Source organism: Panthera tigris, chromosome C1 (genome assembly GCF_018350195.1).
Source record: "Panthera tigris isolate Pti1 chromosome C1, P.tigris_Pti1_mat1.1, whole genome shotgun sequence".
Taxonomy (NCBI): Eukaryota; Metazoa; Chordata; class Mammalia; order Carnivora; family Felidae; genus Panthera; species Panthera tigris.
The window spans coordinates 117988031-118058885 of record NC_056667.1 but is presented as its reverse complement, the minus strand read 5'-3'; the positions used below and the strand labels follow the sequence as shown (position 1 = coordinate 118058885).

At 50.1% G+C, this 70855-nt stretch overlaps 1 protein-coding gene across 3 annotated transcripts; it reads left to right on the top strand.

The window, feature by feature from the left end:
- The first annotated feature begins 13642 nt into the window (after positions 1-13642).
- STEAP3 (STEAP3 metalloreductase) lies at positions 13643-65204 on the top strand. Of its 3 annotated transcripts, none has more exons than XM_042994270.1 (5): positions 13643-13690; positions 44214-44713; positions 46374-46901; positions 54068-54232; positions 62373-65204. In XM_042994270.1, exons 2-5 carry the CDS (start codon positions 44222-44224, stop codon positions 62652-62654), a joined length of 1467 nt encoding a protein of 488 aa, XP_042850204.1. In that variant the 5' UTR covers positions 13643-13690; positions 44214-44221; the 3' UTR covers positions 62655-65204. The 3 variants fall into 3 exon arrangements, with proteins under 3 accessions (XP_042850204.1, XP_042850206.1, XP_042850205.1); XM_042994272.1 differs by lacking the exon at positions 13643-13690 and adding an exon at positions 18711-18773; XM_042994271.1 differs by lacking the exon at positions 13643-13690 and adding an exon at positions 25223-25658.
- Positions 65205-70855: the final 5651 nt, after the last annotated feature.

Sequence of the window (70855 nt, the reverse complement as noted above, 5' to 3'; positions counted from 1 at the left end):
TCCACCACGTTGTCCAAACCTCGCTGTCCTTTCCTACAGAATGAGGACACTGGCCCAAACCAGACCATCTGTGCCTGGCATCTTCCAGTCTGGTGTCCCCTCAGCACCCCTGGTGCCTTTCCTGCACAGTGGGGCCTAGGCACGTGGGGAAGAGGGGGGGTGCAGTTCATGGTTGCTGGTCTCCTGTCTAAGCCTGTTGAAAAGAGGGACCGTGCAGAGCAGAGGGAAGGTGGTGGGCCTCTCCCTGTGAAGTCCTGGGAGGCCTTAGGCAAAGTCAAAAGTGACAGGAGCACCCCATCCCCCACCAGCCGCCATCCCAGGGGCACCCAGCCTAAGGCCAGCTGCATTTGCATACTATTTGCATAAATTTGCATAAAGACCGTATTCAGGTGTCTACTAGCCAATTATTCACTCCCGGCATCTCTGCACTCCAGGAAAGGGTGCTAGCAGAGATGTGGCCCTGTGGGCTTTGTGTCAAAAGGGCACCGAGAACCCCAGCCCCATTCCACCCCTACCTCCCCAGCCCCTGCGCAAAACATCTCCCTGGGGCCCCGCACCTCCCCTCCCCCATCACCTGCCGCCCCTGAATCCTTTGGGGGCTACTGTCTACTGTCCAGTTTCCTGGGGAAGGCAGACTTACACCCCCACACTTCCCCTCTCTTCAGCAACCCTAATTTAACCAGACGAGTTTCTTCGATGTGGAGGACATGTTTGAGATGTCTGACGCAGGGGTGGTCAACCTGATCCCACCTGTAGATGGGTAGGTGGGACCCTGGCTTGTGGGGCCTGGAGTCCCTCCCTTGACCAAGGCCCACACCCCCCCCCCAAAAACAGAGCCCTCAGGCTCCTCAGGGCATTTGCAACCCCCTTCATTTTACACCTGGGGGAACGGAGGCCCAAGGAGGGGAAAGGTCTTGGCCAAGGTCACAGTGGCTGCAGCAGAGCTGGAACCAGAACCCGGAGGACCTGACACCCTCGTGGACTCAGCAGAGGTCAAGAACCTGCCCAGGAGGCTGCAGGCCTCAAAAAGCAACTTCCAGAATCAGAGCAGCCAGATGGGCCTGGCGCAGAAATGGGGAGACAGGGGTCCTCCCCTCCCTTCCACCCTGGGGAATGAGGGTTTCTGGAACTTCAGGGAAGACCGTGACCCTGAATGGGAGCGTGGAAGGGAGACTGGGCCTTGCAGCCACCCAGTCGGGCCCTCCAGCCGGGGCTGGGCCAAGGGACAGGGTGAACCCAGGGTCCTACCACTCTCTTTCCACGCCCTCTCCTCTGCTTCTAGATAAGGGGTATGTGGGGCCTGCAGTCTGCAGTCCCACCCGTGGCCCAGGCCCAGGGGATGGATTGTGGAGGGGGACCAGGAGCCAAGGGAATCTAGGTGAAGGGAGGAACGGAATTAACATGAGTTCCAGGCTTCATTTTACCACCTGTACTTAGTTTACTGCCCTAGCTTCATCATCCCCATTCACAGACATGTTCAGCTGGCAGGAGTGGGAGGCCCAGCAAGGGGAGATTCAGCGGTCAGCTCCAAGGTGGAGCGTGGCCAAGGCTCCCGACTCCCAGACTAGGGTGCCAGGGCACCCTCTGACCTCTGGGAAGGAGATGGGGGTGGGGGGTGCTGGGCATACACTGCCCGCGGGTTCCTCACCATGAGGTCAGGGTGCTGGGGGAAACAAAGGCAAGAAAAATGTCCTTTAAATTCAATCCCTTACAGCTTATAGCCCACTGATAGATCCCAGACACCTGCCCCACGCAGGTGAGATCCCTCCAGGAGTTTGTGGCTGCCTTAATGCCTTGGTGTTTACGTGTCATTAAAAACTAAAAGCAACCTTATCTTGACAATAGCTAAATCTTCAGGGTCCTCGAAGACTCTGCTTTCCAGCCCATGGAAATTCTTTAGAAACTAACTTTATCTCTCTCCTCCCTCCCTCCACAAACTTAAAAGTATACGGTCACTCCTCACAACCCCAGGGCAGCTCTTTCCACCCACAGGTCCTGGGACCGTGCTTGAATACAGCCATCTTTTTGCACCAAAAAACGTCTTGAGAATTTTCTGAGCTGTTTGCTCACGAACCCCACTTCAAATTTCATCGTTTTGGTGCCCTTGCATGGGGTTTCAAGGCTTTTCATCGGGACTCTGAGCCTCGGTGCAAACCTGGTGAGTAATTACTCTTCCTTTACTTTCCAGGGGCTTTTCGGGGAGTGTGGTCTTACTGGAACACTTTCTTTTCGAGTGCTCAGGCTGCCCTTCTCTGGCCTGGAGCTCCTAGATCTATGGGGAGGAGAAAGCCTGTCTTTTGGCTGGAAGTTAGTACCCTGGTCGGAATGGTAATAAGACCCAGAAACTTGAGGCCCTCTCTTCTTATTCTATTCTTATACAAATTGTCTTCTATTCTTATACAAATTGTTCTTTTTCTTTTTGGGGCACAGGACAGCCATGTAAGTCACCAGGATGGCTACCAATCTTGAAGACGCCCGTGTGAGGTGGTCCAATGTGATCCCCTCCACATCTCTGGTCTAGCCGCTTCTGGCCACGAGACCTCCACGGGGAGCCGGGCTAAAACCAGTACCCAGTTGAATTAAACTCAACCAGGACTGTTTCCTAGGGAAGCTGGCTGTAAAAGACTACATGTGTTAGAATGTCACTTAGACCATGATGGATTCTTTTTTTTTTTTAATTTTTTTAAACTATTCTTTTCTATTTTTTTAACTTTACATCCAAATTAGCATATAGTGCAACAATGATTTCAGGAGTAGATTCCTTAGTGCCCCTTCCCCATTTAGCCCATCCCCCCTCCCACAACCCCTCCTGTAACCCTCAGTTTGTTCTCCATATTTATGAGTCTCTTCTGTTTTGTCCCCCTCCCTGTTTTTATATTATTTTTGTTTCCCTTCCCTTATGTTCATCTGTTTTGTCTCTTAAAGTCCTCATGTGAGTGAAGTCATGATTTTGGTCTTACTCTGACTAATTTCACTCAGCATAATACCCTCCAGTTCCATCCACGTCGTTGCAAATGGCAAGATTTCATTCCTTTTGATTGCTGAGTAATACTCCATTGTATATATATACCACATCTTCTTTATCCATTCATCCATCAGCGGACATTTGGGCTCTTTCCGTACTTTGGCTGTTGTGGATAGTGCTGCTATAAACATGGAGGTGCATGTGTCCTTTGAAACAGCACACCTGTATCCCGTGGATAAATGCCTAGTAGTGCAATCGCTGGGTCGTAGGTTAGTTCTGCTTTTAGTTTTTTGAGGAACCTCCATACTGTTTTCCAGAGTGGCTGCACAACCTTGCATTCCCACTTTTTAATTTTTTTTTAATGTTTATTTATTTTTGAAGGAGAGAAAGCGTGAGTGGGGAAGGGACAGAGAGAGAGACAGAATCCGAAGCAGGCTCCAGGCTCCAAGCTATCAGCACAGAGCCCAATGCGGGGCTTGAACTCACAAGCTGTGAGATCATGACCTGAACCGGCCAAAGTCAGATGCTTAACTGACTGAGCCACCCAGGCACCCAACCGTGATGGATTTCTATCTTTACTGTTTTTCATTAGTGTCCCCTACTGACTACTGCCATTACAAAATTGGATAATTTCCCCCCTTGTAAAACATGTGTAGTGTTTTCCATGGGTTAATAAAGGCACTGCATAGCCTTCAAGGTAAGGCAAGGTGCAGTTTTTCAGTCCATATGCCAGCATCCCTTTTACAGTCCATAATGCAATGGGAAGTTGGGGGGGGGGGGGATCGCTAGCATCCCTCCTCCAAGGACCCTTTATAGCTGGCCGGTGATCATAGTGATTTTGCTTGAGGTGGGTGGCATAATGATTTCCAGAGGTGGGTCACTTTGACACCAGGAACCTCTGACATATCCTGTGTTGGAATGCCACCTGCGAGTCGGGGGGGGGGGATTTTTGGTAATGGACCTTCTCTACTTTTCTAGGAACACAGGATCTTCTTGGGATGCCTTTGAGTCCACTGGACTAACTTCAGATTGCAAGATCTAAGAAAGAAAAAACTGACCTTCTTTTGTAATACTTCCTGGCCTGAGGAGATGAGGAAAAATGGTGCACATCAGCTCCTTCCCCTCCCCCTCCTTGCTGTCAAGGAGCTAAGAGCACTCCCTTCAGATCTCCCCACCAGTGCCCCAGGTAAAAAATTGACAAAGATGAACAAATTGCTTGACTTGTAAGTGGACACCAGTAGAACATATTTGGTATTTAAGTTGGTAATTGGTCATTTAAGTATAGGGCACCTGGGTGGCTCAGTTGGTTGAGAGTCTGGCTGTTCAGCTCAGGTCGTGATCTCAGGGTCATGGGATGGAGCCCCTCGTCAGGTTCTGAGCTGAGCATGGAACCTACTTAAGATTCTTTGTCTCCCTCTCTCTCTCTGTCCCTCTCCCCTGCTTGCACACTCTCTGTCTTAAAAAAAAAAAAAAGTAATTTAAGTTTGTTGGTTTAATTAAGATAGACATGTCTTTAAAGTTATCAGCATTAGCTATGACACTTTTTCTACCTACGTTTACTGAAGATCAAATAAGCTTGTATTGTTTTGTCTTTTGCAATTTGTTCACAAAAAAAAAGATGGCAAAAAGATGATGGTTACTTTGATCTGTCTCAAAGTTTTCTTTCTTTTTTTTTTAAGTTTATTTATTTTGAGAGAGAGTGAGGTAAGGGCAGAGAGAGGAGAGAAAATCCCAAGCATGCTCCACACTGTCAGTGCAGATCCTGATACGGGGCTTGAACTCACAAATCCTGATGTCATGACCTGAGCTAAAATCAAGAGTTGGATGCTTAACTGACTGAGCCAGCCAGGTGTCCCATGTCTGTCTCAAAGTTGTCATGGATAATTAAGATAGTTTTCAAAGTCTTTGGTAACCTGAAACTTTAAAGTTTTATTTGGATGATAAATTGGAATTAAATTCACTGGACATCTAGATCTTTTCCAAATAGGATAAAATGCTAAAGCATTGATTACTGAATGTAGGCTTGTGTTTTTGATTTATTGCAGAGGAACTAAAAATACTTCATTCTGTTGGAAAACATGCTTTGTGCTTAATTAATTCATAAATTTGCAATCTCAAAAACTCCGGTATAACAGTTTACAATTGGTTACTGCTTAGTTTTCACTGGAGACTAAAGATTTCTAAGAGTTAAAATTCTGCCAAATGTAGTTAAGACTGCTGAAAATAAGGGAAGTAACTCTATAGGTAGAAAAGTGGATATGTAAAAATGATATAAGAAAAATACATTTTTGTTAAGGTAAAAGAAAGTAAATTTGTCCTAAATGACACTGGTCATTGAGAAAGAAATGGCTTGGGACAAAACCTGAATGCAAAGGAAAATTGTAGAAGATTTGTGAAGGGAAATCTTTGGGAAGAAATCGTATGTATGATCAGGACGGACTAAGGTTGAAATAAATGGATTTTAAAAGTATACTGGTCAAAGATTGAAATTCTCCTTTTCTCTCCGTTCAAAGCAAAGTTTTTTTTTTTAATTTTTTTTTAATGTTTATTTATTTTTGAGACAGAGAGAGACAGAGCACGAACGGGGGAGGGTCAGAGAGAGGGAGACACAGAATCTGAAACGGGCTCCAGGCTCTGAGCTGTCAGCACAGAGCCGGACGCGGGGCTCGAACTCACAGACCGTGAGATCATGACCTGAGCCGAAGTCAGACGCTTAACCGACCAAGCCACCCAGGTGCCCCAGCAAAGTTTTCTTAAAGTGTTGGTTTGCACTTGATAAGAAAATGTAAACAAAGTTTGTTTTCTCTTTTCTTTGTCTGCCTGGAAAGCCAAAGCTTGTGTTGTGTCTTTATCAAGGCTTTGATAACTTAGTTAAAACCTCTCAATTTTAAAGGAGCTAAGTTTTGCTTACAACTACCTAACCCTACCTATTTGCCTTTAAAATCTTATTGCCACCTTGGTTAAGTAAATAATTAAGTTTTAAGTTTTATAATGATCTGTAATCCTATCTAGGCATGTGCTTTCTGAGGTTTTTAACAAGCTTCCCAGGATTTAAGTTGTAAAGGAAGTCTTTTTGACCAATTAGGCTTTATTGGATACGTTAAGTTATCTAGAAAGCATTGTCAAACAAATAATGGTAAGCCTCAGGTTGTATTGCCTGGGTAAATGCTATACCTGTTCGAATATATTTATGTATATTTCCTGAAGTTTCAATATGCTTTGATAATAAAGTCACCACTTGATATTCTGTTTTAAAAATTTTTTTTTCTAATGTTTATTTATTTTTGGGAGAGAGAGAAAGAGAGAGAGAGAGAAGGGGAGGGGCAGAGAGAGAGACACAGAATCTGAAGCAGGCTCCAGGCTCTGAGCAGTCAGCACAAAGCCCGATGCTCGAACTCACGAACTGTGAGATCACGACCTGAGCCAAAGTTGGGCATTTAACCAACCGAGCCACCTAGGTGCCCCAGTCACCACTTGATATTCTGATTATTGAAGTGTTCTGTGTCACAGAAATAACTGAATTTCTTTGTCAATTGAGTAATAGTCTTTTGTTATTTACAAAATAAGTTTCATCTTCAAGGAGATTCATAAAAAGGATTTTTTTTTAACAAACACAGGTTTTTGAAATCTTTAAAAATCGTAAAACTGAAACAGGTGGAAGTTTCCAAAACTAACAGAAAAGGCTACATTCAAACCAAACAAGAATCAGAAATGTGGGACTAAATAAACTGGAAAAGATGATTATAATTTGTGACTCTTGTTTGAAACATTGCTGGTTTTCTAACATTTGCTCTTCCAGATTAAGGAAATTTCCTCTTAAAATACATATGACTTACAGAAATGTTATAAAATATTCCCTTGTGAACAATTTGAAGCATTTAACGATTTTCTCTGCCTACACCCTCTGAAATTCAAACCGTCTCAGCAAATATTTTTCCTTTCAGGGCAGTGATCATCATTTACATAAGTTCAATGAGAACCTGTTCTCCTTGTAACAGGACACCACTGGAAACATTGGTTACTCTGCCAAGGCTTTGACTGGAATGTCATATTTGAGAGTCATGCATAGAGTCAGATATGACCAGACAGCTTTAAGGAACTAAGGTTGACTTTCTGAAACGTGGAGCCATAAAGCCCCTTGGAACTATTGGCCGGATACCTTGCTTACAGAGTTTCCAGCAGCCTCCCCAGGTGATTAAAGAAGGTCACTTCCTGGCAGGTGCAGGAACCTCAGGATGCTTTGGAGACCTCGTGAAGAAGAATTCACCCAAATCTACAAGTATTGCAGGCATGCCTAATGGCAAGCACTTGGCTTGGCCTCTGGCCTAGAGGGCCTACTACAAATTCAATCGAATTTCCTTATAAAAAGTTCCAGCAAAGCAAATTGTAAAAGATTATATAACCAATCGCTATTCTTGCTGAGCTGATGTAAATAATTAGGCCAAGTTCTCTAAAATTGGACCCGTTTTACAAACCAATTAGTCTTGGTTTGGCAATCTCTGAAAATAAGGGTAATCTTGGAGGGAAAACAAATTATGTTTCAATAACACATCTTTGCGGATGTTAAATTCTAGTCCTGATTGTCTTTAAATGTTTGTTCCTTGCCTAAACTAGACAACTTGGGGTAAACCTCAGAGAAATTGTCGCAAAACTCATATATAGACAACCTTTGTGACTGTTGCTCTCTGGACCATCCAGAAGGATCACCACAGACATTTGAATTACAAACCAGAAAAACCCATCTGATTCCCGCCACCTGTTCCCGCTCTATCTGAGGATGCTTCAAGCCTGACATCTAGAAATCTCACTGGCAGAACTTGAGACCCAGACACTCAGTTTATAATTTGCTGTAACCATTAACCTATATGCTTTTGTTTCCATACAAGTGCCTCTTATGAATTACCTGAAAAAAAACAACATAATAGTGACTATATGATGGTTAACACCACCTACTACATAATCAAGGTCCTTCAATGACTCTCAAAATAACTTATTATTGAACACTAAAGTAACTCAAAAGCATCAAACAGTTCTACAAAATGAAATGCCATTAGATGTTTTAACTGCTTCACAAGGTGGAACCTGTGCTCTCATAAAAACAAAATGCTGTGTATACATTCCAGATGACCACGAAAATATTTCTGAGTTTCTAACTGACAAATGCTCACATTGGCACTTTAAAAAGAGCCCTCTCTTTCTGTTAATAATTGGTTAAACTCCTGGACTAAAGAAAGATTTTTGTCAACTATCAAAGCACTCTTCCCAACAAACAAGAGTCCAGGGCCATATTCTACCAAACTTTTAAAGAAAAATTAATACCTATTCTTTTGAAGCTTTTCCGAAAATAGAAATAGAAGGAAAACTTCCAAACTCATTTTACGAGACCAGCAGTATCTTGATTCCAAAACCAGACAAAGAGGCCAAAAGGAGAACCATAGACCAATTTCCCTGGTGAAAATGGGTGCAAAAATTCTCAAGATACTAGCCAACCAAATCCAACAATACATGAAAATAATTATTCACCGCGATCGAGTGGGACTTATTCCGGGGCGGCAGGGCTGGCTCAATATCCACACATCAATCGACATGATGCATCACATAAATAAAAGAAAGGATAAGAACCACACGATCCTCTCAATAGATGCAGAAAAGACACTTGACAAAATACAGCATCCTTTCTCGATAAAAACCCTCAAGAAAGTAGGGATGGATGGAACATAAGCAAGATCATAAAGGCCAGATACAAAAGACCTACCACTAATACCATCCTCAATGGGGAAGAACTGAGAGCTTTCCCCCTAAGGTCAGGCATACGACAGGGATGTCCACTCTCACCACTGTTGTTCAACACGGTGTTGGAAGTCTTAGCCTCAGCAATCAGACAACGCAAAGAAATAAAAGGCATCCAAATTGGCAAGGAAGAAGTCAAACTTTCACTCTTCACGGATGACATGATACTCTAAGTGGAAAACCCAAAAGACTCCACCCAAAAACTGGTAGAACTGATACATGAATTCAGCAAAGTCGCAGGACATAAAATTAATGTACAGAAATCAGTTGCATTTCTATACACCAAATATGAAGCAGCAGAAAGAGAAATCAAGGAATCGGTCCCATTTACAATTGCACCAAAACCATAAAATACCTAGGAATAAACCTAACCAAAGAGGTAAAAGATCTGTACTCTGAAAACTGTAGAAAGCTTATGAATGAAATTGAAGAAGACACAAAGAAATGAAAAAGACCTTCCACGTTCATGAATTGGAAGCACAAATATTGTTAAAATTTGATACTACCCAAAGCAATCTACATATTTGATGCAATCCTATCATGGAGCTAAAACAAACAATCCTAAAATCTGTATGGAACCACAAAAGACCCCAACTAGCCAAAGTAATGTTGAAAAAGAAAACCAAAGCGGGAGGCATTACAATCCCAGACTTTAGCCTCTACTACAAAGCTGTAATCATCAAGAGAGTATGGTACTGGTGCAAAAGCAGACACATAAACCAATGGAATAGAATAGAGAACCCAGAATTGGGCCCACAAATGTATGGCCAACTAATCTTTGACAAAGCAGGAAAGAGTATCCAATGGAAAAAAGATAGTCTCTTTAGCAAATGATGCTGGGAGAACTGGACAGCAACATGCAGAAGAATGAAACTGAACCACTTTCTCACACCATACACAAAAATAAACTCACAATGGATGAAAGACCTAAATGTGAGACAGGAAACCATCAAAATCCTAAAGGAGAAAACAGGCAACAACCTCTTTGACCTCAGCCACAGCAACTTCTTACTAGACGTGTCTCCAGAAGCAAGGGAAATAAAAGCAAAAATGAACTATTGGGATTTCATCAAGATGAAAAGCTTCTGCACAGCAAAGGAAAAAAATCAACAAGGCAAAAAAGCAGCCAACGGGATGGGAGAAAATATTTGCAAATGACATATCAGATAAAGGGTTAGTATCCAAAACCTATAAAGAACTTATCAAACTCAACACCTAAAAAACAAATAATCCAGTGAAGAAATGGGCAAAAGACGTGAATAGACACTTTTCCAAAAAAGACATCCAGATAGCTAACAGACACATGAGAAGATACTCAACATCACTCATCATCAGGGAAATACAAGTCAAAACCACAGTGAGATACCACCTCACACCTGTCAGAATGGCTAAAATTAATAACTTAGGAAACAACAGATGTTGGCAAGGATGTGGAGAAAGGGGAAAACACTTTTGCACTGTTGGTGGGAATGCAAACTGGTACTCCCACTCTGGAAAACATTATGGAGGTTCACCAAAAAATTAAAAATATGGGCACCCGGGTAGCTCAGTTGGTTGAGTGACTTTGGCTCAGGTCATGATCTTGCAGTTCATGAGTTCGAGCCCCACATCAGGCTCCGTGTTGACAGCTCAGAGCCTGAAGCCTGCTGTGGATTCTGTGTCTCCCTCTCTCTCTGCCCTTCCCCCACTCATGCACGCACTCTCTCTCTCTCAAAAATAAATAAACATTACAAAAATTTTTTTAAAAATTAAAAATAGAGTTGTTCTACAACTCAGCAATTGCACTACTAGGTAATTATCCAAAGGATACAAAAATGTTGATTCAAAGGGGCACATGCAGGGGCGCCTGGGTGGCTCAGTTGGTTGGGCGTCCAACTTCAGCTCAGGTCATGAACTCATGGTCCGTGGGTTCGAGCCCCACGTTGGGCTCGGGCTTAGAGCCTGGAGTCTGCTTCAGATTCTGTGTCTCCCTCTCTCCCTCTGACCCTCCCCTGTTCATGCTCTGTCTCTCTCTGTCTCAAAAATAAATAAACATTAAAAAAAAAATTTTAAAAAAAACAAAGGGGTACATGAATCCCAATGTTTATAGCTGCACCATTGACAATAGCCAAATTATGGAAAGAGCCCAAGTGTCCATCAACGGATGAATGAATAAAGAAAATGTGGTATATATATGTGTATATATATATATATATATATATATACACATATATATACATATACATATATATGTACATACATATATGTGTGTATATATATACACATATATATACATAACATATACACATATATGTATATGTATATATATGTGTATATATATATATATATGTATATATATACACATACTATGGAGTATACTTAGTGATCACAAAGAATGAAATGTTGTCATTTGCAACAATGTGGAACTACAATGTATTATGCTAAGCGAAGTAAGTCAGAGAGATAAATATCATATCTCATTCATGTGAAATTTAAGAAGCAAAACAGACGAACAAGGGAAGGAAAAATAAGATAAAAACAGAGAGGGAGGCAAACCATAAGAGACTCTTAAATCCAGAAAACACACAGAGAGTTGTTGGAGGGGTGTATGGGTGGGGGGATGGGCATTATGGAAGGCACTAGTTGTGATGGGCACTGGGGTTGATATGTAAGTGATGAATCGCTCAATTCTATTACACTCTGTTAACTAACTTGGATTTCAATAAAATTTTTTAAGAGAGGATTCTTATTTGGGCTTCTTTTTGTTATTTTAATCATGTTTTGCTGTTTTCTTCCATGTCTCTCCACCTGGTGCCAAGACTCCTTCACTGCAAGCCAAGAAGTTCTACTCAAGAAAACACCCATATGCTAGCAACTCTAGATACAGCTGCCTTAGCCTTTCCTAACTCCTAGTAAATTCTCAACTGACCAACCTCGACCGGTAGGTAGGGACATCTCTATGCCCCTGTTCAGCAGACAAAGCCACAGAAGGTGAGACGTTCCACCTTCAAAAACCTTTAAAGATTTAAGGGTCAAAGTTGTTGGGGGGGGGTGGAGGGGGGGTGGCAGGGAATGATGAGGGAAACAAAGGCAAGAAAAATGTAGTTTAAATAAATCCCTTACGGCCTTCAGCCCACTGATAGATCCCAGACACCTGCAGCTCTCGACATCCCTCCAGGAATCTGTGGCTGCTTTCATGCCTTAAAGTTTACATGTCATTAAAAACTAAAAGCAACCTTATCTTGACAATAGCTTAATCCTCACGGTCCTCAAAGACCCTGCTTTCAGCATACAGAAAGTCTTCAGAAACTAATTTTATCTCTCTCCTCACCTCCACAAACTTAAAAGTATACAATCAGTCACTCCTCACAACCCCAGGGCAGCTCTTTCTGCCCCTGGGTCCTGTCCTCCCCTGCTTTGAATGAAATCATCTTTTTGCCCCCCAAAACGTCTCAAGAACTTTCTTAGCCCTTTGCTCACCGACCCCATTTCAAATTTCCTCAAGAGGAGAAAGAGTTCCCTGAGCGCTTTGCACAGGACACAGGACAAGGAAGGAGACTTTACCAAGGCAGAAGTGGGGGGCCTGACAGGAAGCACATTTCTTATGGAACTGCCTTTTTCAGTGTCTGTCTTCCTCTCCCCGAACACCCTTTCTTCCCCTCTCAGGTTGGGTGACTGTGTTTTAACGAGCCCTCCTAAGTGCCAGGCATTTCTCTGGTAATTTCTCAATTCTCACACCACGTGAGGGGGTATATTCTCCTAGATTACAGCTGAGGGGATCAAGGTTCAGTGGGGAGACCACTCTTGAACCCAAGTCAGTGTGTTTTCTTACCCTACAGATGCTTCCAGAGACCAAGCCCGGCCCCCCTCCTCCTCCCAGGAGACCCCGGGCCTGGCTGACTGTGGCTCCTGGCCCTTGGCACAAATAGCAGTTCTGGGGCCATTATCCCCCTTATCTTTTCCTGCAGGGCCCTTGCCTTTCGCATGCTGTAACGTTCTGATGACACATTTGCACACGGGTGGGTCAGTGAAACCTGCACTGGCACCCAGCCAGCCAGAAGCAGCCTTCACAGACCCGCTTGAGGCTATGCGCATCCCCAGTGGACAGACTCATGGAGCTGCCACCCCTGTGGAGCCTGGGGACAGCTTGATGGAATGTCACCTAGGCAGGGCAAGGCAGGCACCGTGAAGGGTGTCTGGGAGAGAGCCCCCCTCCGTGGCTCACTTCCCCTCTGGTCACACTATATGGACTGCCCCTGCTCTGCCCTTGCACCATGCCGGGCCCAGTCCTTGGCACTAACGGGGGTCACCGAAGACGTGCTGGCCATGGCCCACAGGAGCCTTCCACTTAGCAGGGCAAAGGTAGTGGAAAGATGCGGGAGTCAGGGAGACCTGGTTCGGATCCCAGCTCTGTCGCTTCTTCTGGGCATGAGGTCACTCTCCTCATCTGAAAAATGGGGCTGATCCCATTCGGGGATGCGGGGGCCAGGGAGGCTTACATGGAGTGATTTCAACCTGCCACAGCGCTGGCCTCAAGGTGGGACCTCAGCACATGTCACTTCCCTTCCCTTCCCTTGAGAGCCAAGACCCAGGCACCAGAACTGAGCAGGTTCAAACACATCCCCAGGTGGGGGAAGGGCTTATCTCGGCCACTGACCACAGTGTGTTTGTAGATGAGCCCAAGGTCAGTGACCCCGCCTCTGCCCTGCAGAGCTGCTGCCACACTCCAGTCCTTGAACAGCCTCACCTGACTCTCTCCTCCGCCCACACACCCCCTCCCCGCCCCACCCCTCGCACTGAGGGAGCTGAGTGCAGATACCCCACCTGGGGACCCAGCGGCAGAGGGAGCAACACATGGAGAGATGGCTACTGAGGCCTCTGCTGAACCGCGTTCCCCCGCCCCAGCCTGCAAGGAGGCCCCTGGCACGAAGGACAGTACCTTGCACTGCCAATCAGGTGAGACGTGTGCATGGGCACAGAGGTAGCAGGGAGGGGCATGGTGTGAGCCCCCTGTCATGATTTCCCCGGCTGTGACCCCTAGCTGGGTGGGTTTTCTTTCCTCCGTCACACCCAGCTGATGTTCGAAGGCACATCCTTCTCCCTACTCCTCTGTTCTCTCCTCAAAATTCTAGTAGAGGACGTGCCACGACCCTGCTCTTGCCATGAAAGCGTGATGGCCGTCAAGGGGGAGAGAGGACTGGCCACTAAGGCACACGGATGTTTCCTATTCCTTTCGCCTGCACAATTGGCTTTTTCCAAAAGCAACTTAGGATAGCTTCGAGCGAAAAAGTTTACCGATGCGGCTGATCGTCAACTTGACACAAAAGATCATGGTCTAGGGGAAAATACGTGAATATGCGTCTGAGTATCCTGGTCCCCACGGTAAAGGGAGAAGATCAGTTACTGGAAAGGAGTAAGCGTACTCATCTTCCATTTCTCCTCTTGGAGTTTTGTATAAGAGGCATTGTTGTGAAGGACAGAGTCAATTACTCCATATTTATACAAATTCACAAGCAGATTGAGTCAGCCTATTTGATGACTCATAAGAGACTCTGAGAAAGCAAAGGATACGGTGTTAAAGTGCCGCTCAGTAAGGGTGAGAGTGTTGTCTGCTCAAGGTTTCTGATCCTCGGCCTTGGCCCTGGTGTTCAAGGAGTTGCTGGTTTCATTTGTCCCAGTCCTTCTCAAACTTGAACATACCCATAAGCTCCGGCGGATCGGGTTGAAACGTACTTCTGATTCAGGACTTCTGGGGTGGGCCTGAGACTCAGCAGTTCTAACCCCCCACCCCCACCCCTACCCCCAGGCCATCACACGCACCACGTGTGGAGCAAGGACTAACTAAAACCCAGACTTCTCCAGCTGTGTGCCTTTGCGACCTCCCCGCCCACAACTGAAAGGCAGTGTAATGCTACCATAGGGCCCATTCTGGGCCCACCGAATGCTCCTACATTCTCATTGGCCACCGGTGGTCTAGTCACAAGCCAAGACGCTTCATCTTACACAGAGTTAAGTACCTACTAAGTGCTAGTGACTCCCTCAGAGGAATGGTTTCTCCTGCCCACCCCACCCCCAGTCGTTAACCGCCTCCCCTTTTATTAGCATTTGCCTTTAGAACCTTCTCCACACTCTCGTGCTGGCCAGTGTTAAATCTCCTGTGGATATACAGCTCATTTCACTGAGCTCAGAGGGCTTTTCCTCTTGGGAGAGCCCATGTTTCAACATGGACTCTGGAAGAGTCTGGAAGAGACTGGAAGAAGGCCAGTCTCGGGGCTCCTGGGTGGCTCAGTCCAACTCTTGATTTCGGCTCAGGTCACGGTCTCACGGTTCCTGAGATCAAGCCCCCGAATCCGGCTCTGTACTGACAAAGTGGAGCCTGCTTGGGATTCCCTCTTGCCCCCTGCCCCTCCCCCACTTTCCCTTTCTCTCTCTCAAAACAAATAAATAAACTGAAGAAGAAGAAGGAAGGCAGTCTTACACCAGAGTACCAAGTTCTGGGGTGCTGGGGTGGGGGTCCCAGTGCCCTGTAAGCCGCGCCTTACAATGTCACACGATATTGGTTCAAAATAAGGTGCCAAGTGGAAACAGTCTGTAAACTTAAATCCGAATTGCAGCCTCATTCCCTCCGTCACGTCACGTCGGGGAGCAGCTCTCTGTGCCCGGAGGCTGGGAGGACAGCACTGGTGAGGAGCGCCCTCCCTGGGTCTATAGCCCTGGCCCAGCAGGACTAGGTCCGGGTGGCCTGGACCGCAGGCATCAGAGCACATTGGGCACATAGCTTCTCGTGGTCATCTCCTCATAGTCAATTAGGGTGTTTATTTTGTGAAATGGATGGGCTCTGTCCTAGCCTACAGATGCCGGATCGATCCAAGAAGCTGAGAGTGCACAACGTTCTTCTCTCTGGCCCAAGAAGGCAATGAACTTAGATTCTCTTCCTGGATACTGTTGTCTTCCTAGCCCAAGGGCTACCCTTGTCTTCAGAGGAAAAGGCTACCTCTGGAGGCCGACACCAGGGGCTCTGTAAAGAGAATATTTAGCAGCTCTAGGCCCAGACTTCCAACAGTGCATATACTAGGTCTGTCCCAGAACCATGCTAGCTCTGGGGAAGGCAAAGGAGGTGCTCGGGAGCCATGGGGGAAGCTTCCCAGGGATGCTGAAGGAGGTGAAGAAGGGTGAGAATGGGGGTACCTTCACTCAGCAACCCTGTGCCAGGCACTGTTCGAGGTACTGGAAATGCAGAAGTGAATGAGGCAGACGCAACTCCCCGCCCTGGGGGGGGGCCTCGCATTTCTGTGGGAGGGGACAGTTAATGAACAACAAACAGGAAAAGTGTGTTTGATAGCATGTTAGGGAAGAAACACTTTGCATCCGACTTCGGATCAGGCCATGATCTCACAGTTCGTGGGTCTGGGCCCCACATCAGGCTTTCCGCTGTCGGCACAGAGCTGGCTTCAGATCCTCTGTCCTCCTCTCTCTCCGCCCCTGCCCCACTCACATGTGTGCTCTGGGGCTCGCACGGGCTCTCGCTCTCTCTTTCAAAAATAAACATAAAAAAAAGAAAGAAACAGGGCAAGGTACATGGATGAGGGGACGATGGGGTAGGTCTCACTGAGATAATATTTCAGCTAGGAACTGAGAGAGGAAGAGAGGGCCATAGGGACGACCAGGGTCCAGGCAGAGGGAATGGCAAGGACTGTGACCTGCCTGAGGACCCTGCCAAATCTATCTGAGGAAAAGGGAGGAGGCCATCCTGGCAGGATGGGGGTGAGTGGGAGGGGGGGAGCAGAGAAGTAACAGGATCTGCCCAACATCTTGCAAGGATGGCTCTGACTGCTCTGCCCTTGGCCTGACCAGACACGAGGCCGACGCAGAGGAGGTGCTCAGCCAATGCCAACATACCGTCCTCTCCCCTAGATCAGGACAGAGCTCATCTGCTTCCAAAAGTTTGCCTCCCCACCCCCAAACATTCAGGAAACATTTCTTGAACCCTCATCCACACCGGACCCCATGCCAGATAAGCTTCCACTCAATGTGCTCCCAATCCAGGGGGAGACGGACAAGCAAAGCGCCAAAGGCCGACAGGGTGGGTGATGTCTGTCCACTTAAGGGCATTCAATTACCTACGCCCCGTCCCTTTCAGGCCCCTGGATGTTCTTCCGAGGAAGCTCAAGCTTAGGACATTCCTCCCTCTGTAGCCCTCTGCCAGGCCAGCCTTCACCTCTCCAGCTCATGGGGAGCCCCACAAATAGCCCCACCAGGTATCCTTGGAAGGATGCTGGGCAGATCCAAGGGTCCTTCCAAGAATGGCAGAAGACCTCTGAGTGCCTCCATTTCTCAAGCTCAGTCTCCTCCTGCCGTCCGCTGGCATTGCAGGAAGGATGCTCAGAGATGGCCATCAGCCAGATACTTAAAGAACACCTAGTGCGTGGGGGTCACCAAAGGGGGCTAGGAACTGGTTCCTATCTTCCCAAAGTTTATAACCCACTGCAGCAGCGACCCACCATCCAAGGGCAGGGACCAGGCATGGGGCACCTGGGTCCCTGGCACATGGAACACTGTGTGGTATGGCAGGATTCCCCGAGTGTTGAACGGAAAAGGGAACTTTGAGAACTGCTGCAGGAGCTCAGTGGGTGTTGCCTTGGGGTAGGGCGGGGCAAAAGGTGCTAGAGGATCTGGGCCTTGGGGCCTCACAGCGAGAGCTGGGACGCTGGGTATACTAGGCAGGAGGAAACTATGGAGGTGGGGCAGGCTCTGGCTCTCTGGGGCGGATCTCAGAGGGGGGTGGGGGTGGGGAGAAGAGGCCCTTCATAGCAGCCTTCCCACCAGGAGGAGGTCCGATTCTGCCTCTTCACCCCTCTATTGTGCTCTTTGGGGTCCATTTGCAGGGCTCAGCCCCTTGTGTCTGACCTCGGGGCTCAGATAACTCCTCCCCAGGGCTTATCTCCCCACCCAGCTTGGCTCACCCGGAGTAATCAGAAGTTCCTTATCAGGAGCTGAAGGAATATGTCCCCCAGGCATATTCTAGACCGAGTCCCAGGGTCTGGAAACCCCCAAGTCAGCCTCCCAGATGACGGACCTTAATGCCAACAGTACCCCACCTAACCAGAGCACTCTCACCTGTAAAGGGAGGGGAATAAACCAGCAGCACCTGCTGTGAAGTCGCAGGTGAGAAAGGGCTTCAGATGGGAGCACTTCTAGAAAGATACCCCTAAGGTATTCTCGCCTTACAGCCACCCACATGGGGGAAGGGAGGCCAGCAGACAGTGTTGGGGGCCACCTTTCTCAGGGGCAGGGGATTGTCTGGGGGCCCAGCAAGTCAAGAGAGGAAGGCAATCTCCATTGTCCCCAGCAGCTCCTCCCAAGGGTCCTCCACAAGCTCCCAGGCCTTGAAACCTGAGGACTAGGGGCAAGGACCAAAAGTCTGCCCAATAAGTGGACAAGGGACAGAGAAATGCCAGGACCGTTGTGCCTGGATGCTGCCTGCCTTGCTGAGAAGGGGCCTCTATTGCCTGCTTCCACTGCAAAAATGACGGAAGCAGGATCCAACCTGACACTTTGGTCTCTTACCATCTGTGCAAACCCGACCTACCACTCACCCCCGGTTATAAAATGGTAATGGATTTGAGGTGTCCCTCCGATTAAGGAAGCGGGACACAGAAGTCACCCTGGTCTGCGCGCCCTCATTGTCCTGGTTAAGTGGTGGCCCAGGAGTTTTGCACACTTGAGCCCCGGCGGGGAGGAGGGGAAGTAGATCAGGAAGGGGGCGGGCTGGCTCTGAACTTCGGGCCCGGGGGCGGAGGGTCGTAGGGCGCCGCCGCCCGGCTGCAGGGCCAGAGCACCCTGCAGCTCCCCGATTGCGCTGCTGGGGGCGGTGGCTGAGGCTGATTAGCAGGGGCGGGCTGGCGGGCGGCCACCTCCCCCGCAGGTCCGGCCCCGGGGGCGGGCGGGGCGCCGGGAGGGGAGGAGCCTCCGGGCCGAGCCACCGCCTCCAACGCGGACCTTCAGCCGCCGCCGCTGCTCCGAGCGGCGCGCCGGATTGGTGAGTGACCCCCTCCGCCGCGTTTCGCGGGGCTGTGGGCTGCGCCCTGCCTGGGACCCCCCACCCCGCCCCGGCGGCTGCCCCCGCTGCACCCCTGCGCCACCGCCGCTCCGAAGCCGGGCGCCGCCACGCGTCTGCGGGCGACCGGGGCCGTTGGGACCGAGCCACGTGCGCCCGGCGACAGAGAACCCGGATCCCCGGTCCTCCGCTGCGCGCCTCCCTTCCCTGGGGACGCCAGCCGCGTGCGCGGTGCCGGGAGACAGGGCCCGGGGACGCCCTGCCCGGGGCGGGACTAGGGAGAACGCGCGTGCGGACCCGGGTTGCAGCCTTGCGGACCGGCCAAATGCTCGGGTCCTCGGTCCCCGAGGCTCCGGCCGGCGGGTCTCAGGGAAGGGCGGGGAGTGGTGGGCGGGACCTTCCCCGCCAGGCCTCCCAGCCGCTTGTCGGCCCCAGAGGAGCAGGCCGACCGGGGCGGGGCGCCCGACCTTGGACTGGAAGGGGCCAGGCTGACCAGTGCCTGCCTCTGGCCACGAGCTCTTGCCTGGGAAACTCAACTCTCCTGCCTATTTCCCCGAAATGGGGCAGGCTGCCCACAGGGGTGTGGTTGGAACTTTGGGCGCTCTGGGTAGATGAAAGGTACACTGAGCTAATGTCTTTGGGGCCCAAGAGGCGGAAACCACGGAGAAAATGTAGGCAGGTCCTGAAGAAGCCGTGGCAGAGGGCACCGAAAGGCCTCCCAGGTGTCCAGGGCCGCCTCTGAAACAGACTCTGGGAAGTGGGGTTCTGGAAATAGCCCCAGGGAAGTATTTCTATCAGAGTGCAGTGATGATATAATTAATAGCGGACATTTATTGTGCATTTATCTGTGCCAGGCAGCTTGCTACGCATGCACTGTCCCAGTTAATCCTCAGGCCAGGAAGGCACGACTGTCATCTTGTTACAGATGGAGAAACTGAGCCCCAGAAAGCATGGCTATTTGGCAAAGATATGCAGGTAGCAAGTTGCAGAAATAGGGATTTGTACACAGATTTATCGGACTTAGAAGTCCAGAGCCTGCCAGTGAGACCGACAGGCCATGTTCTCAGAGGTGGAAGCCCAAAAAATGCAGTGATGGGGTCCAGGATATCCACAAGGCCAAAAGGGTCTCACAGGGGTGTGCCCCCTCAGCCACCTGCATGGTTTGTTAAAAATACAGATGCCTAGATCCCATCCACCGGCACTGAATCAGAGTCTGCATGACCCTGCACCCAGCCAGAAGCACCTGGAGGACTGAGACTGTCTTACCCATCTCTGTGCCTGTCTCTATTCCCGGTGGCCTGGGGGAATGGGGAGAGGGGTGATGGGGCAGCTGGGAGCATGTGCTTGATCATTGTCTGATGGAGAAATGGACTTAGCGGGGCATCAGTGAGGTATAGAAACTTTCCTGAAGGAGGCTTTGAATGATGGGCAAGTGGCCTTAGCCAGGCAATCTAGGAGGAAGGCCTGGAGTGACCTCAGAGCCAGCCCAGAGCTCATTCCAGGCCACCTGTTTACTAGGAGGTTGGACAGCCAGTCCCAAGCCTGCTGAGCTCCCCAGGACCTGTGGTCACCCTGGGATCACAGATGTGCCCTCTTCAGTTCATTTCCGTTCCTTGCCCCCGGCCCTTCCCTCCTTGTGCTTATCAGAGTATTGGGCAGGGCTCCAGGTAATTAAACAGTGAGAGTTAAGGACTATAGTCCAAAGCTGCGCACCTGAGCCCTGGGGGGGGGGGGGGGGGGGGCGGTCAGGCAGCTTCAGCTGCCTCACGGTAAGTGAGAGCCCCTGGCTTTGCAGTCAGATGGAACCGAGTCTGAATCTCAGCTCTTCACCATGTGACCTTGGCCAAGCCCTCAGCTCTCCACACTTGCTTCTTCATCTACCTTGCTAAAGGACGCTGCACTTGATATCTCTATAAGACAGTGACAATAATACCTGCCTGAGGGATTAGTTGTGTGAAGTGATGAGTTTTAGGAGTGCAAAAAATATCAGATCCTTCCCTCTTCCCCCAGGATTTGAGTGTTAATCAGCTGGAGACCTTCTAGGCTCATTGCTCTTCTAGTCCGAGCCCCCTCAGTTCCCTAGAAAAGGTAGCTAAAGCCCAGAGAGTGGCCTCCACATCCTCTTCTATGTTTCAGAGATGGCCGCGGGGCTCAGGCCTCGAGGCTCCCTGCTTAGTGTCCTGGCCAGTGTCTTCCAGACTGGGAGAAAAAGTCTGTGCCTCCTGCTTCGTTCTCTGACCGGTCTGCAAAAGAACATTTCAGTGGCTGGGGGTGATTTTCAGGCAGGTTGGGATGGAGCCGGGGAGCCGGGTCTGCAGGGATGTCTGGGCTCTCTGCGGCTGGGTCTACCCCTCCCTGCCCTCCCCACTGGTGTGGTGGCCACGTCTCCCTTGCCTGGGCGGTCCAAGCTTCATAAGATGAGCACTCCGTGAAATTGCTTTCTAGCATCTGGACTGAGGATGAGCCTCTTGATTTAAAACCAGGAAGCTTGCCTTTCAAACCAGTCATTAAAACCTAAAGCCGAGCTGGCTCCTTTCCTCCCTGCCGGGGGGGTTGGAGGGAGGGTGTGCTTCTTTTCCCACTCATATCCTGTCCTTGCCAACCCAGTTCCGAATCCAGGAGGCTGTGGAGGTTCCAGAACTTGGAGAGGGGAACCAAGGCATGGGGAAACCTCTCTAGGTGGTTTCCAAACATTGGACTACAGAACTTTCATTTCCTCCTGCTGCCCTCTGCAGCTGGGCCCACCAGCTTTCTGACCTGCCCAGACATCTACAGACCAGCCCTTCACATCCTTGGCATGCCATGGGCACTGCTTGGATTACACCTGAAATGACAGTCATCATCACTGAACATTCAGTTCCCCACCTGTCAGGCCCTAAGCGTGACGTATCCATAAGCACATTTGAACCTTCGAGTCTCTTAAGGAGATAGATGTAACTTTCCCAAGTTAAACACGAGACCCCAATCCGTTCTTTCCACCCCAAACTTGAGAGGCTCCTAACTACTAAGTATATCTGCTTGTCCAAATTCTGCCTCATCATTTATTCACTCAACAAAGGGTACTGAGCACCGTCTTGGTGCCAGGTACTCAAGACTGAGTCCCACTTCTGGTGGGATGAGTGTCCATGGTCATTTCTAACCCAGTAAAACCCCACACTCTCCACTTCTTTGTGTTTTAAGTTTTTATTTATTTTGAGAGAGCGAGAGAGAGCATGAGCAGGGTAGGGGGAGAGGGAGAGGGGGGAGAGAGAATCCCAAGCAGTCTCTGCACTGTCACCGCAGAGCCCAGTGTGGGGCTCGAACTCACAAACTGAGATCATGACCTGAGCCGAAATCAAGAGACATACGCTTAACCAACCAAGCCACCCAGGCGCTCCCCTCACCCCCCTTATTTCCAGTTAGAAGTGAGGGGGCTCAGCATCATTGAGTCCCAGGTCCCACAGCTAATGTGAGCCAGGATCCAAAACCAGAGACGGCAGAGGGCGGGCGGGAGCAGCCACTGCTAACTTATGCAGGATCAAAAAGGCCTGTATTGTCACTTCAACCCCCTGGGCAGAACCCCCCAGGTTCCCCCTGGGGTGTGGAACTCTATCACCGGAGAATTACCTGCTGCTCAGCTCTTCCCAATCAGTCCGTCCTTGTAAATCACCACAGTCACCTGGCAGAATGTGCAACAGGTGGGCACTAATTGTCCTGCAATCAGGCACCAACTTCTTCCTACCCCACCCTTTCGCTTAATGAGAGCCAGGTGGGATGGAAGCACACGTTCCTAAGCTTTCTAGAGCTATCAGATTAGGATAGCTCAGATGTTTAAACTGAAAAACAGAGCCCCAAGAGTATAATAAAATCAATCACGGGTAAATGTGAAGGGATTTGGGGGCTGGCAAACGGGCCATCTCAGTTCCCAGGGAAGACAGCGGTGTCCCAAAGCCGGCGTGCTGGGGTCTGTGGTGGCTGACCCTTCCTGGTGCCGTCACCCCCGATGCTTGTGGTGTGGCCATCAGGCCCGTGGGGAAGGTAGGCTTGTGATTTTACTGGTGGGCTTGGGAGGTGACAGTATGCCCTGCAGTCCGGGTAAGGGTCTCTCTGAAGGTGAATCATGCAGGCACACAGCGGGAAGGTGTTGGCTGGGACACGGGCCCTACAGGTGGAGTCTGCGCAAAGATGGGGTGGCCTGCGGCGTCAGGAGGGTGGGCCGTTTGGAATCCGAGGGGCCTGTGCGGGGACTGGGTGACCAGCCAGGCCTGTACGTGGGATACAGTGGGCAGGGTGGGGGAGTCGATCACCACTGCCCTGTGAGTCAGCCACCAACAACCTGGGTGCAGGGCTGGGCGGCCACAAGAGGTTAAGACCAGGCGCTTTGTGGTTGGTCCCTGCAGATGGCTGCAGGGTGGCCAGAAATAAGGTAGTGGCCGGCCCTGGAAGGGAAGGAAACAGGCCGGTGCTGGGTGGGGCCGCCAAGGATTGTGTGGGGGGTTGGGAACTTCTAGCCAGGAAAGCCCTGCCCTCGCGGTGTTCCTGGATTGGAAGGCTGATTGCCTTCTGTTGTGTATTGCCTCTTGGGCCTGTCGTCCTCCTGTAACCTTTGCTACAGTTCTTCTTGGATGTTTTAATCTAGCATGGCTGTGTGTGGCGAAGGGGGAGGGGGAACTCAGGGCACAGCTGAGGGCTCACTGAAAACCCCAGGAGACCGGGAACCACAGCTGACCTGGACCCCTGTGGGAACAGGAGGCGTGCTCCTGTCCACTCACAGCTGGGGGGTTTGCTTTCCAAAGAAAGTGTGAGTTCCTGACAGTACAGCTTCCTCAAAGGGATCAGAGACCACCCAGAAGCTGTGATAGGGACAGAGAGTGCTGAGCCCGCCCGAAGTACTGATTCGGGGCAGGGGTGGGGGTGGGGGGGGTGAGAGGGGCCCTCTGGGACTGCCTGGAAATCTGCAGCCTAAGCTCCCCCGCTATCCCGTGTTCACTATGACCCCAATCCGTGTTCACTACCGTTTGAGAACACTGCCTGAGCCCCCGTCAGCCCAACAGGCATCTACGGGCCTCACGGCAGAATTACCGCGAGCAGGGCAGTGTGGATGCACAGGGGTGCGGGACACCAGGTCTCTGCCCTTGGAGAGCTCACAGTCTAAGTGGGAAGCTGAGTGACAATACACAGCACCACCAGGCAGCAGAGGGAGAAGATTCCGGGACAGCATGCAGTGAACGGTCCACAGCAAAACACAGGAAACGTGTAAACCAAAGCCGTCCTGAGATGTGGGTTTGGGGGCTTTCATTGTCACTGTTTTGCTTAATCATCAGAACAGAGAAGGAAAGGAACCTGCCCAACGTCACACTGCTTACACAGCTGAACCTGAATTCACACCTAGGTCTGCCTACCCAGACCCTCTGTGAACACAGAGCCGGGAGAGACAGTTGAGGGGCTATGGGGGCTGGGAGGCGACCTCAGTCCCCAAGGAAGGGTGATTTGGCTGGAGAGGATGTCAAGATGTGAGGTGGAGGTAATAAGCTTTGGCAGAAGTGGGGGGGGGTGGGTGGCAGAGACCAGAAAGAAGAGAATGAAAAGTGAGCTAAGGCAAGGGAAGTCTGTCGGTGTGCACTGGCCGACGCTGGACTTGGGAGATTCAGGAATACCCCTGCCCACAGGAGGTTTCTGGTAGAGGAGACAAGGCACTGGGCCACAGCAGTCAGATGGCCATGCAGGCGCTGTTCGGCTTGTAATAAGAGAATAAACCTGCCCGGGGCTCGGCCGTGCATATTCTGGTTATCCAAATGCCCAGGGTGACTCAAAGCTCCTGTTTTCCAAGGTCACCAGTTTTCGAACAAGTTGGAAGCAGTTGCATATACTTGTCCTAAGACTGGGCTTGGCATCATTAATGTCAATGATAAAAAAAGCCTCGAAACCTCTGACCTCCGTTTGTGCCATCAGCCTGGCCGTCAGCCTGGCCCCCAGGGTCACTAGAAAAGCCATCAGCGGCAGGAAGGCACACACGCATCCCTGCTTTGCCCTTGGGACAATACTGTCTTCTGTCTGTGGGTCCTTCCGTCTGTCTTTCTCCACACTGTGGGTACCAACAGGCAAATAAAGGCGACCATGAAGGCTTTGTTGACACAAAATGCTGAGAAAACCCATCACAAGCCAAGGACAGCTGCAGTGATTGCAATAAATTACCCCCACAGCAATTGATAAATTGCCACTTTCTGCAGCCATTATGTTTGTCTTTGTAATCTGAAGAATAAACACACCTCTTTCTCTTTTTATTTCTCTTTCTTTCTCTTTCTTTCTCTTTCTCTTTCTCTTTCTCTTTCTCTCTCTCTCTCTCTCTCACTCTTTCTCTCTCTCTCTCACTCTTTCTCTCTCTCTCTCTCTCTCTCTCTCTCTCTCTCTCTCTCGCGCACACACACACACACACACACACAGAGGCGGCCCACCCTGCATTGGATGACATTTATTCATTTTATGCATCCTGGGCTCTGCTGGCTGTCCTGCCTCAGTTCCTGTGGCAGAGACGCTGGAGTCTGAGCCACTAATTATTACCAGTGAGGTTTCCTCCCCAAACAGGAAGTATCAACCAGAACTGCTCTCTCCCAGCGCGCTCTGTAACCAAGCATCAGTCACCACTCCCGGGCCAGTCCCTGTGGCCAGGAGCTGGTGTGTAGGCTGAGGGGGGCAGCAGCACAGCTGTCCAAGCCCGGCAGGTCCCTCGCCTGTGAGGGTCAGCCTGAGCCCTGACTTCCAAGACAGGCTGCCCGCACACCGGAGGGAGACCAAGCAAGAAGCTGTGGCCTGGATCCCCGTGGGGCCATCAAGGGACTCATGCGTCAGATACTGGCATTGGCCAAATGTCGCATCAGCCCGTTGTGGGTAAGTCTGGTTAGGGCACAGATCCAGGGTGGCGCGGGTGGTGCATGGGCCTCTCCCACCAGCACCACCAACCCCTGGTCCGCTACGGGTGCCCCAGTATCTCGGGGAGTCAGAAGAACTAAAGCTTCGTGACCTCGGTTCTGGCACCGCTCATTTGCAACTGGCGGCGAAGGGTGAGTGTGGTGAGATGGATGAAGTTCTTGCCAAAAGAAAGTGGGAAATACTATCATCTGTACGTGAAGTCAGGAACGTTACTCAGAATAAAGGGCTCGAGGGTGGATCAGACAATGCCTTCAGTTAGTGAGAGCGGCGGCTTTGTGGACTCTGGCGGGTCAAAACAAAGATGTTCCTGTTTATGATGCAATTCCGTGGAAGGCTGGCTCAGTGGGAATCGTAAATTTTACTTATTGGTAACTATTTCTGGGTTGGTTTAGCACAGAACTGCGGCTCTAAGTAATCGAACCGGATTTTTCTAGAATAATTTTTAAAAATCTAGATGTTTGGAAAAAGCCCTATCAATTATTCATTCACTTCTACTTTGCAAAGCGGTATGGCGAGAAACCTCTTTTTCCTGTCAGCCTAAACTTGCACGTAGATATATTTGTGTGTGGATGGGCCTGTGTGTGTGTGTGTGTGTCTGCCCAAGCTCTTTGTATTCTCTTTTGTAGGAATTCTCAGTCTTTCTTTTAAAAATATAATGATTTTTTTATAATGTCGAAATAACGATTCCAGGCAGTAGTGCAAGAAATACAACAGTAAAATGTTTGTAAGAGTCCATCAGCAAGGAAAAATGCCCACAGAGAAAATAGAAATGTACCAATTAAGACGTGTGCGGCTCTAACCCAGCTTTTAAACCCGGATTTGAGACTGGCCTCCTCTGTCCTGTCCCCACTGAAGTCAGCTGTGAGGGGTCTGGGGTGAGTGCCTGGACCCAGGTGGAGCCTCCTTCTTGCCTCTCAGACCCCTCAGGGAGAGGGAGACGGAGGGCCTGGGACCCGTGCTGTGGTGGTTTGGAATCCAGGATAGAGGGCAGCCCCGGATTTGCAGAAACAGCTGAGAATGAGAGGCTGGAAAGTGTGAGTCTGGGCAGCCCAGCAGGGCAGACGGAAAGGCGGGAGGAAGGGAGCAGACCACCCCAGAGCCCCATGCAGACCAGGTGACTGGCTATTATTCATGCCCCAGCACGAGCTGGCCGCCCTCACCACCCAGGAGGCAGCTTGAATGCAGGGACCCAATGGGACTCAGGCAAGAGCCAACTCTGGGACCTTAAGGAAGTCTTAACTGGACCTCAGTTTTCTCATCTGCAAAATGGAAGTGATGATAGCCTTCGCAGGCCAGACCCCAAGGGTGCAAGTCCACTGTCAGGATCTCTCTGCACTGTGAGTCCGGCCACACCTCCCAATGTCTGCTGTTCATTTGACGCCTGATTATTGCAAATGTGCCACGTGCTAGGCTCTTGCTAGGTGCTGGGCTGTGTCTGTCCCACTGCCCCTGTAAGGGAGGGTGGACCTCACAGCCCTGGGGAGGCCCGGAATTTCTACACGATGTGACTTTAGGGGCAATCATGTGGAGGGAAGAGGGAACTAGAAGACTTCCTTTAAGCTGCTTCTATTTGCATAGCAAGTATTGCATAACAATAGATTGTTATTTCAGATTCATAAAATGGGAAAGGTTTTACAGAAGCTGTTGTTCATTTCACCGGACTGGGAATTTCAATATGAATTATATTAGTTTTACTATCAACATTTTTTGTCATTTTTTTTTATTTTTTTAAATTTGTATCCAAATTAGTTAGCATCTAGTGCAACAATGATTTCAGGAGTAGATTCCTTAGTGCCCCTTCCCCATTTAGCCCATCCCCCCTCCCACACCTCTGTTTGTTCTCCATATTTAAGAGTCTCTTCTGTTTTGTCCCTCTCCTTGTTTTTATATTATTTTTGTTTCCCTTCCCTTATGTTCATCTGTTCTGTCTCTTAAAGCCCTCATGTGAGTGAAGTCATATGATTTTTGTCTTTCTCTGACTCATTTCACTCAGCATAATACCCTCCAGTTCCATCCACGTCGTTGCAAATGGCAAGATTTCATTCTTTTTGATTGCCGAGTAATACGCCAGTGTGTGTGTGTGTGTGTGTGTGTGTGTGTGTACTACATCTTCTTTATCCATTCATCCACTGAGGGACATTTGGGCTCTTTCCATACTTTGGCTCTTATCGATAGTGCTGCTATAAACATGGGGGTGTATGTACCCTTTTGAAACAATACGCCTGTATCCCTTGGATAAATGCCTAGTAGTGCAATTGCTGGGTCGTAGGATAGTTCTATTTTTAGTTTTTTGAGGAACCTCCATACTGTTTTCCAGAGTGGCTGCACCAGCTTGCATTCCCATCGTTTTACTTATCAACATTAGCACATGGGGAGGGGTGATCAGGGACCCCATCACCCTCTACTCCTAAGGGAAATTACCCACCATTGTATCTGCCAGACCTTGAATTTTGTCATTTGGAGGGAAGGGGCTTTCCAGGCAAAAAGATTAAATCTGGGCCTCACCTGCCCCTGGACACCCCTGCCTCATGCAGACTGGGCAGACCATTCCAAATGGTTGTTCCCTGCTGGGTCAGAAGCCCAGAGGCTCTGGAACCACTGACCCAGCATCCCTGAAGCCCTCTTTCATGGGTACCCACGTACCAGGCTGTTCCCCGCTCTGGCTCACATCTGGTGTTTGGTTTTCCACTTTGGCCAGAGCTGTGTGAGTCTCGTTGGGTTTAAACCCCTCTGTGCATAATAAGTCTTCTGTGTGATTAAGTTTATCAAAGAGTGAAATGCCTTGCCAGGTCTGACAACCTGATCAGGCTGTGGTAGGGATTAGAAATTATGGTAGTATTTAATCACCCCGGGGTATGGGAGGGCCCGCTAGGTTCTGAGAATGGCCAGGACTCCTAAATACACTCTGCCCTCAGGCACAGAAACTAGCGGTGAAGTCATTCAAGCTGCAGACATTAACTGAGCACCTAGTCGGTGCCAGTCCCCAGTCTAGGTGCTAGAGACACAGAAACGAGTAAGAAGTGACCCTATTGTAGTGGGGTGACAGTGCCAGATACAAAGTGTGTCCCAGAATGCAAGATCCCCTAGGATCCGGGAGGAAGCCGGGACGTCTCCCAGGGCTGCCTGGACCAGCTTTTTGAGCTCTCAGGGATTCTTGGCGAAGTCAGAGGTCTGCCTGGAGCCAGCCCATGGTGGGGGGAGAGGTGGGGGGAGTAATTGCATGACCCGCCCCACACAGAGCATTTGGAGAGCGGAGGCTGACTTCCAGTGCCCTTAGGAGCCCAGAGAAAGATGCTACTGGAAGTCAGGGCCTCTCAGAAGCTTCTTTGAAAAAGTGGCCCATCAGCTGGGGAAGCTTGCATCCCCAACCAAGCTCAGGAACCAGGCCAGGGAGGCAGGCTGAGCTCCTTGGCAGAAGCCCCTGGAGCTGCCCTTATTTGTCTTGGCTGCTTCTGCCCCTTTCCCTGCCTCCACACCTCCTTCTGCCCAGTAATCGGGGGCTCCGATCTCTAATTCTGCCAACCCACACAATGGCGAGGGGAGGGGGTTGGGGCGGCCACAGACCACAAGGGACCCCTCTGGCCCCAGGGATTGCAGCTCCAGGTGTCCCTGGAAAGCAAGAAGCCACCCAACCCCAGACGCTGAGGCTTGCAGATTCAGCAGCCGCCGCCTGATAGCCTCCAGCCTGGCTGGATTAACCAGCCCTCAGGGAGCTGGCTGCCCCCGAATGCCAGCGCCCTGACCTCACTGGGCAGAGATAAGCCACTCCCTGGCTCCCCCAGTGCCTGGGCATGCCCTCATGAAAGCACTTTTCTCCTCACCGTAGGATGTAGCTGGCTTTTCCCCTAATTGCCCCAAGAGGCTAGACCATCTTCTGGCCTCCTGCCAGAACACCTCATGGGTACATAGTAGGTATTCAGGGAATAACAAACCATTTGCAGACTAGGATTGGTAGGACCATTGCATAAAACTGCACAGGATGTGCACTGCACAACTGTAGAGGTTACTGTTTACGGGGATTACAACGTTGGTGGTGCCCCCCGGGGGTCGTGTAGCATGGGAACCTAAGGGCTTACCATTTTCCCTGCGTCACGACCCTGGCCTTGGTGCTGACCGTGGGGACTTCCCCCTTCCCCCTGCCAACCAGCGCTGACCACCTTCCTGCCTATGTGCTGGCAGCGGGTGGTAATGAACCGGTCCAGTGAACACTTCTTCCTAGCCCACCTGTCAAATTGTGGTAGTGGACGAGCCCTGGGTATGAAGTCAGGCCACCTGAGTTCTTGGCCATCCAGAAAACTCAGTCCTCCCGGAAGACGTCTCCAGTCAGGGTGCTGGGGGGCTCCTGGGCCGCCCAGGATCTGTGTAGTTGCCCAGTGGTACCCCTCTCTTCTCCCTCAGCCCGCAATGGGCCTGATGACCCACGTGCGGGAGGGGAGAGGCCCTGAGAGCACCTTGTGGAGAGTCTGCCCCACTGACTCTGGGAGCAATGTTGCCACGGCCCTGATCCCCTTTCCGCTGGAAGGACCCAGCTCTGGGCGGGTCAGGGGATTGGAGCACATGCACCTGCCTCCCATGGCTGAGAGGAGCATGGGGAGAGAGCACTGATACCAGGGGTCCCAGGGGACAGGGAGGACTTAGGGGAGGAGGCAGGCTAAGGGCTGAGCCTGACTTTAACAACCCAGGAAAAAAGTCACATCTGGAGTGGTTCACCCCTTGCGCAGCCCCTGTTATGCTCATCTTCTGAAGTGGTCTTCAAAGTGTGGTCCTGGGAGCCTCCGCAGCAGAAATTCTGGGGATGGAGCCCAGCAGTATGTTTTGTGTTGTTTTTTAATTTTTTTAATGTTTTATTATTTATTTTTGAAAGTGAGAGAGATAGAACACGAGTGCAGAAGGGACAGAGAGAGAGAGAGGGAGACACAGAATCCGAGGCAGGCTCCAGGCTCCTAGCTGTCAGCAACAGAGCCAGATGCGGGGCTCGAACTCACCAACCTTAGAGATCGTGACCTGAGCCGAAGTCGGACGCTCAACCGACTGAGCCCCCGCCAGGCGCCCCTCCCAGCGGTTTGTTTTAACAAGCACTCCAGATGACCCAGGTGCAGCTCGGGTGTGACCTCATTTGTGCCTGGCCCTGGGCTAATTGCTGGGGTTACAAAAGTGAGTCTGACTCCATTCCCAACCCTGAGGAGCTGAGAGCCCGGGGAGAAGAGAGACGGGAAAGAGAGCAATACCGTCAGTGGGAAAGGGCTACTCTCAGGGGTGTGGAGGCAGAGAGGCAGCTTGTGCAGGTTTGATCCAGGAGCTGGGGATCCTGGTGAGGGAGGGTGGCTTAGGAACACCAGTGGCACAAGGACCGTTCCTTGCAGGGAGCTGGATGTTGGACTAGCGGTCCCCAGAGAGCTCAAGGGGCCAGTCCCAAACCACACTGGTGCCTCACTCCTGACCGCCAACCTCTCTCTGCTGCCCCCCTGTCCGTGTTCTGCTGCCCACTCTTCTTCCACTCCCTGAGCCCCAAAGAGCAGCCAGTCTCTCCCTGCAGTTGCCTTGGTGCGAAATGTGTGCACAACCTCCAGACCGTCGTCTCAGGGCACATTTTTAGAAAATTACAGAGTAAATGTTTCCATTCAGCAGAGAACGCCACGTATTGATTTAGGTGCGTCTATTTCTGCTTGACACAGACAAAAGGTTTTTAAAAATCCTAGGTAGAGAGGAACAAAATGAAGAGTGACTGAATTTAACAGGCTCACGTTGTGGCACTTCGCTTGTCCCCCATGATCTTTACTACAACTCATTCAAGTGGGTAACGTGCAGATGAGGAAACTGAGGCTCAGGTAACGGGACTCGTCGAGGCCGCCTAGCTAATCAGTGGTAGGGGCTGAAATATGACCCCAGCCGCCTCCAAGCCTGTGTTCTTGCTGGCCTACCTTGCAGTTTACTACGGTGACTGATTCTGAGTAAATCGGGAACACCCAGATGTTTCCCTGAACCGACGATCTAATGGCTGCACTCAGGGGAGCCAGCCTAGCCTGGCTGGACAAGCTCCCAGTGACCACGATGGCTCTCGGGGGCTGATCCTCTGCCTAATTAAGGAGGTGATGAGTCTGGGGGAACGGATGAGACCTCGCGCTAGGAGATTAGCAGCTCTGTGCTAGTTTCCAGCTGTGTGCCCTTCTATAAACCCTCTGTCGTTTGGCAGAGTAGCAGGGGATGCTTCCCTGCCCCTCTCATTGAAGCACGTCTGCCTTGCTTGTTGACCCATCCTGGGGGCCAGAAGGCTGGGCCTCGTACCTCGGCACCCTCCTTGCACGCCACGCACTGTGACCCTGACTGGCCGTCTGCTTGCAGGGCACGGAGTGCAGAGAACCAGCTGCGTGAGCGGAAGCCACTCGGAAGCTAAGTGGACTAGCCCATGGTGCCATCTCCCCCACAACAATAATTAATAGTGCTGACTACATAAGCCTCACTTTTCTAGAGGCCGTGGGGCTTAGGAACTCAGATATGTGGGAAACAACTAGGGAATAACTTAGAGCCACCGATGCCAATGTCACAGAATCCACGCATTGAGTTCATGAGAAGCTCTTGGACTCTCACCCAAGGCAAGTGTACCCTTGGTTCACGCACCTCAGTAACAGGCTGTGCTATCTCCATTTCTTTTTTGTGTGTATGTATTTTAAAGTTAGTTATTTTGAGAGAGAGGGAGACAGAATCCCAAGCAGGAACCACACTGTCAGCGCAAAGCCTGGGGTGGGGCTCGAACCCACAAACCTCGAGATTGTGGCCTGAGTTGAAACCAAGAGTCAGACGCTCAACTGACCAAGCCACCCAGGTGCCCCTCAATTTCTCTCTCTCTTTTTTTTTTATAACAATGTTATTGAGCTATAATTCACATAGCATACAACTCACCCATTTAAAGTATACAACCCAGTGGTTTTTGATATATTCTCAGAGCTGTATAACTTTCGCCACCATCCATTTTAGAATAGTTGCATCACTGGGGCGCCTGGGTGGCTCAGTTGGTTAATCTGCTCTTGATTTCAGCTCAGATCATGATCTCCCGATTCGTTGAGTTTGAGCTCCGCATTTGGCTCCACGCTGACCATGCAAAGCCTGCCTGGGATTCTCTCTCTCTGCCCCTCTCCTGGTTCTCTCTCTCTCTCTCAAGTATAAATAAATAAATTTTAAAAAGAGAATAGTTTCAGGGCACCTGTGTGGCTCAGTCGGTTAAGCGTCCGACTTCGGCTCACGTCATGATCTCGCGGTTTGTGAGTTCAAGCCCTGCGTGGGGCTCTGTGCTGACAGCTCAGAGCCTGGAGCCTGCTTCGAATTCTGTGTCTCCCTCTCTCTCTGCCCCTCTCCCCTCACGCTGTGTCTCTGTCTCTCAAAAATGAATAAATGTTAAAAAAAAAAAATAGAATAGTTTTATCACTTGAAAAAGAAACCCGGTACCAATGAGCAGTCACTTAACATTCCTCCCACCCCCCACCCCAGCCCTTTTCCTGGCAACCATTAATCTACTTTCTGTCTTTATGGACTTGCCCAGTCTAGACATTTCACATAAGTGGAGAGTCATACGAGCGGCCTTTTTGTGACTGGCTTCTTTCATTTAACATAGCGTTTCCAAGATCCAGCGTGTTGTACCCTGTATCAGGACTTCACTGCTTTTTGTTGCTGAATAATACTCCATCGTGTGGATAGAGTACGTTTTATTTATCCTGCCACCAGTTGATGGACGTTGGGTTGTTTCAACATTTGGGGTATTGTGAGTACCAGGAATCTTGGCGTACACATTTTTGTGGGTTTTCAGTTCTCCTGGGTATACACCTGGGAGTGGAATCGCATCCACATTTTATATTCTTGTTACGTCAACACTGGAGGTGGTTTCTAGAACTTCGAGATCCTCACCAACGCTTACTCTCTCCGTCTTGTTTTTTGACTAAGCCGTCTGGGTGGGTGTGTGGTGGCGTCTCGTGGTTTTTTTGTTTGTTTGTTTTCTATTTTTTTTTTTTAATTTTTTTTTTAACGTTTTTATTTATTTTTGAGACAGAGACAGAGCATGAACAGGGGAGGGTCAGAGAGAGGGAGACACAGAATCTGAAACAGGCTCCAGGCTCTGAGCTGTCAACACAGAGCCCGACGCGGGGCTCGAACTCACGGACCGCGAGATCGTGACCTGAGCCGAAGTCGGCCGCTTAACCGACTGAGCCACCCAGGCGCCCCTGTTTGTTTGTTTTTTAATGTTTGTTTATTTTTGAGAGAGAAAGAGCGCAAGCAGGGGAGGGGCAGAAAGAGAGGGAGACACAGAATCCGAAGCAGGCTCCAGGCTCTGAGCTGTCAGCACAGAGCCCGACGCGGGGCTCGAACCACAAGATCATGACCTGAGCCGAAGTCGGATGCTTAACCGACTGAGCCACCCAGGCGCCCCAAAGGGTTTTAATTTGTGTTTCCCTGGGAGCTAATGACGTTCAGCATCTTTTTGTGTTCCTCATGACGATTTGTCAGCACAAATGATAACATTTTAAATGTATTTAACTTATAAGTAAAAAGCGGTGATAGGAATGCATCCCAAATTTAATTTTACTGACCAGATAAAATTTAAACCAAGTTTGAAGATAACTGTGGGCCGCTTGAGGGCGAGAGCTGTGCCATAGTCCTCTCTCGTGCCCAGGGCCAGCCAGGGCCAGAAATGTTAGCTCAAGCTCACCTCTGCACAGGAAGGGGTGGAAGGCACCCCGCCTCCATCCAGCTGCAAGGGTGCCTCAGCCAGCCTCCCCACCCCCCACCACATCTGACGCCACCCTGACCCCTTTGTGGCCGTGGACTGCCCTAGCCACTTGAGCCTGAAAGGTTGGTTGCTGGCCACCCAGAAAAAGCTGTAGGGCTGGCTGCCCGCGCCATGACTGGCTACCATTAGTGACCTGCCTGACAGTGGGCAGGAGGGGGCAGGGGAGCCCGCATGGCTCCCAGCCACAAATACAGCCCAGTCATGACCTTGCTGGGAAGTGGGAGGAACCAGGCAAGCCTGGGCAAACACCCAGAGTGTTTGGGACCCGTAGTTTGTGCCAGTTCCCGCACAACTGAGCCTCAGTGCCCTTTTGTGTTTTGTCCTCAGCTCGGTCCGGGGGTGGGGGTGGGGGGCAGGTGGGCAGGCCTGTGTGCCACCTGGGGGGCCCCAGCCTGCCACCCCCACTCCAGCTGTAATTTGATCCCCTCCCTCCTCCCTCCTCCCTCCTCCCTCCTCCCTCCTCCCTCCTCCCTCCTCCCTCCTCCCTCCTCCAGATCTGTAAATAGAACAACCCAGGAGCCAGGGCCCAGCCAGGATTAGTCACTCACTCTCTTACCTTTGGGCCACATGGACAGGCAGCAGGGGCTGCGCTGGACCCCTGGGGCCTCTAGGCCTGCTGCCACCTGACCTCCCTTGGCCGGCCTTCACGCCAGCAGCAGACTTTGTGCTGGGCACCGGAAGGGCAGAGTGCCAAGAGGCGACCACGGCCCACGAAGCACCTCAGAGAACAGTCCATACACATGCCCACGTGCACACACGCACACGCGAGCACACGCATCGGCCAGAAAAGCTGACTCCGAGGGGCACCTGGGTGGCTCAGTCGGTTAAGGGTTTGACTTCGCCTCAGGTCACGACCTCAGGGGTTCGGGCGTTCAAGTCCTGCCTCGGGGGTCTGTGCTGTCAGCAGCCCCTCTCTCTGCCCCTCCCTCTCTCTCAAAAATTAATAAACACTGTAAAGAAGAAGAGAAAAGAAAAGCTGGCTCCCAGCCCTCACACATATTAACTCATCTTCACAGCATCCCTTGGAGAAAAGTATAGTTAGCACCCCCATTTAAAGGAGGGGGCCTGAGGCCCAAAGGCACCCTGCTAGGAAATGATGCAGGGTCCTGATGTGACCCCAGCACCATCAGAACTGTAGAGGAAGGAGCTGTCCTGGGATGAGAGGCTTCACAAGGCGGGGTGACAACCCCGCATTTTCCTGTCCCTGGGGACTGAATCTTGGTGGCAAGAAGCACTCAGGGGTGCCGTGTTTGGTTTCTATTTGGCCTATGACTGAAAGCAGGCCCCTTAGGACATGAAGTCTGAGGCCTTTAATAGGCCAAGATGTAGGCTGCGGGGCTGGGCGCGGCAGCTCGGTTAGAGAAGCCAACCTGAGAGGCTCCGTGACGCTCCGATGTCCCACGGCCAGTTCTGGGCACATCTGGGACCACCCTGAGTCCCCCTGTCCCGGCTTCCCTCCTGCTGCTCCTGGCCTCCCGGAAAGGAAGCAAATACCAAGTCAGGTTCTGGGCTGTGAGCCTCGAGCACCAGCCCCAAATAAGCCCTCCCCACCCGAGGATGCTAAATCTGGGGTTCAGTGTGGACAGGATTCAAAGACTAGGTGTCGCCGATTCTCCCCCGTTTGGGTTGGTTCCGTGTGCCGCGAGGCCGTAGAAACCATGTGGGGCTCCTCGGAGGCCAGCAGATGCCCTCCCTGGCTTCCATCTGGAAGTGGTGTCTGTTCCCGGGCTCCATCCGCTGGTCCTCTGTGTCCAGGCAGGCGTGGACACATCTCATGTGTCCCCTACCGCACACATGCACACGCACACGATTGTAAACACTCTGAGAGCGGGGACCGCGTCTTTCTCATCGTTTCTTCTCTGAAGGGCGTTCAGCACCTGGTAGTTACTCCAGCGATGGGAGGGAGGTGGGGAGAGAGCAAAGGGGACTCTTCTGTCCAGGAAGGACCTACCTGGGACCCTCCAAATTGCTAGCAGATGATCTGGAGTCTTCAGAATGGTTACCCACCCCCGCCCCATAAGGGCCAACCCCCCCCCCCCAGGGCTGGTGTCCCCAGGTGGCTGGTGCAGTGACTGGGGAAGGTCCCCGTGTATCTGACTGACACAGGGAACACGGGCGTCCCCGTGGAGCGGCTTACATTCACCTCCCCCATGCTGGCCCTGGAGCCTGACCCGCCAGGTTGTCCCGATTCTCCCCCTTTGCCCAGGGCCGCAGAGGTTTTGGCAGGGTCTTCTCAGTCCTTCCTTTGCCTCGCCCCTGCTGCTGGTGCAGTGCCGGCACCGGAATTTGCTTATGACTACTGACCAACACTCACCGAGTGCCAGCTGTTCTAAGTGCCTTATGTATATTGACTTACTTATTCCCACAACCTCCCCTTAAGGCAGGTGCTGTGATTCTCTCCCTTGTGCAGCTGGGGAGACCGAGGCACTCACAGGCCCAAGGCCACGGCTAGCGAGTGACAGAATTAGAACCAGGCAGAGTTGGGTGCCGAAGGTGGCCTTCAGCAGACATGCAACTCCGGGCCTGCTCTCCGGGGAGCATCAGGAGCCCCACTTGCATCCACAAAGGGCAGCACATCGCTGTTTGGAAAAATATCCTTGTTCCCAGAACCAGGCAGAAAACTCTCTCCGATTTTGCAGGGAGGGACCGTGCCCATCAGAGTGTGCAAATGAGTCCCACGTGAGCTGCAACGCATGTCCCCTTCGACCCCACCCCCTCTTCTCAGCCACAGCGTCCCAGCTCTGCCGCTCACTGGGGTAGCTCTGGGCGGGCCCTCTGTCTGGGCAGTAAGACTCTTGGGGAAGCTTAGCTGCAGAGGCCGACAGACCTGTGCTCCCTTCTACTTTCCCCGTTACCCTCTGTGCCGCCTGGAGCACGTTCCTCGACCTCTCTGAGCCTCAGTTCCCTCCTCTTCCAGTTGGGAATTCTAACCGCACCTACTTCCTGGGGTTCCGTGAGGCCTAGGTGACTGTCACCGTGGAAAGCCTTAGAGAAGTGTCCGGCACGTGGTAGATACCCCATAAATAGGAGTTGCTGCCGCCACCTTATCAAATGTCCTGGTCACAGTTTTCAAAGCCTTTTAAGATTGCATTATTTGCCATCTCAGAGCAGAGAGGGTGACCTGCATTTACAAAGGTCGAAGCTGGGGCCCAGAGAGGCACAAGGTCTTGTCCGAGGACACACAGCTAGTCCACGGTAGAGCCGAGGCACAGCCCCCTGGTCCCCCTGCCTCCCCCTTGCATGAGACCTTGAACCCACCATACACACACACACATGCCTCACCCAGGACACTGCTGTGGAAAATGGGAAGACGGGGTTAAAAGCCATCCCCACTGCTCCACTGGTTTGGCAGTGGCTCTCAGCCCTTGGCCCGAGGATTCGCATGGAACCACAGACCGGCGAAGCCTCTGAACTTCTGCTTAGAATCATGCTCTTACATACACAAAATAACATAGGGTTGCAAAGGAGACCAATTATAGTGAAACCCAGCTCCCAAAATATGTGTTTAAATGTGCAAAAGTACTATGCATGCTTCTTTATGAGTACACTAAATAACAACCTCTGGTGGCAGGTCTGATATTATGATGCTATTTTTTTCTCCCACCCCTATTGAGGTATGATGGACAAAACTGTATATATTCAAGGTGTACAATGTGATGTTTTGCTATCCATAGATGCTGATGTGATTACCACAGTCAAGGTCATTAACATAGCCACCATTTTATATAATTAGCATTGTTTTGTGTGCATTGGGAACACTGGAGGGCCCCCTCAGCAAATTTCAAGTATATAATACCGCATATATACGGTATATACGTATATACAGTTATAGGACTATGGTATATGATCATATACAGTATATACATATATACAGTTATACGACTATACGTTAGTCACCATGTTAGACATTAGATCCCTCAAATTTGTTCATTTGATAACTGAGAATGAATGCCGTTTGACCCACAACTCCCCACTTCCCCACCTCCCAGCCTTTGGTGACCATTCTACTTTCTGCTGCTAAGTTTGGCCTTTTTGGATTCTACATATAAATGAGATCTTGCAGCATTTGTCCTTCTGTGTTGACTTACTTCAGGTAGCGTTAATGCCCTCCAGGCTCATCCATGTTGACACAAATGTCAGGGTTTCCTTCTTTGTTGAGGTTGAATAATATTCCATTGTGTATCTATACCATATTTCCTTTATCCATTCATCATCAGTGGACTCTTAGGTTGTTTCCGTATCTTGTCTACTGTTAATAGTGATGCCATAAACATGGGGTGCAGATATCTCTTTGAGATAGTGATTCTGTTTCCTTTGGATAAATACCCAGAAGATGGATTGCTGGATCATATAGTATTTCTATTTCTAATATTTTGAGGAGCCTCTATGCTGTTGTCTATAATAACTGCACCAATTTACGTTCCCACCAACAGTGCACAAGGGTTCCCTTCTCTGCACATCCTCATAAACATTGATTATCTTTTGACTTTTTGATAAGAGTCATTGTAACAGGTTTGAGGAGATATGTCATTGTGGTTTAGATTTACATTCCCTGATGATTAGTGATGTTGAACATCTTTTCCTATAGTCAGCCATCTTTAGAAAAATGTCTATTCAGGTTCTTTGCCCATTTTTTAATTGAATTATTTGTCGGGGGAGGTTGTCTTGTTTTGTTTACTATTTTTTTTAAATGATTATTTTTGAGAAAGAGAGAGAGAGTGCAAGCAGAGGAGGGGCGAGAGGGGGAGACACAGAATCCCAAGCAGGCTTCAGGCTCTAAGCAGTCAGCACAGAGCCCAATGGGGGGCTCGAACCGTGAGGTCATGTCCTGAGCCTAAGTCAGATGCTTAACCAACTGGGGCACCCAGGAGCCCCTGTTTTGTTTACTACTGAGTCGTATGAGTTCTTACATATTTTGGAAATTACTCCTATGTTGGATAGATGGTTTAGAAATATTTTATCCTATTCCATAGGTTGCCTTTTCATTTTGTTTCCTTTGCTGTGCAAAGGCTTTTTAGTTTGATGTCATCCCACTTATTTGTCTTTTGTTGCCTGTGCCTTTGGTATTAAGTCAAAAACCAAAACAAAATAAAATCATTGCTAAGACATATGTCAAGGAGCCTTTTCCCCATGTTTCCTTCTAGAAGTTATACAGTTCAGGTTTTACATCCTTTTTGAGTAAGTCCTTAATCCATTTTAGGTTGGTTTCTGTGTATGGTGTGAGGTAAGGGTCTAGTTTCATTCTTTTGCATGCGTATATCCAGTTTTCCTAGCACCATTTATTGAAGAGACTGTCCTTTCCCCATTGAGTATTCTTGGCACCTCAGTTGAAGATTAGTTGACCTTATATGCATGGGTTTATTTCTGGACTCTATTTCATTCCATTGATCTATGTGTCTTTTTATGCCAGTATTACACTGTTTTGATTGCTATAGCTTTGTAATGTAATTTGAAGTCAGGAAGTGTGATGCCACCAGCTTTGTCCTTCTTGCTCAAGATTGCTTTAGCTATTGGGGTCTTCTGCAGTTCCATACAAATCTTAGGATTGTTTTTCCTATATCTGTGAAAAATGCCATTGGAATTTTGATAGTGATTGCTTTAAGTCTATGGATCACTTTGGGTACTATGGACATTTTAACAACATTAATTCTTTCAATCCATGAACATAGGCTATCTTTCTGTTTATTTGTGTCTTGAATTTCTTTCGTCCTTGTTTCATAGTTTTCTATATACAGATCTTTCACCTTTTGATAAAATTTATTCCTAAGTATTTTATTCTTTTCGATGGTATTGTAAATGGAATTGTTTCCCTAATTTCTTTTTCAGCTAGCTCATTGTTAGCACTTAGAAACATAACTTGGGCGCCTGGTGGCTCAGTCGGTTAAGTGCCTGACTCAATTTCAGCCCAGGTCATGATCTCACCATTGGTGAGATCGAGCCGTGCTTCCAGCTTTGTGCTGACAGCATGGAGTCTGCTTGGGATTCTCTCTCCCTCTCTCTCTGGCCCTCCCCACTTGTCTCCCTCTCAAAATAAATAAATAAACTAATAAAAGAAACACAACTGATTTTTGTAAGTTGATTTTGTATCCAGCAGCTTTACAGATTTAGTTTCTTAGTTTTAACAGGATTTTTTTATGGAGTCTTTAGAGTTTTCTATATGTAGGATCATGTGATCTGCAAACAGAGACAAATTTTACTTCTTCCTTTCCAAAATGGATGCCTTTTCTGTCTTTTTCTTGCCTAACTTCTCTGGGTAAGATATCTCATACTATGTTAAATAGAAGTGGCAAGAGGGGCATCCTTCCTGTTCCTGATCTTAGAGGAAAAGCCTTCAGCTTCTCACTATTGAGTATGATGTTGGGTATGGGGTTGTCATATATAATTTTTATTATTTGGAGGTATACTCCTTCAATACCAATATTTTTGAGAGTTTTTATCATAAAAGGATGTTTACTTTTGTCAAATGCTTTTTTTCGCATCTATTGATATGACCACATGATTTTTATCCTTCATTCTGTTAATGGGTATCACATTTTATTTATTGGTTTGTGCATGTTGAACCATCTTTGCATCCCAGGAATGAATCTCATTTGATGGTGCTATAGGATCATCTTTTTTTTTTTTTTTTTTTTAATGTTTATTTATTTTTGAGACAGAGAGAGACAGAGCATGAACGGGGGAGGATCAGAGAGAGGGAGACACAGAATCTGAAACAGGCTCCAGGCTCTGAGCCATCAGCACAGAGCCCGACGCAGGGCTCAAACTCACAGATCGCGAGATCATGACCTGAGCCGAAGTCGGACGCTTAACCGACGGAGCCACCCAGGCGTCCCAAGTATAGGATCATCTTAACGTGCTGTTAAATTTAGTTGGGTAGTAGTTTGTCGAGGATTTTTTCGTCTGTGTTCATCAAGGATATCAGCCTGTAATTTTCTTTTCTTATAGTGTGCTTACCTGGCTTTGGTACCAGGGTAACACAAGCCTCATAAAATGAACCTAGAATAGTTGGAGAAGGGTAAGCATTAAATCTTGAAATACTTGGTGGAATTCACCAGGGAAGCCAGCCAGTCCTGGGCTTTTCTTTATTGGGTGATTTTTTTGTTTTGTTTTGTTTTGTTTTTCCACTGATTCAGTCACCTTACTCATTATTGGCTTGTTCAGACTTTCTATTTCTTCATGATTCAGTCTTAGTGAATTGTAAGTTTTTAGGAATGTATTCATTTCCTTTGGGTTGTCCGATTTGTTGTCATATAATTGTTCATAATATGGTCTCTTATGATCTTTGGTATTTCTGTGGTATCAGTTGCAATGTACCTTTCATTTTTTTATTTGGAGTCTTCTTTTTTCTTTTTTTTTCTTTTTCTTTATTTTTATTTTTATTTTTATTTTTATTTTTTGAGAGAGAGACAGAGTGCAAGTGGGAGAGGGGCAGAGAGAGAAGGAGACACAGGATCCGAAGCAGGCTCCAGGCTCTGAGCCGTCAGCACAGAGCCCGACACGGGGCTCGAACTCGGGAACCTCAAGATCACCCATGACCTGAGCCGAAGTCGGACACTCACCCGACTGAGCCACCCAGGCGCCCCTCTTATTTTTTCTTAGTGTAGCTAAAATTTGGTCAATTTTGTTTGTCTTTTGAAAAAAAAACCAGGTCTTAGTTTTGTTGATCTTTTCTATTTTTCTAGCCTCTATTTTATTTGTTTCTACTCTGAATTTTATTATTTATTTCTCCCTGCTAGAACTTTGGACTTTCTTACTCTTTTTCCAGTTCCTTGAGGTGTAAAGGTAGGTTGTTTGAGAACTTTCTTTTTTCATAAGGTGGCATCAAGCTACAAACATCCCTCTTAGAGCTGCTTTTGCTGCATCCCATAAGTTGGGTGTGCTGAGCTTCCATTTTAATTTGTTTCAAGATTTTTTGGATTTCCCTTTTGATTTCTTCTCATCGGTTGTTCAGGAGTTCATTGCTTCGTTTCCACTTTCTTGTGAATCTTCCAGTTTTCCAGTTACAGGCCATTGTGGGCAGAAAAGAAACAGGGGCGCCCAGGTGACTCCGTCGGTGGAGCGTCCGCCTTCGGCTCAGGTCACGATCTCACGGTTCACGGGTTCGAGCCCCGCGTCCAGCTCTGTGCTGACAGCTCGGAGCCTGGAGCCTGCTTGGGATTCCGTGTCTCTCTCTCTCTCTCTCTCTCTGCCCCTCCCTGCTCTCTCTCTCTCTCCCTCAAAAATAAGTAAACATTAAAAAAATACAGAAAAGATGCTTTATATGATTTAAATCTTCTTAAATTTGTAGGACTTGTTTTATGACTTAACATATGATCCATCCTGGAGGATATTCTGTGGATATATGAAGAAAACTTGTATTCTGTTGCTGTTGGATGGGACGCTCTGTGTGTGTCTGTTGGGTTTATTTGGTCTGAAGTATAGTTCAAGTCCAGTTTCTGTACTGATTTTCTGTCTGCATCCATTGTTGAAAGCAGGATAGCGCAGTCCCCTATCGTTATTGTATTGCCGTCTATTTCTCCCTTCACATCTGTTAATATTTGTTTTATATGTTTAGGAGCTCATAGGTACTATGATTTTAAGTTAGTGAAAAGCTTAAATAGTATTTGAAGAACTCTTTCACAATTAAACTTGGGATATGACACCGGCCAGTACTGGTGACAACCTCACAGGTCCTGCTAATACTATTGTGTTTTGCTATGAACATTCATACTTGAGGGAAATTGCAAATTTCAGTTAGAAGTCGGTGACAGGGGAAGCTTGGTGGCCCAGTCAGGTAAGCATCTGACTCTTAATTTTGGCTCGGGTCACCATCTCACGGTTCTTGGGACCGAGCCCCGCATTGGGTTCCACGCTGACACCACGGAGCCCGCTTGGAATTCTCTCTCCTGTCTCTCTCTCTGCCCCTCCCCTGCTCGCACACTCATGCTTTCTCTCACAGTAAATAAACTTAAAAAAAAAAAAAGTTGGTGACAATGACAGCAGAATGTTCCCTTATCCAAGTTTATTAGAAGCTTCTGGCCCAAGTCCGGTTTTCCCCCATGTTCTCTCATATGTCAGGCTCAGTAAAGGAGATCTCAGGGCCCCACTCACTGTCATGTCTCACTCCCGTTCTACCCTCTGAGAGCAGGATTTCAGTGTTCACTCATTCATTCAGCAAACATTGAGCACCATCTCTGTACCAGGCCGTGTGACCAATGGGGAGACCCAAAGTCAAATAAGATGAGGTCCCCCTGCCTTCAAGCTGCTCATCCTCTCCTCAAGGAAGAGCACAGAGGTGCCTTCCCAGAATGCAAAATGTAAACAAGCACAAGAACACATCGCCCTTCCTGGTAATCAGAGAACACCCAGCGGTGGTGAGATGGGGGTCCCTTCTGGGCGGTAATCGTCACACCCTCCTTTGAAAAGAAGGATGGCACTGTGTGGCACCCCTCATGGAAATTCTATACGCTTCTCTCGCAGCACGCTTGCAGATTTGTCCCAAGGAAACAGTTCAGGACGAAGGCCAAAGGGTGGAGGGCAGAGGTCTTCCCCTTTCTTCCTGAGTTTGGGCCCTCCCTGGGAAGGCGCTAGGTCTCACCCAGCTTGTCCCTCTGTGCTGGCACATGTTAACACTCCTGAAGGGCTGTTGGGGATTCTTTTCCCACCATGTGGTTACAGTGGACAAGAAAGAGGAAGGTGCTATGAAAGACGGTCATCGGAGCTCTCCGCTGATCAAGTTCTGTTTTTCTTTCCAGCCACCAAGATGTCAGGAGAGATGGACAAGCCGCTGATCAGCCGCCACCTGCTGGACAGTGATGGGAGCCTTGCTGAGGTCCCCAGTGAGGCCCCCAAGGTGGGGATCCTGGGCAGCGGAGACTTCGCCCGCTCCCTGGCCGCACGCCTGGTGAGCTCTGGCTTCAGTGTGGTGGTGGGAAGCCGCAACCCCAAACGCACGGCTGGGCTGTTCCCCTCGGCCGCACAAGTGACTTTCCAGGCAGATGCAGTGGAGTCCCCTGATGTCATCTTTGTGGCCATGTTCCGGGAGCACTACTCCTCACTGTGCGGTCTCAGTGACCAGCTGGCTGGCAAGATCCTCGTGGATGTGAGCAACCCCACAGAGCAGGAGCACCTTCGGCACCACGAGTCCAATGCTGAGTACCTGGCTTCCCTCTTCCCCACCTGCACGGTGGTCAAGGCCTTCAACGTCATCTCTGCCTGGACCCTGCAGTCCGGCCCGAGGGATGGGAACAGGCAGGTAGGTGCCAGGGGAATACCTACCATCATCACAGTAAATATAAGTGGCTAACATTTGTCGAGGGCCCTCGGTATGCCAGGCTCTTTACGCGCATTATCTCAGCCCGCCTCCCGTCGCTGCAAAGTTCCATTTTACAGAGCGGGAAACTGAGGCTCATGAATGTCAATTAACTTACTTACACCAAGTCCCACAGCTGGAGAGCTGGGTGTGAACCGAGTTCATATGGATCTGAAATCCATGTTCGTTCTTCTGTGACAATTTGATTTCCCAGTGGGCCAAGAGGAAGAGGTTGATGGCTTTCTTTTGACTACTTGGAGTCGAGGAGAGGAGAGACTTTGCTCTGAGAGTGGACTTAGGAAAGTAACACATTTATGTGCCAGGTTCTGAGGAAGCAGGCAAGTCCCAAACTTCAGCTCTTTGATTCCAAGAGCTTCCAAGAACTGAGTCGGTTTCTCAGAATTGTCAATAGTAGGTTTTGTCTAGAGGTGGAAAATGGCTCCAGGAAATGGCCAAAGCTGCATACAGTTCTTGGCAGGAGGGGCTTTTGTGAAGATGAGGTGGTTTTAAACGCCAAGAGGCCACCTCCATTTTCCTGGAGGAAGGATGTCTGGCTCTAGTGTGAGAACCTCTACCAATTTGTCCGGCTCAGATGCCTTCTCTGCCCAGCTCTGTGCCAGCCTGTGGGAGAGCCCACAGGTGTCTCTCTATCCCCGACTGAAGCACCCTACCTACAGCCTGCGTCATGGGACTCCCACGTGTGGATAGGCAAGGGACAGCGGGTGAGGGCTGGGTGGCAGGGCCTGCAGGGAACAGAACTGGGGTAGACTTCAAGGTCAGCTTTGGCTCGGTCCCGCTTCATGTTGTCAGGTTCAGGGAGCAGGGAGGACATTCCAGGCTGAGGGGACAACCTGCAAAGGTACAGAGGTGAGAAATGATGCTTCTGGACCGTAGTTTCCTCATCTGAAAAATGGGGACGTGCTAACCTACAGGCTTGAGGGCTGCCTGTGTAAAGCCTGGCCCATAGTAGGGGCTGAGGCAGTGTTGGTGGACCAGACCGACCATAATAGTGTCAGCAAGGCCACGGTGTTCAGAGATCTGAGGACGCTCATTAGCGCACATTTGCCCACGGGGAGCTCATGGTGGGAAGCCGTGGGCGACGAGGCTGGGGCTGGCTCGTGGGCTGGCTGAGGGCCACAGGGGGCCGAGGGACACCATCGAAGGGGACACTGTGGACCGAGAGATGCAGCTGCAACCACAGCTGCACGCTCTGGGCCACATGCAAAGCCCAAGTAGTGGGCGACCCCCAGAGCAGGCCACCGTTCTCAAAGCACCCGTTCCAGGGACCCCTGGAGGGCTGCCTAGGGGGGCACGGTGCTTGCAGTTGCTGATGGCAATGAACCGGACGAAATGCTCACTGTCAGGTGAGCCCTGGGTCCTCTCTTTACGTAGGGGGCGTGCTGGAGCAGGGGAGCTGGGAGGCTATAGGGGGCCGAGGAAAGACCCTGGCCCGGGAGTCAGAGACACCTTCTGTGGTTCCCTGGCCTTGGTTCCCTCAGCCGCTTAGTGAGGAGTTTGGCCGAGACGCTCTCGGAGGCCCCGGCCGCCCCCGGGGCCCGTGACCCGATCTGATCCCCTGCCCCCCGCCCCCGCCTCCCCACAGGTGCCCATGTGCAGCGACCAGCCGGAAGCCAAGCGTGTTGTCTCGGAGGTGGTACGGGCCATGGGCTTCATGCCCGTGGACATGGGGTCCCTGGCCTCGGCCCGGGAGGTGGAGGCCATGCCCCTGCGCCTCCTCCCGGGCTGGAAGGTGCCCGCCCTCCTGGCCCTGGGCCTCTTCACCTTCTTCTACGTCTACAACTTCATCCGCGACGTCCTGCAGCCCTACGTGCGGGACGGCAAGAGCAAGTTCTACAAGCTCCCCGTGTCCGTGGTCAACACGACGCTGCCATGCGTGGCCTACGTGCTGCTGTCGCTGGTGTACCTGCCCGGCGTGCTGGCGGCTGCCCTGCAGCTGCGCCGGGGCACCAAGTACCGCCGCTTCCCCGACTGGCTGGACCACTGGCTGCAGCACCGCAAGCAGCTGGGCCTCCTCAGCTTCCTCTGCGCCGCCCTGCACGCTCTCTACAGCTTCTGCCTGCCCCTGGGCCGCGTTAACCGCTACGAGGTGGTCAACCTCGCCATCAAACAGGTACGGCGCCCGCCAGCTGCCCTCGGCCGGTTCTGGCCCCGCCGCGCGATGCCGAGGGTCGGGGAGAGTCCCAAAGCCGGCGGCCACGGCGCCAGGCGGGGGAGGCTGAGGAGAAAAGCCAGGCAGGGAGTAGAGTGGAGCACAGCTGTAAAGGTGGGCAGGGGAGGCCTTGCCGAGAGGGGGGCGACGGGCGAGCAGAGACGAAAGGAGGGGGGAGTGGCCAGTGGCGGCTGGCCCAGGGGGTAGCGAGAACAGAGGCCCTCCCGTGGGCGAGCTTCCTGGCGCATTTGGGGAACCTGGGGGAAGCCCAGCGCAGCGGGGGGTGGGCCAGGCCTGAGATGTTGAAGCCAGACCAGGGAGGCCCCGAAGGCCAAGGAGGGGCTTTGGCCTTAGACTCTGGGTGAAACCGGGAGCCGACGAGGGGTTCTGGGTAGGGGAGGTGATCTGCCTGACGTTTTACCTGTCTCACTCACGGCCTGTTGTCCATGCGGCACGGAGAACCACTCTTGTAGAGGGGGTCAAAGGCAGGTGCCGAGAGACCCGTCGGGAGGCTGCACGGGAACCCAGACGGGAGTCCATAGGGGCTTGGAGTGGGGTGGGAGCAGCCGGGGGCACGAAAGTACTGAAAGCATATTTTGAAGCCAGAGTACACAGAGTTTGGAAGCCTGTCGGTTTCAGGGTATGTGGGGTGGTCAGGGATGACTCCGAGGTTTTAGCCAGAGCATCTGGACTGATGCAGTTGCCAGTCAGCGGAGGTGAGGAAGGCTGCAGGAGCAAGGTGTTTTGGGGGGAGGGAGGGGCGTGCTCAATTTCATTCATTTAGGAAACCCACGTGGTGCTTTTTTGCCAGAAGGATTCCCCCGGCATCCTTGGAGGGGCCCTCAGGCCAAGCCGGGTAGCAACACAGGCAGGGTCAGCTGGCACCTGTACCCACAGAAAAGGGCCCCCTGCTGCTCCCTCCTGGTTTACAAGCTCACAGGGCCTGGTTCTGAGTTCCAAGCTCAGGTCTATAAAGCAATACCGCTTTTCTTTATTTTCCCCCATCTGCTTGATTCGACCTCCAGTCCCCCGCCCCCAGCCAGGGACACGGGTTCCTTCCCACCGTAGGCCACTCGTCACTCAACGGAGTTTGGCCCGAGTGCCGGGGAGATACTTTTCATCCACCTTTCCTTCAGCCCAGGTGGCCCCTGAAGTTTCTGTTGCTGCTTGGGACGCAGGGATCTTACCAGGGCCGGGCCCTTCCCTGCCATGCGGCCACCTCCCCAGAGCAGGAGCTGGAGGCAAGGCTGGGCCGCTTCCAGAGAACCACAGATCCCAGCTTTATTCCTCTGGGGGCCCCTGCTTCCCTGCTGGCAGCTTCTCAGATGCCATGGTTCTTCCCCACCCACAGACACCTGGCATCATTGTGCCTGTGGGCTTAGGCTTTCCTAAGGGAAAGGAAGAACCCCAGATTTCAGGCAGAGAAGCAATACACCCACTAGAAATGAGAAAAAGGGAAAAAAACAATAGTCACAAACCCTTAAGAAGAGCGTGCTATGTTCCAGGTACCATTCTAAGCGCTTTACGTACCGTGAATTCATTTAACCCTTATTCCTGTAAGGCAGGGGCTATATACTACCCTTATTTTATGGATAGGAAAATGAGGCACAGAGAGGTTATGTAGCTTGACAGAGTCACACAGCCTGGGATTCAGATCCGGCCATTCTGCGGACCCATGCTCATACCCTTCCTGCTTCCTGTGGGGAAAATAAATCCGAATTCACAGTTGAGCAAATGATTTCAGAACTCAGGTCATTCATTCATTCCCTGAGCACCGGCTCTACCAGGCCCTGGGGCCCCAGAAGGGAGTAAGACAGTCTGGTCCCTTGCCATAGCTGACATGGGGTGGCGTGGAGGCCTGAAGGCCGGAGTCCTAAACTCTTTGGCCCCCAGCATCACTCATTAGCACAAAGACTTTGACCTTCAGCAAGTCACAGTCCCTCTTTTGTCCTCAAGGCCCTCATGTCGTGAGGCCCCTCCCAGTGCTAATGTTTTTGATGCTCTTTGATGAGATTTTCTTCTAAAACGAGCCAGCCTGCTCGGCAGGATGCTCTGCACGGCTCCTCGGGGACTGGCACCGTGTTTGCTGCCCGCAACGGGCGGCAGGTGCTTCAAGCAGTGGGTGGAGAAGAAGGTGATGCCTCCTCCCTCCTAGAGCCCCGGGTAAACCCCTGTGCCCGCTGTACCCCCGTCCACCCTCTGATTGCCACTCTAAATTCTCTGCCCCGCCAAGGCTCCGCTTGATATTACGTTAACCCAGTTTTGCCACCATGCAAATACCAGAGTGCAGAGGGGCACGTGCAAGGTAATTTTCCCGAGGTCCACAGCCCTGTAGGGCTGCAGGTCCCCGACAGAGGTTGCCAGGCAACCATCACTCCCATAGGACACGATCACTTGGAGACGGTGAAGGCCTGTCATGCAAAGGGGCTTTACATTGTCCTACAGAGTTCTGGAGGGCAGAGCCAGGGCTGGCAGAGTATGTTGGGGAGGGGGGGGGGGGGTTAGATGGAGGTGAGGGGTTGACACAGAGCAGCCCGGAAGTGGTGGGTCTCCTGAACCTGGGGTTGTTGGAGTAGAGGCTGGATAGTCTGTGGGTCAGCCACACCCCCGGGCTCTGAGATGGAGGGCTGAGGGCTGAGGCTGTTCTGCCTCTTGCCTGTTCTTGCCAGGCTCTTGCCTGATCTGTGGCTTTTCCAGCCTGTCCTCAGGGGCCATCCTCTCGGGGCCTCCAGGCAGGCAGGCGGTCACCACCTCAGCTGCCCTACTGGGCCACTGGAGAAAGGGACCACATTAGCCGGGACACGGGAGACTCTGCAGGGGTCCCTTCCATCCCCGGAGTCTGCAGATTTGGAAGCAGAGCTACATCCCAGCTGTAGAGAAAGCCCCCGAGACCGTGTTTGTGGAAAGTAGTATCACCTAATAATTAATATTTGCGTAGCGCTTTCTGATTTGCTTGTGTGGTTCCCTAGAAGTGCGTTTCAAGATCAAAATCGAGATCAGAGGAAATGTTTAACCCACACAACTGTTTTCTTCTTCCCCTCGCCCCAAACCTAGTCCAGGCTGTTAGAGAGTCTAAAATTTGCGTCTTAGCTGTGTCCCTGCTGAAAAGCGCTCAATGGTCCTGCACTGTCCTTGGGATAATGATAGACTCCTCACAGCACAGCTGTGCTCTCTCCCCGCTGCTCCTGTGACACTCAGGTCCCATGTTGTCCTCCGAGTGGGCAGAGCTCATTCCTCCTGGCCCAGACTCCCCACCCTGGGACACCTCGACAGTCTGACGAACTTTTATTCCTTTATTTATTTATTTATTTTTTTAATGTTTCTCTGTTTTTTGAGAGAGAGAGAGAGAGAGAGAGACAGAGCATGAGCTGGGGAGGGGCAGAGAGCGAGGGAGACACAGAATCCGAAGCAGGCTTCAGGCTCCGAGCTGTCAGCACAGAGCCCGATGCGGGGCTCAAACTCACAAACTGTGAGATCATCACCTGAGCCGAAGTCAGACAGACACTCAACCGACTGAGCCACCCAGGCGCTCCTTTTATTCTTCCTTTATTTTTTTTTAAATGTTTTTATTTATTTTTGAGAGAGAGAGAGACAGAGCATGAGCAGGGGAGGGACAGAGAGAGAGGGAGACACAGAATCCGAGGCAGGCTCCAGGCTCCAAGCTGTCAGTACAGAGCCCGACGCGGGGCTCGAACTCACAGACTGCGAGATCATGACCTGAGCTGAAGTCGGACACCCAACCGACTGAGCCACCCAGGCGCCCCCCTTTTATTCTTCCTTTAACACCCAACCTCTGTTAAGCTCCCCCTGCCTGCCTGTCTCACCCACACCCACCTTTGTAATCTGTTGTATTTCGTCCACACTTCTAGGGTTATTATCATGCACTCCTTTGTAATCACTCATTTACAGGTCTGTCTTCTGCCCCCACTCAGTTCCACGACTGGGTCTTCCACCCCTTGAGGTCCACGGTTCCTAACACAGATTCCCGGTGCATGTCTGTGCCACTATGAAGCCAATACTAGGCATCTCTTAGGAGGAGGACACATTGAGTGTAGGTAGGTCAAGAAGTAATGTAACTGCCTCGCTGCCATTAAAAGCAACAGCACAGCCATTTATTTTACTAATCACCTACTGTGCGTCAGTCACAGGCTACTCATTTCACAAACATCATCCTTTTTTCCCCTGCAATAGACAAAGTGAGAGACAGCGGTGCGATTAGCCAGGAAGAGACTGCCGAGGGTCTCGTGACTGCCCCCTAGTGGCAGCATCGGCAGGAACGCCAGCCTTGAGATCGAAGCCATTCTCCCACTGCCAAAGGCTGCCTTTCACACCCTGCCTCCCCCTTCTCTGAGTTTGGCTGGTGGTCAGCACCACCCTCTTCCCACCCACCGCCCACCCTTGGGACGTGGAGAGGGACTTCAGCCACAGCCTCACTGGTCCTCCTGCCCCTGGGTCCTTCAGGATCTAGCCTTCAACACGCAGGGAAAGGAATCCCCACGTGTGAACGCCACCATTCCATCCCTTGCTGGCAAGCACTACCCTGGTCATTCTCAAGGTGGCCAACTGGGTTAGCAGTAAACGTGGGAGAATTACCAGGGGAATGAGGAGCTGTCGAATCTATATTCCAGGCAGTCGTGTGTGACACTGGTCACTGGGGAGCCCACCAGATACAGCACAGTGGCCCAGGAGGTTGGTTAAGAATCCCACAGGCTAGGGGGCGCCCGGGTGGCTCAGTCGGTTAAGCGTCTGGCTTCGGCTCAGGTCGTGATCTCGCGGTTCGCAAGTTCGAGCCCCGCGTCGGGCTCTTCTGTGCTGACAGCTCAGAGGCTGGAGCTGGCTTCGGATTCTGTGTCTCCCCCTCTCTCTCTGCCCCTCCCCTGCTTGTGCTCTATCTCTCAAACATTAAAAAAATTGAAAAAAAAATCCCACAGGCTATAGAAGGCAGCCGGGATACAGGTCCTCATGCAGGTTCCTCGCCATCCATTGCTCCCCTGCCCACCTCACCCCTCCGCTTCGCAGAGTCACTGCAGAGTGGAAATATCAGAGGAAAAACACAAGACATTTTGCAAGCAAGTGTGGTATGTGTGTGTAATCATCCAGACTCTGACTTATGACATTAACTGCCTGATTTTACCGAAACGCAGAAAGGAATGACTAATGAGGTGTATCTGAAGAACAAACAACTTACAGGGAGATGACTTTACTCAGTGGCAGTTGTCAACACTGCGAAGGTGTAAGACTCGGAGCCCGTGACGCGGGGGGACCTCTCCGCCCTCTGCAGGGTAGTAGCGGTCAGACCCTTCTGGCAAATGCTGACACATGCTCAGTACACAAGCACCGTTGTGGGATTTCAGACGTGGCCTCTTCTAGCCCTCAGCGGAGAAACAGAGGCCCAGAGCTGGGATTGGCCAGTCACATACAACTAGTGGTCAGGATGAGAACCTGGGTCCCGGACTCCTGGTCCCTTAGTGGCTTAAAGACACCAGTGTGAGCCAACCGGCCCTAAAATAGAACAGAGGCGATCGTGTTTCTCAACTGCAGGAAAAGCACCGGGGGAGGCAGGGGGGAGGATGGCATTTTCTAGGTTTCTTTAAACTTTGTCCTATCAGGTTTTCAGCCATTTTGCTCAGCTCACCAGATTTTTTAAATTTTTTTTTTAATGTTTATTCAGTTTTGAGAGACAGAGAGCAAGGAGGGGTGGGGCAGAGAGAGAGAGAGAGAGAGGGAGACACAGAATCTGACGCGGGCTCCGAGCTGTCAGCACAGAGCCCGATGCGGGGCTCGAACCCACGAACCGTGAGATCATGACCTGAGCTGAAGTTGGACGCTCGATCCGCTGAGCCACCCAGGCACCCCTCACCAGATTCATTTTTAATATTGTCTCTGGTAACTGGACTTGGGTTATTTTTTTCTTTCCTGCTGAAATAGTGTCTCAAAAACCTGTATGAGTCATTCTGTTTTGCACAGCAGAGACCTGCCGGCTGAGGCAGAGTCACATTTCCTGACAGAAAATACTGTTCCTCGGTCTGCAGCTGTAGCACGAAAGCAGTGGCATTTCGTGGTGCTTCTCAGAGAACACCTTGACTTCCAGGAACTCTGCTACCTGGTCTAGATGGAAAATGACGGTTCTGCTGCAAGGACCTTAATGGAAGCTTCCTCGTGTGTGCTGTTCATGGCGTGGCAGGCACGCGGGCACTCCACGTGGGGAGTTGGGGGGGAGAAGTCTCTGGGCCCTGCAGGCCTCCCTGATGCGTGTGCCCTTTGAGCTCCGCGGGGGATCCCAGAGCTCCGTGAGGGCAGGTACCCTTGCTCCCAGCAGCCCAGGGCACAGCACACAGCAGGTGCTTCATAAGTGCTCATTGCTTGGCAATGGATCTCCATCCCTGTTGCCTGGCACAATGGTTGAGCCAAAGCTGTATTCCTTGGGCAGAAATGGGGGACAGAGTGGAAGATGGTAGCTGGTGGCTTTGAGTCGGGAAGCGCTGAGGGCTTTAGTGTCTCTGCGTGTCTTTGTGTGCATGCCCTCAGCGGAAGCCAGTGGCCGGGGCAGCTTGGGGGAACAGGAAGGTAAAGGGTCGAGGGTAAGACAGTCTGGAAGGGGAGCCAGGCAGCGGAGGCATGAACCCATCTGGCTGAAGGGATTCCAAGCTAGCAGAGCTCTTCCTTCCTTTGGGGGATCTGGGGCCCGGAAAACCACGTGATACGGTCATGTTTGAAGGGTCTGTATGTCTTACTGACTTCTCGGACCCCTTGCTGTTAGCTCACGTGACTGTGCTGCTTCACGGGCCCCGGGAAGCTTTGTGAAAGCCGAGACCCAGACTGCCCGGGTCCTAATCCCAGCCCCGCCGTCCACTACCCTGTGTGTCACCTTGGCAAAGTTACGTGATCCTCGTGCCTCATTTTCCCTCATCTATAAAGTGGGGATCACAGCGACCCCTACCTTGTGGCGTTGTAAATTGGGGGAGCTGATGCCTAAGAAGCACTTCGAACAGGACCAGGAGCACGTTGAGTGTGGCGGGCACGTTAGCTAGCATGGCGTGTCTCCAGTCCTAAAACCCCAGCTCGCCCACGCCCCAGGCCACCGACCTCTGCCACTGTGCTCACGGTTTTTCTTCCATCTCCATTAGGTCTTGGCCAACAAGAGCCACCTGTGGATTGAGGAGGAAGTCTGGAGGATGGAGATATACCTCTCCCTGGGAGTGCTGGCCCTCGGCACACTGTCCCTGCTGGCCGTCACCTCACTGCCATCCATTGCAAACTCGCTTAACTGGAGGGAGTTCAGCTTCGTTCAGGTAAGGTAGTTCTGCCTGCGCTAGTGAGCCCTAGCTCACTTCCTCAGCTTACGTTGGCCCCGACCCTCGTGTGCAAGCACCTTCCCTTCTGGGAACCGCCTCGGCTTTCACAATGTGTGCAACAGGACAGTTCAGTCAGATGCCAGGGCCTCCCGGGGCCTTGAGGGCTCAGCCAAGTCTCTTGATAAAGGGGGTGCAGACGAAGCTCCGTCCTCATGACATCTGGGGAAGCCGGGTGTAGGCGCGTGACAAAATCAGACAACAGGGACGCCGGGGTGGCTCAGTCGGTTAAGGGTCTTGATTTCGGCTCAGTTCACGATCTCACAGTTGGTGAGATACAGCGCACAGTCTGCTTGGGAGTCTCTCTCCCTCTCTGTTTGCCCCTCCCCCGCCCCCCATCCCTCTCAAAAGTAAATAATTTTTTTTTTTTTTAAAAGAAGAAAAATTTAGATGACAGAACACTGAACCCCGGGCTAAAACATTCTCAGTTTCCACAATCCTTGAGCATCTCACCCGTCTAGCTGGGATCAGTGAGCCAGTGAGTGAGCCTAGCCAGCCACCTGGCAACATCATCTCAACCTGGCCCTGCTGTCCCCTTTAGGCCCTTGATTCACACAGGGCAAAGAGGAGGTGAACATGAGGTTCACCAGGGTATAGGGGGTAAAACACAGCATTTCCCAAAGGATCACCATTCCTCTGAAAACTCCAGAGGAAAGGAGGTCTCTTGTCAAATAAATTTGAGAAAAGATTTGCCTTCCCCTAAGAGCCTCACAGTGCACTTTGACCCAGCAGAGATTCCGGTAACGTCTACAAGACACCCACCTTGACTTATTTCACCATTAGCCCCTTCCCTCCCCCGTTTTTTGTTTTTTTCTTTTTCTTTTTTTGTTTTGTCTTGTTTTTTTGTTGTGATTTTTCAGATAACGGTTACTTACGCTGCAGCAAACACAGTTGAGGAGATGCCGCTGACGGCACAGGGTCTTTGCACCTGTATTAGTTCAGCAAATACTTATTGAGCGCCTACTGCATGCCAGGCGTCGTGTTAGGTCTGTGATGTGACAGGGAACAAGACAAGGCATAGCCGCGTTGCAACTGAAAGGACAACTGAGACGGGGACATTTTTTTTTTTTTATCTTTCTTTGGCATCTCCCACTGTTCTCTGCACAAAGTACGCGGTCAGCCCCCATGTGTTGGTGGATTAACTCATCCCCTCCATGGATAGGTGCTGACTAATGCTGGGTTCTGCCATCGATACTGTATCAGGGCAGAGAACAGCTATCATATCCACCCCCATTATCAACAAAAAATCTGTCACACATCCTGTCTGTGTGGCGAGGACATGGTACAGGATAAGCAGAGGGATCATAAGAGCAGTGCTCTTACGTAATCCAAATTAATTGTTCCTGACTGGGGACGCTTACATACCCTAGAACAAAACAAAGTTGTGGTGGTTTTGTTTTGTTTTGTTTTTTAAGTGGATGTTTCTGAATCTCCCTGGCTCTGCTCATCTCCAGAGGTCCCCAGAGGAGTACTCGGGGCCGACGCAGGCCAGCATCGGAGGGGGGAGAAAGGAATTTTATTTATCTGCCGCTAATCCTCATGTGGCGCACACCCAAATCTAGGATTTTTCCGTTCCTGCCCGGAGTATCCTGGGGTGCGGGGTTCATCCACAATTAAAACAGATGGCGGGTTGCCCCCCTCACCAGCAAGTTGCTCCGTTAAGCAGCTGTAGATTACAGGCCCCGGCTCTGGCTGCCGGAGAAAGCCAGAGGATTTGATTTTGTTAGCAAAAGGTGCCCGGAACCTTGGCAGCCGCGCTCGACTTTACATATTTAAGAGTTGAAATCTAAATATGGAAGCCCCTCTGTCACTGCAAGAGCAGGGGGGTTGCGAGGCCAGGAGATGGGTAGGTAACAATGGCAGGGTTTTACTTGTGGAAGTCAAACGCCCACGTTCCGTCCAGAAAATCAAACGCTCTGTCTCCCAAGAGTGCAAACCGTCAGCGCGCGGAGCCTGGGGTCCAGCTCTGCCTCCCCCTGTCCCAGCTCAAGCTGGGGGCCGATGACCCGCGCCCTCCCCCAAGCCTCGCTTTACACTCTTAGAAGATGGGGTTAATGCCTACAGAGGTGTCCTGAGCCACCGTGGGGGTGATATGTGGAAGAAAACAAAAAGCATTTTGCTATTATGCTTGGGGCGTGTGGCCACATCTCCACTCTCCCTGACGAAGCTACCAACCACCCATTTCTGAGTTCACGAGATGCCGAGACACTCCAGCCCTGGGGGTCCAAATGGTCCAGGGCAGTGTTGGCAAACTGGGGTCGATTCTCACTGGTGGGTCACGAAATCAATTTGGTGGATCGCAACCAGCTTTTTACAAACGAAATAGGATGTTACAGAATGTCAGAGTGCCTTGCATGTTCCCCGGATAGATATTTTTTCCAATAGTCATGTTTGCATACGTGGTTGTGTACTGGGCAGTAATGAAAAATGTGATGGTTCCCGTAAGCCTTCATCACAAAGTTTGGAGTCCCAGAACTCCCTTGGAGAAATAGATACCCAGACCACCCCTGACCTAGACTGTGGCTGCCCCGTGAGATAGTTTCTTAGCCTGTCAGAGCATCAGTGTCCCCATTTATGTCTGCCCCCCTCCTGTGGTCCTCGGGAAGGTGTGAGCTGAGGACACGTCAAATGCACGATACATGTATTTAGTAACGGCTGAATGAGTTTTGAGATAAGTTGCAACCTTCCCCATAAGATTAGCACTCCCATCTCCTTCCGCTGCCACACATAACCACCGCAGGGTACTAAGGCTTAGAAACTGGCTGTTGGAGGGGCGCCTGGGTGGCTCGGCCAGTTGAGTGTCTGACTCAGGTCCGATCAGGTCATGATCTCACAGTTCGTGAGTTCGAGCCCCACATCGGGCTGGCTGCTGTCAGCACGGAGCCTGCTTCAGATCCTCTGTCCCTCCACTCTGCCCCTCCCCAGCTTGCATTGTCTCTCTCTCTCTCTCTCAAAAATAATAAATATTAAAAAAAAAAAAAAAGAAAGAAAGAAAGAAAGAAAAGAGAGAGAGAGGAAGGAAGGAAGGAAAGAAAGAAAGAAACTGACCATGGAGAGCCATGGTTCTCAGTGGGCTTGGCCTGCCTCCTGGGTCTATGGTTTATTTAGCTAAGAGTCACCAAAACGGTGTGTTGACTCCAGAGCAGTGACTTGTGTTTATCCTTTTGGTCCTAGGACTGTTTTCAAAGTTTTGAATTTTGTTTGCTGTTGTTATTGCTTTGGTTTGGTCTCAGCTGTGCTAACTGCTCTTACTAAGCCAGGTAGACGTTAGGTGGCAAAATACCCGGATCAATGCAGCCCACCTGGACAGAGAAATCGGGGTTCTGCTCTTAGAAGCCCAGGTCGGCCCCAAAGGTAGGGGAGCCTCCTGTGACCTTGCCCACTCCGGCCACCAGCCTGAAATAATGATAGAGACCAGCTCTGACCCCGGCTTTGTGAGCAGTTGGCCAAAGCCCCTCTGTGCCACAGTAACTGAGCACCAGCAGAAACCACTGACAATCTGGCTGTTTCTTTTTTGCTAATGAGCTTACGTATAATATAAATGGCTTTAGCTTGGGGAATACAGGCGTTGTTGGGATGGGGGCAGTGTGTGGGATCTTCAGACTGTTCCCAAGGACAGAGAGTTTTAGGAGAACAGACTCGCTGGAATCATCCAGGCGTCCCATTGGGACTGGAAAGTCAAGAGGCCCTTTGTTACTGGCTGGTCTTTGACTTTCAGCCCTCCCTGTAAACCATTAGCCCGAGGCTGGGGCTTGCTGCCATCTGTCAGCATGGAATTTTGGATGGCAAAAGGATGAGGACGTATGAGCAGGAGCAGCATCTCTGGGCCCTCCCAGTGCATGTACACATGCCCAGCACAATCCATGACTCCAAACTAGGAGCTGGGGGTGGTGGCCCACGTGGGTAGGGAGCTTCGGGGCATGTCACTGAGGGAGACCTGAGGCCTCACTGGGGCTACAGGGGCTAGGTTCCTGGGCCTGGGTGGGTTCTCATTGCTGCAGCATCTGGGGCAACCCCACAGTGCAGAGTGGGCGCCCATCAAGGCCTCAGTGGATCTTTGTGGAAGGCAGGTGTAGGGCCAAGTTGACCCTAATCAAATAGCCTGGGCAGAGGGCACACAGGGACTTCTCGACCTGACGCTAGAAAGGCTTGGGTGATGAGAGTCTCCTAAATTAGTTGTTCTTAGTCCTCCCCGCACAGGAGCATCATCACTGAATTTCTAAAAGCTAAAGATGCCTCAGCCCCACCCCAAACCAATCTAGTCTGCATTTCCGGGCCAGGCGTGGGCATTCATATTATTCCCCAGCCCCCCAGGCGATCTTACCATGTAACCAGATCTGAAAACCACAGTCCCAGACTCAGGGGTAAAAGGCACTTCCCAGGCATCTGAGCAAAGCCCAGTAAATCCACCTGAGTTAGGCAAGCAACAGTTTGGGGCCGGGGAGCTGGTTGAGGGACCCCAGCATGGCGTCTGGCTTGTTCAAGATTTTTTCCTGATGGTCTGTGTTGGGGGCTTTTCCTTCCCCCTCAATTTTTTTTTTTTTTAATTGTAGTGAAATAACACAAAATTTACTCTCTTAACCAGTTTTAAATGTTCAGTTCAGTGATATTAAGTACATCCACGCTGCGGTGCAACCCTCCCCACCATCCATCTCCACGGCTCTTTTCATCTTGCAACACTGACCCCATGTCCCCATTAATCACTAACTCCCCACTGCCCCCACCCCCAGCCCCTGGCAATCACCACTCCACCGTCTCTGACTTTTACTGCCTCACAGAAGTGCCCTGATGTAGTATTTGTCTTTTTGTGACGGGCTCATTTCACTTAGCATCATGTCCTCGGGGTTCGTCCATGGCAGAGCAGGTGTCAAAACTACCTTCCTTTTCATTTAAAAAAAAAAAAATTTTTTTTTAACGTTTTATTTATTTTTGAGACAGGGAGAGACAGAGCATGAACAGGGGAGGGTCAGAGAGAGGGAGACACAGAATCTGAAACAGGCTTCAGGCTCCGAGCTGTCAGCGCAGAGCCCGACGCGGGGCTCAAACTCACAGACCGCGAGATCATGACCTGAGCCAAAGTCGGCCGCTTAACCGACTGAGCCACCCAGGCGCCCCCCTTTTCACTTTTTTTAATGTTCATTTATTTATTTATTTTGAGAGAGAGAGAGCACAAACGGGGGAGAGAGAGGGAGAGAATCCCAAGCAGGCTCAGCGCTGGCAGCGAGGAGCCTGAAGCGGGAGCTCGATCTCACAGACCATGAGATTGTGACCTGAGCCGAAATCAAGAGTCAGGCGCTTGACCAACTTGAGCCACCCAGGTGCCCCAAAACTGCCTTCCTTTTTAAAGGCTGAATAATGTTCCACTGTTTAGAGTGATGACACTTTGCCTATCGATTCATCTGTTGGTGGACGCTCGGGCTGCTCTTGCACTTTGGCTATCGGGCACAGTGCTGGTACCAGCATGGGGTATATACCAATCTCTTCAGGACCCTGCTCGTAGTCCTTTGGGGGTGTATACCAGAAGTGAGAGTGCCGGAGCCCATGGTAATTGTATTTTTAATTTATTGAGGAACCTCCCTCCTGTCTTCCGTAGCAGCTGCAGCCTTTCATATTCCCACCCACGGTGCACGAGGTCTCACATTTCTCCATATACTTTCAACACTTGTTTTCTGGTTTTTTGATGGTAGCCATTCTAACAGGCACGAGGCAACATACTGTGGTTGGATTTGCATTTCTCTAATGATCAGTGATGCAGAACATCTCTTCCATTGCTTATTGCCCATTCAGAGATCTTCTTTGGAGAAACTTCTGTTCAAGTACTTTGCCTATTTTTGAATTGGGTTGTTTGGTTTTCTTTTTCTTTTTCAAGTTTATTTGAGCGTGAACGGGGTAAGGAGAGAGAGAGGGAATCCCAAGCAGGCTGTGCACCGTCAGCACAGAGCCTGACGCAGGGCTCGAACTCACGACCCGTAAGAGCATCACTTGAGCCGAAATCAAGAGTCGGACGCTTAATCAACTGAACCGCCCAGGTGCCCCTGTGTCATTTGGTATTCCGTTGTTGAGTTTAAGAGTTCTCTATGTATTGCGGATATTAATTCCAAATATTTTCTCAGTGCTGGAGACCTTTGTAACCCCAGTCTTCAATATCAGTAGATCAGAACTAAGAAAAAGTTGGTGTGGTTCAGAAGTTGCTAAGAGATTTGGCGTTCTTGATAGACACATCTGGAAGTGACGAGGATTTGGCTGTGACTCGCAGGCGGGGAGCCTTCCACTTGGGGACTGACCATTTTAATTTGACCTGACTGTGGGGAGTAGCACAGATCCAACGATGGCTTTTCCCAACAGGCTGTGTTGAGCCAGGAAATTGTTAAAGATGGGATAAAGACATCCTTGAAGTGGTTAAAAGCTAAGGAAAAACAGAGATGCCTAGGAGGATAGAAACTGGGGGTCTTCCGGCAACTAGTATTTTTCAGGGCTCAAGAATGCTGTGCTTGGGAACCTCTCTATGAACATATAGTGGCTGGTCATTAGAAAATGTTTGTTTCTTCAGAGAAGTACTGTAAGCAGTTCTCCCAAACAATGTTCTTTCGCATACTGAGGTGTCACATCTTTGGTGTCTGTACTGGAGTGGATATCAGCAAGGCGTTCCCCCGCGCTAGGGAGGAGCGAGAATGAGGCACGGTAGCAGAACTGGACCCACTTCGAGCCGTGCCTGAGGGGTGTGCGGACAAGACCGTCTCTCAACCAAACCCCTGGATCGATGCTGACAAGCTGGGCTGGAAGGAAATCCAGGAGGCCCAATTGTAGCTTCCCCGTGGAAAGCTCAAAAGCAACCCATAAAGAGTACCCTGAGGGACCGTCATACTGCCGCATTTCAATTAAACCCTTACAGGCTCTCCTTGGAGAAAATGCAAATGTGTGCACTGCTTGATAGGTCCCTGCTATTTTCATCCCTTATGCAATGAACACAGGGCTCTCCTGCCCCAAATCTCTTGGTGGTTCCTCAGTACCGCCCAGTGCCTCTCCCCCCCACCTGCCATGAAGCCCTAACCCTTGGTGCCCTGTGCTGTCCGTCACCCCGGCCTCATCTGGGGGGCTGCAGAACGCCGATCCATACAGCGCTTCCCCCACATCTCCAGCTCCAGCTTTGGGAAGCATGGACTTCCCACTGAGGCTGATTTAGTGGCTTGCCCGGGGTCACAGTGTCATGCGAGACTATACCACCAACAGTAGACTCTGGAACACCTCATTTGTCGTCCACAAGAACTTGACCTGCCACAGAGTCCGAGGCTAGAGCTACAGATCATCACTTCCCAGCTATTTACGGGCCGCAGCTTCTGTTTAGGTTCGTGACAGTCTCCATCTCTGCACATCCCCTTCCAGGCAGGAGAGTGCCCTAGTGGGGTTTCCCGCTGAGGTGTTCGTGAGTCGGGGCGTGGACGGGAGGGGAGGGACCGGCACCCATCAAGCTTAGGGCTTCACAAATAGCGTCAGGTAACCCGGCCCGCAGGCCTCTGAGCCGCTCTCACGACTGGTGCCAAAGCCACCTGCCAAGTACGCTTGTCACTTTGTGTTTAAATCAACCTAAAACAAGTTCACCTTTTTATCTCCCCTCATCTTAGGCCAATTATTATTTGTGAAACTATGGCTTTGGTATGCTGGGAGACACCTGGTACTCTAAGATACGTTGAAATATGAGCAAAACTAGTACAATGTTTTTAAACGTCTTTGAACTGCATTCCATCGAAGTCCTCTGGTGGCTGCCAGAATAACACAGTTTGGGGAAGAAACCGCCTCACTTTATCAGATGCTCATGATTCAGTCAGTCCCTACACACCTGCAGGCTGGAGGCATGATTGTCATTTTTCCATTGGGGAAACTGAGGCTCAGAGAGTTCAGGGAGTAGTAGTAAGATCATGCAGAGAGGGGGTCATGGGGCTGGGACTGGAACCCAGAGTCTTGACTACCAAAGCAACCCCTGCCTTCCTTCCCCTCTGCCAGGCAAGCCAGTGAGCCTTTGGTGGGATCGCTGTGTCTGTCGTCCCCCTGGCCCTAACTCCATGCTTCCTTTCTTCTGCAGTCCACCCTGGGCTTCATGGCCCTCGTGCTGAGCACCCTCCACACGCTCACCTACGGCTGGACCCGTGCCTTCGAAGACAGCCATTACAAGTTCTACCTGCCTCCCACCTTCACGCTCACGCTGCTGGTGCCCTGTGTCGTTATCCTGGCCAAAGCTCTGTTCCTGCTGCCCTGCTTCAGCCGCAGACTCTCCAGAATCCGGAGGGGCTGGGAGAAGGACGGTGCCGCCAAGTTTATGCTGCCGATGGACCACGCCCTGGCCCAGAAGACGAGCCACGTGTGAGGTGCCTGCCTCTGGCCCCAGAAACCAGACACAGGCAGGACAGTGCCCTGGGCCTGCCGGGGCTGCTTTTCTCGATCGAGCAGGATGGTGAAATGGTGCACACATTGGTGGTGTGAGGTCTGAATTCCTGGGACACCAGTGTAGGTGGCAACATTCAGAATGGCACACACACACGTGTGTGTGATATATATGTTCATGTATATTTCATATATATATATATACACATATATATATATAACAGGATTTGCATTTATACTTAAAGAGTTGAGCCCCTGAGATTTCAACTTGTAGATTTAAAAGCAAGGGCCAGATGTTAGAACAGCAGCTCACAGTGTTGTGATCTCTGCAGAAATAGACACACACTCTTTGCACAGAAAAGGCAGTAAGAGGCTCGTACCTTGGTGGATTCCATCCATTTGTGTCCCACTCCCTTTTTGCTGCTTTCCCAAGGCTTTTGTCGAGTTGGAGCCCAAAGGGGGCAGATAAGAGCTCTGCCTGGAGCCTCATGGGATCACAGGGTGGAAGGGTCGCCAGCGAGCAGGGGGTGGGCTCCTCCCTCATTCACCTTCGGCGGCAGCAGGAGGTCAGGCGGTTGCTAGGACCCTGGGGGGTGAGCCTGGTGTCTGTGCCCTGGGAGCAAATTAAAGATGAGTCCTTTGCGGGGTCGGGGCTGAAGCTGTCCCCTCTAATCCTCCTTGAGCTGGGGAGATTTTTTTTTTTTTTCCTGAAAGTCAGAAGTCACCACAGCGGCTACACATTGATCCTCCTGCGGGAGTGTGAAGTCACCTCCGCGTAGGAGCCACTAATGAACCGTCTTGAGAACAAGGGTAATTTTTTTTCCCTCCTTTAAGTTGGTGATGACTGTTCTTCAAACCACTGTGCCTTCTCACCTTTCAGATCATTAGTTTGGATATCTCTTAGGAAGGCCCAGAGCAGGCCCTCTGGAAATCAGTTCGAGGGGGAGGGGGAAACATAGCAGACAGCCCTCAGCATCACAGCTGAGGCTTTTCTCAGACCCGCCCAGGGCACCGAAGGACTGTCCCCGCTGAACTGGTCCTGTGGAAAAACCTTGGGACCTCATCAGATGCCCTCTGCTGCTGCCAGGCAGAGAACCTGCCAGAAAACCTCACTGGCTCCAAGTTCCACACTGCTCCAGGGAAAACAGGGAGCACGTGGGCAATGGTGACCCCAAGGATCACCAACCCCAGTCAGTTACACTCAGAATAGTTGGGAGGGTCTTTTCTACCAAAGCTGCAAACTCGTCAGACTGCTGCCCCAAAGCACAAGAGGCTGGACCCCAACCAGGGCTGCAGGACACGTGTCCTCGAAGCCCATGCCAACCCTTGCTGGTTCCTACTGAAAATGCTGTGATTTCCCCTGTGGATAAATAGCTGTTCTTGGCTGAGCCCCCCCGACCCCAGAACCAGGATGATCTGTCCTCTCCACCAAAAAAAAAAAAAAAAAAAAAAAAAGGACTTGTAGCCACAGAGGGGACAGGGTCCCAACGGAAGACATGAGTGAGACAAACACTGACCTCTGCTCCAAATGGGGAGTGTGGGTCTTCTGGGCCACAGGTATCTTAGGAGCACGGTCGAGCCAGCAAAGGCTGGCAAGACAGCGCTACGAGAAGAGGATGCCCCTGCCTCCCCCAGAGAGGCTTCATGAGCTCATGTCTGCAGAACGCATTAGGGTCCTTTAGTGAAAAGGGGGTGGAAAAAAAAAAAAAAGCCAAGTGCAAGAGTATCTCATTAGGCCGGTGACTGATGGAGGGAAGGTGGCGCAGGCGAAGTTGTCTGCTTCCTGCAGATGTTTTCCTTCTGCTCCTGCAAGGCTGAGCTGCAGAAGTTTGCCTTCCACATGGGCCCCCATGAAGCGGCGCCGTGATCCTCGGAGATGCTCGCTGAAAAGGAGGCAGGCGAAGCACAGATTCCAGCATTTGCTTAACACAATGAGGGCCCTTCAGTGTCCTGCTGATTGGAAGCAAGGAGAACATGGGCGACTGGGATCCACCAGGATCTCCAACCCCAGGCAGTACTGGTGGCCTTCCTTCTCTGACCCTCCTCCCTGGGCCCAGGGAATTTCCTTATACCAAAGATGCTGACACACGGCAAAATCCAGCATGCTCCCTCCCCTTCCCCGTCCACCTCCTGCTGCAGGTGCTCCTAAGAGAAGAAAATGGTTCCAAGGTGGGGGTGGCAGGAGGGAACAGGTGCAGCAGGGGACCTGGCCACCCACCAACTGGACAGTCGACTCATGAAAGGCGGGGGGGGCTGTGTGTTGGGCCTTGATCTGGTGTCTGCTGCTCTTCCCTACCTCACCAGGCAGCTGGCAACAGCACCCCCCATGAGAGTGGGTCATTCCCTTTCAGCCTGGTAAATTCTATGTGCCTCTGGGTACAAAAGTGCCTGAACCAATGTGCTCCAGAAGTCCTAAATGCCATGGTCTGAGGTTTAAAATCAATGCCATTGAAACAGTCTGTGTATTTTGTGTTTGAAACCTTGTAGGGCTTGTCTAAGAAGCAACAGAAATAAACCCCTAACCTTCTGTGAACTTCAGGCTTTCATTTCTGTCCCGCCGATCACCTGCCCACTCATTCGCTCATTGGCTCAGTGAGCCTTCTGACTGGCGCTTGCTCTGAGGCAATATGCAAGGTGAGTACAGAATGATCTGGGCTAGAGCTCACCTCTGAGGAAGGGTAGACATGAAGATCTTCAGCAACAGGCAAGGAAGGACATGGAGGAGATCCAGGTGACAACGTGGTGGCGGTGGCAGGATGCAGAGGAGGGGGGATGCGAAAGGGGCATCCGAAGCCCCTTCCTGGAAGGCTTCCTGGAGGGGGCGGCATCTGTGCTGCTGTCAGAAGGCTGCAGCCTTGAATGCAGGTGAGAGCTGCAGTGCTTCTCAAACTAGAATGTGCACAGGAGCGCATGTGGATCTTGTTCAAACGCAGCTCTGAGTCACGGATCTGGGATGAAGCCGAACCTGTGCATTTCTAATAAGCTCCCAGGTGCCCTGGATGGTGTTGATCCTCAGGGATCAGGGCTGAGATGGCTTCCTTTGTCCCCCTTGTGCTGCGTCTCTGCCCTGTTACCAACTTCTCCAGGACATTGGTCCCCTGGCTGCCCTGGAGAGCTGTGCCCCTGCACACTGCAGATGTGGCTGCGACCCCTGTTCTCTGAAAGGCAGAAGGAGCAAACGTGCACCCCACCAGAGCCACAGGCTTGCGCTCTGTGTGTTCCGTGTGGGATGTCCCCTGGGTGGTCCCACAAGTCGGTCCTGGGTCCATCAAGAAAACAAGAACTCTTCAGAGAACAGCCACCTATCAAGCAGTCAACCTTTTCTACTGAAACAGAACTGGCTTACTGTATAGGGAAGAAAAAACCCATACGCACAAAGCAGTCTAGTGGCTAAAAACCATTTCCTGGGAACAATGACTGAAAGATGGCCTTGAGCCCCTGATAAGAGTTTTCCAAAGAAAGAACCATGGTCAGAAAACAACTTCACTACAATAGTTTTCAACAACAAAACAAATCACATGCTTAGAGTTTTGCTTTTCTGCTCTGTGTCCTTCCACACATCACGGTGAGAGAGTTAAGCTTTAAAAGTGATAGAATGTCCATTATTAAGTTCTTGTGTGGTTTCACACAAGAACTAAGGAACGACCAGAATAACTCACGTAAGTTTAAGAGAAGATCACTCAGCTACTTGATAAGCTGAATCTTTTCCGAAAGCAATGACGTGGGCCCTTGGAAGTACAGAAGCTTGCTTCTACTGGGTCACTGCCCTGGTGTCTTTACAAAGAGGAAGCTAGAACCATTAGAGCAGAAATTCTCAATCTTACCAGACCAGCACCAACTTGTTCTAATGCATACTTGAAAATCTATTTTTACTAACCTAAAATGAAATTCAGAAATAGAACCTACCTATGCATATATTTTTTAAATCAATATAATAAGTTCTTAATTAAAACGAAATAGAGGGGCACCTGGGTGCCTCAGTTGGTTAAGCGTCTGACTTCGGCTCACGTCATGATCTCACGGGTTGTGACTTCGAGCCCTGCGTCAGGCTCTGTGCTGATAGCTCAGAGTCTGGAGCTTGCTTCGGACTCTGTGTCTCCCTCTCTCTCTGCCCTCCCCAGCTTGCACTCTGTCTCTCTCTCTCAAAAATAAATAAAAAACGTTAAAAAAATTAAAAAATACATTTATATAAAATGAAAATAATTTACACTAATATATACAATACTGATAATAGTAATTATGAGTAATCATACAGTAATTGGTTTCAGGAGACATACAATACTCAACATTGTTGACCTTTATAACTGACATTTTATTTTTTTAAGTTTATTTATTATGAGAGAGAGAATCCCAAGCAGACTCTGCAGTGTCAGTGCAGAACCCGACATGGGGCCTGAACCCACAAACCAGGAGATCATGACCCAAGCCGAAATCAAGAGTCCAATGCTCAACTGACTGAGCCAACCAAGTGTCCCTTTGACATTTTAAAGTAAGGGCTAAAGAGGGGCACCTGGCTGGCTCAGTTGCTTAAGTGTCCACTCTTGATATCAGCTCAGGTCGTGATCTTGGGGTCATGGGATCGAGCCCCATGTTGGGGTCTCCCTGACAGCATGGAGCCTGCTTGGGATGCCCTCTCTCCTCCCTCTGGCCCTTCCCTGCTTGCATCTCTCAAAATAAATAAAAGAAATAAGGGATAAAGGAAGTGTAAGTGTGTGTATGTGTGTGTGTGTGCATGCACACGCGTGCACTGAGTGTCTGAAACAGTATTGAATGCTGTGGAGAAGCAACATGCAGAGCAGTAAGTGTCCACTGAATTTGAAAATAGGGAAACTTTACGGTGAGAATGTCGATGCGGTGTTGGAGGACTGGGGAGGAATGGAGACGCTAAGGAAATGGAGACTAGTTCTGGACAACTCATCCAAGAGTTGGTTATAAAGTGGGAGAGAGAGAGGATTGGTAACTGGGGAGAAATAGAAGGACAGAAAGAGAGCTCGTTTTTTTTTTTTTTCCATGGCTTTAATCTGAACGTGTTTTGGGTGTTCCTGGAAAAGAACAAGATAAACCGGAGTGGCTGAAGACAAGAGAGACAGAGACAGAATGGGAATCCCAAGTCCTAGAGGATATGGAAAGAGCACAGGTGGCTTCAGTGAGAAGGAGGAGTGGCCTGTCTTTTAAAACTAGGTTACAAATAATTGTTGGATAAAGTGAAAAAGGAGCTGTCCAGGGAAGCTTAATAGGGGGTTAACCAAATGAAACGACTGGTTTATAACATTTTTTTGTCTAAGGTGAAAGATACTAATTTTGTTTCCTGGAAAGTGTGCCAAGTGGAGGTTTTGCCCAGTTAAATTCTGTTTTCCCCCACCACTTTCTGTAGTAACTCCAGGTCCTTTATCTGAGTTCAGGTTGACCTCTGATAGTTATGCAAAATTCTTTGGCTTCATGTTTGTGTCCTCTGTCGAGAAATGGGCAGTCACAAATGGAACCTTTGATACACTTCACAACCAAAAGCCTCAATGTCAATCCTCCCGTAAAGTGAATTATCAACCCCTTGTTTATTGAGTGTTGATTTCATTTACCAGACCAGAAGCCTAGCTTATTTCTATAATCTCTGTCATAGGCAGAGCTTACTTTTAAAGGTCTAATCTAGGGGCACCTGGGTGGCTCAGTTGGTTGGGCGACTGACTTCGGCTCGGGTCATGATCTCGTAGTCTGTGAGTTTGAGCCCCGCGTCGGGCTCTGTGCTGACAGCTTGGAGCCTGGAGCCTACTTCAGATTCTGTGTCTCCTACCTCTCCCCTGCTCACGCTCTGTGTCTGTCTCTCAATAATAAATAAACGCTAAAAAAAATTTTTGTTAAATGAAAATAAAAACAGTTAAAACTGTTCCCTTACTAGAGAATTCATTAATGCTTTCACTTTGTGAGGAGTCTTCCTGCTACACAGCAACTAGTTCCTGAACAAAAGACATACTTTTTAAAAAATTTTTTTAATGTTTATTTATTTTTGACAGAGAGAGACAGAGCATGAGTGGGGGAGGGGCAGAGAGAGGGAGACACAGAATCCGAAGCAGGCTCCAGGCTCCAAGCTGTCAGCACAGAGCCCGACGCGGGGCTTGAACTCACAGACTGCGAGATCATGACCTGAACCGAAGTCAGATGCTCAACCGACTGAGCCACCCAGGCGCCCCAAAAGACATACTTTTAAATGTACTGCTAAACTCTCAGGAGGTAAGAGAAACCACCATGGCAGAAAATGAGAGCATGCATGCACATACAAATAAGACAATGCTGTCCTTGGCTCCTGGCAAAAGCAAATTTAAGTCCTTTCTGGAGAAGAGCAACCTCAGTTCAGACCAACCAATGAAAGCTCCATATCTAAGATCAACAAACCACAGGTGAGAATCAGCAGAGACACAACTCCCAACTTCAAAGAATAGAACTATCAAATAGAGAATAATGATAAACTAAAGGATTAAAAAATAGAATCACAAAAATAACTAAGAAATAAGGTACAATGAAAGGACTTGATAGGATGAAAAACGAAAATTCAGGAATGAAAGATTGTTGGAAACAAACCTAATTTGATGGATTTAACTGCAGGTTGAAGAAAATTAGTGAATTCTAAATTGGAGCTGAAGAAATTACCCAGAATGAAAAAAAAAAAAAAAAAAAAAAAGACAGATAAAAAATACAAAAGAGAGGTTAAAAGGTTAAAATGAAAAAGTCTAACATACAAATAAATGGAGCCCCAGGATGAAAGAATGGTAGAGAGGCAAATTTTATTTTATTTTATTTATTATTTTAAAAAAAATTTTTTTTTCTTCAACGTTTTTTATTTATTTTTGGGACAGAGAGAGACAGAGCATGAATGGGGGAGGGGCAGAGAGAGAGGGAGACACAGAATCGGAAACAGGCTCCAGGCTCCGAGCCATCAGCCCAGAGCCTGATGCGGGGCTCGAACTCACGGACCGCGAGATCATGACCTGGCTGAAGTCGGACGCTTAACCGACTGCGCCACCCAGGCGCCCCGAGAGGCAAATTTTAAAGAGATAAGGGCTGAGGATTTTCCAAAAGCAATGAAAGACTGAAATCTAAAAAAAGCAGAAAGTGTAATGCATGCCATCGAGCAGGAAAACAAATTTGGAAAATGAAACCACACCCAGACACACTAAGAAGCTCAAAAAGCAGCTGGAGAAAAGTGACAGATTATTTGCAGTTATGAAATTATAACAAACTTAACCAATGGAAATCAGAAAATAGTGATCTAATATCTTGAAAGTGCAGAGAAGACATAACTGTCAACTTAGAGCAAAACTAATCTTTAAGAAAGAAGGCAAAATAAGGACATTTCAGATATAGAAAAATTAGAGAGTTTACCAATAGTTCTGATCTCAAGAACTACTAAAAAGTACACTTCAGACAGAAGGAAAACGATCCCAAACGGGGAACAAAAAAAAACAAGGAATGATAAGCAAAGAAATAGTGACCATACAGGTACATCTAAACAAGCCATGTCTATATGAAATAATAATCATGTCCACTTACATGGGTGCTTTTTTAAAAGGCACACTAAAAGACTAGACAACAATGACATGTAAGGTGACTGAGTAAATGATTGAGTTAAAATGTTCTGAGACTCTTGTATCTGTTTGAGAGTGGGAGAAATTACGGACTAATTCAGATTTTGTTAACTAAGCTTGGAAAAATGCCAAAGGTAACCACTAAAAACCTTAAAATATAACATCCAAATCCTAAGGGGAGGAAAAAATGAAATAAAACAAAAATTTCAATTCTTAAAAAAGCAAGAAAAGAAAAATAGCATAGAAAAAGCAGCAGATATCAAAAACAAAAAGCAGATGTTAGAAACAAATCCACCTATACCAATAATCACAATAAATACAAATGCATTAAACTCTTGAGTTAAAAGATAGAGACTGCCAGATTGGATTTTTCAATATAGTTATATGCTATCTATAAGTGGCATACCTAAAAACTAAAGATAAAGCTATAGTAAAAAATGTGTTAGGCAAAAACAAACCAAATGAAAGTTGAGGTGGCTAGATTATTATACAAAGTACACTTTATGTCAAAGAACATTATTAGGGATAGAGATAGTCACGGTATAATGATAAAGATTTAAATATTTTAGAATTGTATGTATTTAATAATGCAGCTTCAAAATACATA

Excerpts from the sequence above, each read along its gene's own strand:
- STEAP3 (XM_042994271.1), top strand. The coding sequence starts at position 25,637 with ATGTCGCATCAGCCCGTTGTGG. Across the intron at positions 25,659-44,213 it reads GTCGCATCAGCCCGTTGTGG|CCACCAAGATGTCAGGAGAG; the intron begins GTAAGTCTGGTT and ends TTTTCTTTCCAG. Across the intron at positions 46,902-54,067 it reads TCAACCTCGCCATCAAACAG|GTCTTGGCCAACAAGAGCCA; the intron begins GTACGGCGCCCG and ends CATCTCCATTAG.